We start from the raw sequence: 72,089 nt of genomic DNA, 5'->3' as shown, positions 1-72,089 counted from the left end.
TCTCAGCATCACATCATCCATCCTGTCACATGATAGGGCTTTCTGTAAGAAGGTACATCATCATAACTGTGACAACACACACTTGGGATACTTGACGATTCACACTGTCTTCTGTAATCGGTCTACATTTATCTCAATTAACATTTGTTGGTAGGCAGTGTATGTGTGCTTGGGTCCTGTTGTCATGTGCAAGTCCCTATTTTTGGCAGTAGACACAGAGGGAATGGTAGTTTATACACGTTTTTTATTCTAGATTCTGATTACAGTACAGTCCTTGTAACCATCGAACAGTGGTTCAATGTAGTTCTGCCATGCATGAAAAGGCAAATAGAAAGGTCTACTGAAAATAAAGAGAAACCTAATACATGCAACTTGACTGTAATTCCAAAGGATGATAATAATGAAATCAGCTCAGCACTGAATTAGATACTTCAAATGTCAGGGCACCTGTTCAGTAGTAGTACAATTATCTTAATTTCACATTTACTGTGACATTATTACTGCTGTAAAAAAAAAAACTATTTAATGTTGCTACGCTCCAGTGTAAAAGCCATGAATTACACTGAATACTAACCACAAATCTTAACAGTCTACGTGTCTAGAGCTCCCCCTACAGATAAAGACACATCTGTCTTTTATTCATTGTGACGAATATTGGGATCCAGCCATAGATTGTACTTGAGGTCTCCCTACAGTACAACAGATAAATAGACTCACTAATAGAGCCAACGGTGCTCTGGGGTTTTTGTTCAGCTGTTGAATGGGTCTGTATCACTGTGTTCACTCACAGCACAGAAATACAAGCCTTTATCTTCTGGCTCCAGATTCTTCACTGTGAATGTCCCACTCTGTGTTAGGCTTGGTGGCTGAGAATTTCTCTTTAGTGAAATCTCCAAAATCATGATTGTTGTTGATGGCACCAATTGTTGTGAACACTATTAGTTTCATTGTTTCTCCTGGCAGCTGTCTGTACCAGTACATCTGGTAGTACTGAGCACCCTTGGTGTGGCTGCAGTTCATTGTTGCGTTCTCCCCGTTTTTCCCACAGTATGTCAGTCTGGATGACATCATCACCAGCAATTACACCTGTGTGTGTAAAACACTTTAAGTTACCACAAGTGAACATTTTAACTCTCGTACTGTACACTATTTAAAATACATTTTGAACTTTAGCTTGTTATAATGTATTGATATGATCTTACCTTTTTATGCAGAGAAGGAGTATTAAAAAGCTCAGGAGACCTGGTTTGATCATGTTCTGCAATTCAGTGACTGCAACAGGTCTAATATAACTGTCAGTGTAGTTGGAGATCTATAAAGACTTGCAGGTGGGAGTGTCATATATTGTGTGGCTTCTGATCAAAAGTGTAACGGAGTATTTGTGGTCCTTGAGGTCCCCCTACAGTACAGCAGATAAATAGACTCCCTAATAGAGCCAACGGTGCTCTGGGGTTTTTGTTCAGCTGTTGAATGTGTCTGTATCACTGTGTTGACTCACAGCACAGAAATACAAGCCTTTATCTTCTGGCTCCAGATTCTTCACTGTGAATGTCCCACTTTCAGTGTTATTCTTGGTGGCTGAGAATTTCTCTTTGCTGAAATCTCCAAAATCATGATTTTCGAAGCCTAATCTTGTGAACACGATTAGTTTCATTGTTTCTCCCGGCCGCTGTCTGTACCAGTACATCTGGTTGTAGCCAGCACCCTTGGTGTGGCTGCAGCTTATTGTTGCGCTGTCAGTCGTGTTTTTCCACAGTCTGTCTGGAGTCTGGTTGACATCACTTCCATCAGTTAGACCTGTGTGTTTAACAGTAAAAAGTTACCATAAGTAGACATTTGTTCTCTGAAATAAACTTGCAGATATTAAAGTACTTAACCTTGTATGCAGAGCAGTGATATTAAAAAGCTGAGGCGTCCATGTTTGATAATGTCCATGTTCTAAAACGGAGTGTCATATACTGTACGTCTGCCGGTGTGGTTACAGAGATATGAAGAGCTGCAGGTGGGAGTGTCTCTGCAGAGTGACCTCTGATCCTGTTAGCTGCTGTATAAGAACCTACACAGTCAGTTGAAGTGTAGATGAGTTAGATATTAAGTGGAGGTTCCCCTACATTCAGATCAGTAACCCAACAAGCTGAGGAGGTCAGGTTTGATTACGTGTGATGTTGCTGAACTTAACTCATCTTTCATAGTGATGGAAGATCAGGCTGTACAAAAATGTTTTCTGTTCTCATGTAAAACATGTTGTAAAAAAAAAAATTGTCTTTATTAACATGTGTTGGTCCTTTTGTAAATATAAAACAGAGTGTGCTGCTAGTCCCTGTCTTTGGCATTATACACAGAGTAGATGGTGGTTTAGAGATGTGGATTTATTTTCAATATTCAGACAGTTATACTTGTTGGAGTCTGTCACAGAATACACTACGGCCATTGTAACCACCAAGTAGGGCCCCACACAGTTTTTCAAAGTCTGATAAAGTAGAAAAACACAAGTTGAAACCATAAAAGAATTCAGCATAAAAGACTTTAAAAACAGGGAAAACAAAATTCAAAAGTAGGGAAGCTTGACTGAAATGAATTTAAATATTAAAATAATTTCAGATATAAAAAGGGTAATGCAATTGAAACCTTAAACAAAAAAAACTGCAATTTGATGAAAGTAAAATGGAATAAAATGTCTCTCAGTATGCTGGCATGAGAAATCAAGTTTTTATTTCATTTTTTGCCAGTGTGCCATTATTTCACATCTTTATTTTTTAAAGAACTTTAAAAAAAAGTTACTGCATAACAGTCATACTGCAAGGACAAATGTGAAAATAAATGTTAACCAAAAGGTTGGTTGACAAGTTCAATTTTTTTTCATCTTTTGTCTAAAGAAAGGTGTAACCAATTTGTGTATAGTTCCCTCTACAGTTCATTAAAGACACAGCTCTTTTATTTATTGTGACACCAACAGTTGGGTATTTGTACAGCTGTCTCAGTCACCTGCATCACTGTGTTGACTCACAGCACAAAAATACACTCCACTGTCCTCAGGCAGCAGCTTCTCCACAGTCAAAGATCCAGTCAGAGCATCGCTCTTTTTTGCCGGAAATTTCTCCTCACTGAAGCCGCTTTCGTATTCATGGTTGCTGAATGCAGTTGTAAAAACAATTTGCTTCATTCTCTCCCCTGGTAGCTGTCTGTACCAGTACATCTGTCGATATGTACTGCCCTTAGTGTGGCTGCAGTGTATTGTTGCATTGTCACCCTTTTCCCCCCACAGTGTGTCAGTCTGGATGACATCCCTTCCATCAGTCAGACCTGTGTGTGTATATAACAGTGTTTAACAGTTATGAGTGAACATTCCAACTCTCATACAAAGGACCATTTTAAAAACTATTATTAGTAAGTTTAAATGCACTGCGTGTTCAGTCCTGGGCATAATATTTTCACATGTAGACTTTCAGCAGAATTATATCATGATAGGGCCATACTGTTATCAGTATACAAAATTCCCTTACCTTATAATACCTTATAATAACATGCAATTTGCTATCACAATGTGTTTTTGTATATATGAATCATTTTGCTGATATGTGTAATAGTGGAACATACAGTAGTTCATGGCAATAAAAATCATTTATTTCTTGTGATTTTACATACATTTGCTGTGCTGTGATACAACTTGAATTTGAGTAAGAAAATTTGTATTTCAATCATTTATTTCAACCATATTGTTTACCTTTGTTCCAGAGCAGAAATAGCAACCAGCTGTGGAATCCATATCTGACAGTGTCCATGTTCTAAAGTCTCATATTGTGTAGTGTGCATTGCAGAGATATGAAGAGCTGCAGGTGGGAGTGTCTCTGCCGAGTGTGACCTTGTCTGATGCTGTTAGCAGCTCTATCAAAACCCACGTGGTGAATCAAAGTGTAACTGAGTATTTGTGGTCCTTGAGGTCCCCCTACAGTACAGCAGATAGACTCACTAATAGAGCCAACGGTGCTCTGGGGTTTTTGTTCAGCTGTTGAATGTGTCTGTATCACTGTGTTGACTCACAGCACAGAAATACAAGCCTTTATCTTCTGGCTCCAGATTGTTCACTGTGAATGTTCCACTCTCAGCGTCAGGCTTGGTGGCTGAGAATTTCTCTTTGCTGAAATCTCCAAAATCATGATTGTTGTTGATGGCACCAATTGTTGTGAACACTATTAGTTTCATTGTTTCTCCTGGCAGCTGTCTGTACCAGTACATCTGGTAGTACAGAGCACCCTTGGTGTGGCTACAGTTCATTGTTGCATTGTCCTCCTGTTGTTTCCAAAGTATGGAGGTCTGGGTGACATCACTCCCATCAGTTAGACCTGTGTGTTTAACAATAAAAGGGTCCATAGTGAACTTATGTTGGATTCTACTTCTATTCTCTGACATCACATCTACAGCAAAAACATGAAAATACGTGTATATAAATGTTAGAATTTGATTGTAAGTTACCTGTAGTCCACAGCACAAAGACTGACAATGTGAGCAGGCCTCGTTTAATGATATTATCCATGTTCTGCAGGACAGGAGCTACCAGACTCTCATATGGTTGATACGTAGAGCTGCAGGTGGGAGTGTCACTGTATGTGTCATCCTGTTAGCTGAATACAAGTACAAAGTATAGATGTTGGTATAAGTGATACGGGGATCCCCCTACAGTACGTTACATACTTTCACTTGCATACTGATCAGTATCACTGAGGAGCTGAAGAGTCTAGTTGGATACATTTTATGAAGACAAGACCAACTAGACTTCAGCTGCTCAGTGTTACTGATAACACTAGATTCAAGTTGGACTGACATAACTAAAAAGTGCAGCAAAATTATAAAAAGTCTATCACCTAAATCTAGGGAGTTGGGGACAAATCGATACAGCACAGTATTGCAATATTTTTTTTGTGGCAACACTATCGATACATGGACGCCAAGTATCAATATTTTTATTATATAAATTGGACAGGAGAATTGCCTTTTGCAGCAATAAAATTGAAGTAAGATGAACAGAGAAACGTATCTTATTAGATAATGATGTTAAAGTTTTCCTTTAGGGACATCATTTGTGTTCTTTGACTTTCTTTCAGATCCTAAAACTCCTGAACAATAATACATGTAATATTCAAATGCTTAAACAATCTACAATTTCACACAGTGACACAAAGAATGTGTGTTGTCAGTAGTTTTATCCTCAGTGGGTCACACTTGTGTCTTAACAGTAAATGTAATCTTCAAAGCCGCAGGTGTTCAAGCGTCTGAACAGGTTGTCTCTCTGCAGACAGACTAAGGAGAGTTTTTGTATTGACTTGAGGGGAATCTGCAGCACTGTGCCGACTGGCAGCACAGAAATACACACCGTTGTCATTTAATGACAGATCAGAAACGCTGAGGCTGGAATGTGAACTGCCAACTCCATCAAAGCTGATTTTTCCTTTCACGTCGTCCTCAAGATTTACAAAATTTACATTCAGATATCCCAGAAGCTTTAGAGCTCCTTGATCTTCCTGTTTGTACCACAGAATTTGATCATAATTTGTTATGCTGTGTGAACAGTTGATCTCACTGGCAACAGCTTCATTATTTCTCTTAATGATGAAAGATGGCGTTTGGAAGACACTGTTAATGTGAGAGGAACCTGTAGGGGGGGAAAAAAAAAAACACATTTTAGTTATTAAAGTCATTACATAACATTTTACTTTGTTTGCTGTATTTTCTCTCACCCTTAATCCACGGCAGATAAAAGAAGCAAAACATGAAGAGCATTAACATCATGTTAAAGCCGACGTGACGCTCTGTCACCTTTCTGTTCAGGTCCTGTCAGCTCAGCACCTGCAGAGAAGAGCACGTCACGATTACATTATGATGAACAGGGGAGGTGTCTGTTATCTACATCACAGCTATCTTCATTAGCACTGCGTTGATACCGTCTATCAGAGTGCAAGCTGTTATCCCCGTTTTATTTGTTGAAGTATGTCTCCCCCTGCTGGTGTGGAACAAACTGTTGGTGCGTTCAGTTAGTGAAAGCTTTGTGTAGTTTGACCATAAAACATTTGGTACCACTTTACTTGAAGTTATCTACATAAGAGTGACATGACACTGTCATGACACATTCATGACACTTACTAAAAGAAGCGTTATGTCATAAATGTTTGACTTGTTTAATGTTTATGACACGTTCATGAGTGTCATGTCACTCTTTGTAGATACCTTCAAGTAAAGTTTAACCAAAAGTCTTTCCCTTGAACAGAAATAAAAACAATAGAACATGTACTACGATAGAGAAACTTAAAATGCACACATGATTGGTCTGTTGTGTTAGCTCTTTAATATTTAAAGAAAAAAAACCTCTAATAGACAATTCAATGTCTTAGCCTCTGGAAATGACTGGAGAATATCTTATTTATATTTACAAGTGTATACTCGATATGCAGTTTTAAAGTATGCATTAGTAAGTCCGATCGTGATTCAAAGGCATAGTACTTGAAATCAACTTCCCTGGTTTGGACCCTGATTGTGTTTTATAGCTGTGACTGTCTGCTGTGTTGCAGGTTTATCCAGCAGATGGCACCCAGACAGTCTGCAGACTCTGCTGTCTGTCTGAGCAGAGACAGCTGGAGCTCAGAGTCCAAGGTCAGTGTTTTAGTCTTTACATCAGGCTTGTGCAAAATTCAGAATTGGCCTCCGTTCAATTCATGAATTGGAATTTTAATTGAATTGACTCCGCCCCCAGGAAGTTGAATTTGAACATCAGGAAGTGGAATTAAATTCATGGAAATTCAAAGAAATTCCACACAGTCACACAACAGACGGAATGTGTTGAATCTCACATCCATTCAGTGTTAGGAAGGTTACTTTGGAAATGTAATTGCTTACTGTTATAAGTTACCCATTATAAATGTGGTTTGGATTACTTTATCAATTAAAAGCAATTTCCTTTTGATTTGATTAGTAACTAATTGAATTAAACATTTTACCTCAGTAATACAACTAAATACAATTACATTAATTTTGTAATTTAATAACATTTCATTACACGTAACTAGTCACTCCTCAACCCTGCATACATTTTGTTCCAAAATATAGATAATGATGATGATGAGTAAATCTCATCAGCGTCAGTGAGCCAATAAGCACGTAGTATTCTCATTTTATCTTTTAATTTTTGAATTCTTGAAATTGTTTTTGAAATGTGAAGTAGCCTTGATGGAGCCACAGAGTGGAGCACTGCAGCGCTTGCATATGGCTCTGTGGTTTCCAGGTGTTTTTGTTGGAATTGGTTCTTCAAAATGAACTATTACAGATGACCTTTTAGAAACTATTATTTTCCATGTCACTGTTATTACAGGTGTGAAATCTATAAACGTGTGTAATCTGAAGTTGTAAGGGACTTCTGAAACTTAAAAAGTCCAGTGTTGACCATCAAATTGTGTAGAAAAGAAGCTTTCAAACAAACGTCCACCTCAAATTGTTTGGCAACCATTTAAAATACTTGGTTAAAGTAAAGCATTCTGGGAAATGTTCAAGAGTCATGTTCCATCATGTTCCACAAAATTAAAATTACAATAAATCAAACTTAATTACTTGTTCTGTGACATTTCCTGTTCGAATATCATTCATAGAATATGTATTGCAATCATATCGGATATATACTGTAAAGCTTTATTGTTAAACACATCACTTAAATTATGTATATGAATTTCTTAGAATTTTTATTGAATTGCAATTGTTGATCCTGGTTTTGACATAAATTCAAAAAGTGTGTGTGTGTGTGTGTGTGTGTGTGTGTGTCAACAACATACTAACACTTTTCAGCCAAGTATAAAGACAGTTGAAGTGAAATTTAGATGGATTTAAGGTGTGCAAAGTCCCAGTGAAGAGCTGAGCCTGACCAATAGACTGTATAAAAACTAGGCCCCGCTAGTGTTAACAATGTAGGAAAGTTGTCAAAACTTTCTCCAGTTTTCATCCATTACAAAATTCTGACTTCTGTGTGAGCATTGAAGTAGGCATGGGCTAGTTACCGGTTTCAAGGTAATAAAAAAGTCAGTTTCAAAACCACCACCACAAGTTTTTTGAGTCTTCCAGGACAGAAAGTGCAGTTTATAAATCCCTCTCCCTGCCCTGCAGTGTGTTTCAAAAATAAATACTCCCCCGGCACGGTTATTTTTTGCTATAACCATAACCGCCCAGACTGGGGGGGGGCCTGCATAAATTAGCCAGCAGCTATCGGCTTAACACCACAGTAAATTTCCGCCTGCGTGTACGTTTAAGATGGATGGATGGATGGATGGATGGATAGATCTATTTTTTTTTTTTTTATTCCGAAACTGAAAATCGAATACCTACCCATCGAATGAATGTTCAGATCCAGCCCTACTGATGCTAAAGGGATTTTGGACTAAACTTCTGTTTAATGTGATGAAGCCAATATTAGACATTTTAAAATAAGTGATCACTCACTGAACCTGGCCTACTGAACCTCTTGTGTTTTCTAGATAGTTCTTACTAGGTATGATTTCACATCCAAATCCAGTGAATCTTCACTGGTGACATTACTCCATATCTGCTGTACTGTTTGAACCACTTTTTTATTTTATTTAAATTTTTAATTAATATGTAATTTCTCTGACATGGGGTTGTACTTAATGCAGATTCTGTCACATACAGGGATTTTATCTTTTTTTATTTTGACTATTATTTAGCTTGATATAATTATTTGTAATAAAAAACCTGTGTTGGCTTGAATTATGAATCCTACACATGACAGCACAGGGGTCATTCAACATGACAAAGTTACATTCAGCTGCTTAAAAGTAAATATGTGGTGTTTTCTTTGTATCTAGTTACTGAAAGTTATAACCCATACCACTGAAAAATAGTTAATCTAATCTCCATCTAAAAGCGACAAAAACATCAAAAAGGTGTCAAAGTCGACCAAAACTAACGACCAAAAATAAGTTTGAATTTACAATTTTGAGCCAAAAACTAAACATTGCATGGCCGACGGGAAGACAACCCAAGGGTTAACCACTGCTAATAATGCATACAGCAGGTGTGCCAGACATTCATATGATGTCACATATAGGTCATGTTTTTTCAATGTGATGAAATTATTCTACTATTCAGGTTTTCAGTCTTTTTATTGATATACTATATCATCACATGGTTGCTTGCAAGACCACTCTATCAAAACGCGACACCCTTTACCACTCCACTATCAGGTTTGCAACTCACTGGTTTCACTTTATTTTACAAGACCCTTCTTGGCTGATCACCTGCTTACTTGGGTCAGCTGCTGCAGCCAAAGTCTGTCACGTACAATACCCGGTCCCCACTTGATCTTCAATTAAGCATTCCCCAAACCAACTCTGCCTCTGGTCTCGCATCTTTTCAATCTGCTGCCGTTCGCAACTGGAACGCTCTGCAGAAGATTCTCAAACTGGACAAACTAATTTCCATTTCATCCTTCAGAGCCACCATATCATCCTTGTTCACCGTTTATATGCAGTTGCTTCACTACATAATCATTTTCCCAGCTAAATATTTGTTTCTCCCTCTCCTACTCACCCGTGAACCTGTGCACTTATCTCGTTACAAGTGTTTATTGTTTTCTGTGCAGTACTTCAAATTGTATTTTATGTCATTTCTAAACTGTATGTATTTCTAATGTCTTTATTATCTAGCCCTCCTTCCCTTTCCGTAAGTGGCTATGCCACTTGTCAGGCCACCATTGTAAATAACAACCTGTTCTTAATGTCTATAGATGCACCTTTTTATTTACTTGGTTTAGTATCTATTTCTCAAAATACTTCCTTATGATTTAAAATGTTGCTCTATTTCATACAGGTATCCATTTTAATTTTTTCTTAGTATTGTCTGTAATCATTATTGTGATAACGACATTTATTTATTTATTTTTTATTAAAAGCAGTTGATTAAAACTGAAAACCTGCCTCTTCAGTGTATTTCTATCAACATGATGGCCCAGACTGGATGCTGAGTTTTCATCCTGCAGTCTTCAGCTCAGCTGTTTAAGTCAAATACAGAATCCCATTATGAAAATGTACAAATTTATTAGGGAGCATTTACTGTAGGCCTATATCAGATCACTTTGTTTGCATCTTGAACTATGGTTTATTAAAAGGAGCGTATCATTTTTATAACGCAGACCGAGTGTGAAATTGTATTTTCCGACGAACGGATGGAAAACAAGAATAACTTCTGTAGATCAGGGTTTGCAGGAGGAGATCTAATGATCTAGCTCCCAGATGTCAGATGCAGCGTGGTTCTGTTGCGCTCTCAGACATCGTTTCCTGTTTATGAGGCTTGATTGAGCACAAACATGTTTTTTAAAGGAAACAAATGGAGACAATAGGAAGTGTTGTTCCTCAGTTTTTCTGTCCCACAGGGGTCTTTACTAATAAAAAAACTAATCTAAATTTGGATGGAAACGGTTTAGACAGACACATTTATCAAATGGCCATGCTTCAAATATAATCCTATATTCTTATTGTAGATCTTGATTCACATGCAGATTATTTATAGAGGAGATTACAATTAACGTTTTTATGATTTTATTCATTAATTAATGGTGATAATTGTCCTTAGTCTGTTACTGCAACAACCATGAATATAAAAGACAGTGATTACATATTAAATTTCGGCAAAAAAAAAATATCTGCACTATAAATGCAGTTATGAGATTATATTTGATTAAATGCATTATTTGATCTCTTGGAGCTATAATAATCCAAATTCTACTAAAAATCTTAGTTTAACTTAGAGAAATGCAAGGATTATATAGACAACATGAGCCTCTTTCATCTTAGGTTCCAATTGCAGGAAGTCTCCATCGTAACTCAGGTAAGATGGCCGCCATGAGGTTCCATAGGCCTACTGAATTGGCAAGTCAGAACTACATGTCACATCTATCTATGGCAACAGCATTCATTTTATAGCTCTTATCAACTGCAACATAAAACCATCCAAATGTTTTTCTGCCCCAGATGAGAGTAAACAGCTGTTGCATGAGATATAGGACACATTTGTGTGTTTTTGTAGCTTCAGTTGACCCAGAAATGTAAGTTTAGCCAGCGGTTTGCTCGGAGCCTTGCAGTGCGGGGGGGCGTTGGTGCAGAGCTGCAGCTGCACTCTGCAGCCGGAGGTTGCGGTGAAGAGGAAGGTTGCACCTTCATCGCTTCTCAGCAGCGAGACGGCTCTGCAGGCTGCTCTGTGACCACATCCTCTCCTCTGCTGTCGCTCTCTGCTTGTTTTCAACCCCCCCAACAACAGCTCTGACCTTCTTCTGTACACAGACCAGAACGTCTGCTTCCTGTTGTCATGTGGTCGGCTCACACTCTTCCATTTACTCTCCTACTGACGCCGTTTGAACTAAAGGAAGAACTGCTTTATTCATGTAGAGAATGTAAACAGTCGTAAGAATCTCTCACTCGTTGTAAAGTGAAAAAAAAATAGATATGACTTACAGTATCAGTCAGACCGATACTGTAAATAAACCCAGTTTAACAAGTTCAAATGGTTTCTTACAAAGAATAGAACAGCTAGGTTGATGGAATTGAATCAAATCAAATGTCACTGGAGAAACTTTAGTCACCTTTCAGTTTGCTTAATGGAAAATGTTAAGACCCAAATGAACCTGCTGATGAAGTTTCAACATGATGTAGCTGAGAAATGACTGATTTCTCAGAAAAGATGCAGATAGGCGAGCAGCTAAAAATACCTGAAAGTCTGTGGAAAAAGTGATGTTCAGTGTCAGATGAGATGTGAGAGCAATGTCTAACCTATTTAAATCAACCATGATAATATCAACAATGTCTGCTATGAAGATTGACCCAGATATAGATTTAGATATAAAATGAATGTAGTGCAAGTTTAACTGATGTCACCAGGGGGAAAAAAAACTTTTTATAGAGAAATGAAAGCACAAGACTGAGATTCTCTGAAATGCTTTTATTAAGAGTAAAAAAATGTATCCAATTAGCACAAGCACACAGAATTAAGTATTTCTAAAAATATGATTCCAAAGTATTTGCATGCCAGATATACAGTAGCTTTGAGATTACAACAAGAATGTGCATAGAGCTCTCAATCTAGTTTAGCACAATACAAATGCACATCCACATGCACAAATGTTTTTTTTTTTTTTTTACATTTTTATTTACAGGATTCAACACTGTTCCACATAGATTTCATTTGTTCAGGCCTCAGCTCTCAGTTGCTCCGTTTTCCAGTTGACCGCTGCAACAGACAGGACACGGCATCGTGAGCTCTTTTTATTACTCGTTCATTCCCATATTAATGTCAAGAGAGAAGTCACAGTGTGGGACTAACCTGAAGCTTCCACACCAGAAAGGCCACAAAGGCTCCATAGAGGCTGCTCTTGATGATTAGAAGAGCGTAGGAGAGTTTGGCCGTCTGTGAGATCTTCAGATAATACTCTGCAGAAAGTTCAAACATTTACATACAGTTAAATGACATGAAGAGGAAACAACCGGTGCACTTTGTGGAGATCAAACAAGGAACCAAACACTAAATGGTAGATCTGATGCATTGAGGTGTACAGAATCACAGAATAATGTTTACCTCTTGTCATGCCGCCTTCACCTTTAGCTGATAGACGAATAAGAAATGGATTAGATGAGGACAGATAATAATTTTTCCCAAAATTCAAAGATTCAGATTAGATCATTTCTGAGTTCCAAAAGAACCAAAAAGAACAGACCTTCAACACCCAGAACTGTAGCTTTATGACTGATTGTTTCCTTTCCATTGAAGAATTTGACGATGCAGGTGAAACTTTTGCCGGGTGTGAACCAGTCTTCTACAGAGACACTCAGCCTGCTGGTGATTCTGTAAGACTTGTCTTCTACCTGCAGGGCATCGTTATCAGTCGCCAAACCGTTGGTGACCTTATCCCCGTTGACCTTCCATTCAACAGTAACATGGTCTGGGTAGAATCCACTGGCCACACAAACAAGGGTCTTCTTCCTCGAATCGTCTTTCTGCTTTTGACACTCATTTTCTGAAGGTGGAAGCACTTTCACCGTTGGTTCGGTGATGTTATGGCCTGGTTCTGAAAGAACAAATAACACAAAAAATGTAAAGCTTCCTATAGATCTACAGCAAACCAATGTGGAATATTAACTCATCTTCATGTGACCTCTCAATACCATAATTTAGACATGCACACAGGAGAACCATTAACTCCAAATAAAAGATAATCATTACAGGTTACAGAGCTCACACTGAGAGACCTTAAAATCAAATTCCTTCAGAGAAATTATTGGCTTTATGATGCTGTGATCTTACCAAGAACTGTTAGTTTGGTTCCCTCTCCAAATTCAGCAGGATAAGTGTTGGAGCACACCGCTGACTCACATGTAAAAAACTGACCAAGATCTACAACGGCTGAATTATGTCTAACTTTTTGTTTTTTACGCCATTTGTGATTAGATATAAAATCCAATTACTTTATGGCATGGATCCCACTCATAATCTCATTCATATCATTTGATAGACTTTTTTTGAATTGACTGTTTTATGCAAGACAGGAATTCTACATTCCAGCACCTGAGCAAATATTTGCTATCCAATTTTAAGAGCTTAAAAAGAAAGCATTAAGTCAGGTTTCTAGACCAAATAGCTGTTGTTTGCTATAGAAAAGATTCCTCAATTATTTCTGTTGCAGTTTAGGCACAAAGCAACACAATGCTGCTCCAGCAAAGACACTGAAAGATATTTATTTTTTTTAACTAAAAAGCTAACTTAGTACTTTTCAGATTTAAGTTAAGAGAAGGGCACGAGACAACCATTTCTGCTCATGATTTTAGTCATTTTCTTACCCAACACTGTCAGTCTGGTGCCACTGCCAAAGTAAGCAGGATCGTAGTTGTTCACACTGATACGAGGTTACAGAAAAACTGTTCAACCTCTCACCACTGACAGCTGTACACTGACTTTGGGCTCTTTTTTTCAGAAAACTCAACTATTGTAGAAACAATACATAGTCATACCAAATTGCATTAGTTGCTAAGACCATTAAACTTCTAATTTAGGGTCTATTTAAGATTAGAACATTTGAAAACAACCCTTCGCTCTACTGCTTTGCCATTATATCCTATGGAATATTATGTTATCACACAGCCTTGTTACATTACTTAAGTTTAGTAATTGTCTTACCTAAAACGGTGAGTTTAGTTCCAGCTACAAAGTAAGCCTCTGACTGGAACTCAGTGTCTGACAGCTCTGATAAGAACTGGCTGTGAGAGTAATAATCTGGGCATAGAGCCAAATGTTTTCTAGCTGCAGCACTTTGACTGGAGAACATAGACTAGGATTGTTTTTACTGGCACAAACTGTCTTCTGCATTTAACTTCTTTCACACATTTAAAATGAGCACACTCTCTCTGTTCACTGCCATCAAATAAAATGTCTATTAAATATATTCGTAACATTGCCCATAATCTTAGCGTACAAACAAGCTGAGAATCGTGCCCTGAGCTGTTTAGTTGCAGGTTTTCTTACCTAAAACGGTGAGTTTAGTTCCAGCTCCAAAGAAAGCCTCGTTGTAGGAGCACAGAGACCTTCAGCTGGAACAAAAACTCTTCCTACTGCCTCTCTTCATCTGGGCCACTTTCAAATTACTCCAACTTTCTCTCTCTTTCTCTGACATTTAAAGACTTGAACGTATAGCTTACAAAATAGTCATATCCTAGACTTATTGACCCAATTTAAAAATCTATTCATGCCTTTTGTGGTTATTTTATGATGATTTGTATCTATGATGTATCTAATAATGGGTAAAACATGAGTTGTTTGAGTCTTTAAATTCTTAAAAACCTCTTTACAAAATCAAAACTTAATGTTTTCTTACCTAAAACAGTTAACTTTGTTCCTCCACCAAAGTAAGCCTCTGCAGCCTGGTTCACAGTGCACCTGATCAGTGCTCAAACCAGCCCAACATGCTGCTTTCACGTTTATGTGTTTTATGCCCCCAACGTCTCCTTCAATTAGGACTAGGATTAGGCTAGGGTTAGGGTTAGGTGAAGTCAATGGTCGCAGCGCTGCCTGGAAGGAGACGGGGACTTAAAACACCATTGAGCTACTTTTACTTTGAATCTTTAGTTTCTAGTTCGGTAATGAATTTACTAACTTCCCTATTTTTTTTAATAAGTTACAATACAAACCTCTTAATTAGCAATGTTACCATTTCAATTGATTTTATATCTTACCTAAAACAGTTAACTTTGTTCCTCCACCGAAGTAAGCTTCATTCCCACTAGAGTCACAGTGTACTCCATCAGTGCTCAAACCAGCCCAACATGCTGCTCTTACTTTGACTCTTCAGTTTCTAGTTTTGTAATAAATGTAACTTTCCTTTCCTGCACTATACTCTGCGTTTTTTTGCAATGTAAAACCGTTTCTCTCAGCGACCAACCTTTTATATGTTTTTACTTTGCTTACAGGCTTACATGTGAAGACATTTGTGAGCACTTACTTACCCAGAACAGTCAGTTTAGTTCCCTGGCCGAAGTAGGCTTCATACTGACACAGTGTTTAAACTTAAGGACAAAAAGCTCTGAGCACAGCTTTCAAAAGGTTGGTGCAGTACAGCAGGTTTGTTGAAGAACTATTCCACTCACAATGCTTTTCATATTTGTTCTAATTCTTATCTTACCATAAACTTTAGCCTGTATATGCAGTATATCTTTTCTTACCTAAAACAGTTAACTTTGTTCCTCCACCAAAGTAAGCCTCTGCAGTCTGGGTCACAGTGCACCTGGTCAATGCTCAAACCAGCCCAACATGCTGCTTTTACTTTGGATCTTTAATTTCTAGTTTGGTAATGAATTTACTAACTTCGCTATTTTAATAAGTTACAATACAAACCTCTTAATTAGCAATGTTACCATTTCAATTGATTTGATTTCTTACCTAAAACAGTTAACTTTGTTCCTCCACCGAAGTAAGCTTCATTCCCACCAGAGTCACAGTGTACTCCATCAGTGCTCAAACCAGCCCAACATGCTGCTTTTACTTTGACTCTTTGCTTTTTAGTCTCGTAATAAATGTAACTTTCCTTTTTAAACCAACACCTAAAGCCTGTTTTCAAGTTGTATGCAACACAAACATCTCACTCATCACCCTCTTAGACTTTTATGTTAACTTACCCAGAACAGTCAGTTTAGTTCCCTGGCTGAAATAGGCTTCGTACTGACACAGCGTTGAAACTTAAGAACAAAAAGCTCTGAGCAGAACTAAAACTAGACTTAAATGCTGTACATTCTTTAAAGAAACACTACAATTACAATCTTTTTTTTCCTCATTTGTTTTCTTTTCTTACCTAGAACAGTCAACTTTGTTCCTCCACCAAAGTAAGCTTCATAACCAGAGTCACAGTGTACTCCATCAGTGCTCAAAACAGTCCAACATGCTGCTTTTACTTTGACTCTTTGGTAAACTAGACTTAAATACAGTAAGAAACACTCTAATTCCAGTGCTATTTTGATTTGATTTCTTACCTAAAACAGTTAACTTTGTTCCTCCACCGAAGTAAGCTTCATAAGAACCAGAGTCACAGTGTACTCCATCAGTGCTCAAACCAGCCCAACATGCTGCTTTTACTGAGCTTTTCTTTTCTTTTTTTTTTTTTACATTTAGTTGCTTTTAAGTATTGAATGTATCAAATATCACTTTTTGCAGTACTGCAGTCTGGTTTTTACAAGATTAATGTAACCCAAACATTACCCTCAACAACCAACCTGCTTGTGTATGTTGAACTTCTCCTACAGGAAAATGAATGTGAAGATTTTTGGATGTCTTACTTACCGAGAACAGTCAGTTTGGTTCCCTGACCAAAGTAGGCTTCGTAATTGGCACAGCGCTCCGTCTTAATATCAAAAAGCACTGAGCTCAACTTAGACTATGAAGACCCAAGTACATTATGATTCTTATTGAACCACATACCTTATACAGCCTATGTTCAGGTTTAACCATCCTTGACTTACCCAAAACGGTCAGTTTGGTTCCTTTTCCAAAGTAAGCTTCGTTTAAGTTGTCACAGTGCAAAGAACTGAGCATGAAACTCTCTCCTCTTTCTCTACCAGAATTCTCTTTAGAAAGTTTTTACTGTTTATACTAAGACTCTAAAGCAATGTGACAATTATGAAAACAAAGTAATAAACAGAAATATTACCCAAAACTGTCAGTTTGGTTCCTTTTCCAAAGAAAGCTTCGTTTGCATTGTCACAGTGCAGAATTACTGAGCATGAAACTTTCTCTACCAAAATTATCTTTGGAAGGTTTTTACCAATACTTCTCTCATACCAAAACTCTAAAGCAAGGTGACATTTATAAAAACAAAGAAATAAACTGAAATATTACCTAAAACTGTCAGTTTGGTTCCTTTTCCAAAGAAAGCAGGATTATTGTAGGTCACAGTGTTGGGTCTTCAGCTCAATATTTCAACATTTTCATATTAAGAGTTTCTACCTTCACTTTCATACCAACATGCCTACTATTGTAAGTTTGTTGCAGTGAACTAAAGCCGTGAGAGATGCTACTTACCCAAAACAGTGAGTTTTGTTCCCTTTCCAAAGTAAGCTTCAGATCCAGTGTCACACTGAATATCTCCTCGACCAAAAAGTCTCAAAACGTCCCATAATCAGCATGTTGAGACACAGTGTAATAATCCAGGGGATGAAGAATGTTTAAACATGCAGGATACGCCTCATAATGTCCAATTATGTTCGTTTTTGTCGAGGCGAGTGAAAGAAGCATCCCAATGCTCCACATTTGAATTAAAAGTAATTTAAAAAACTTTTTTTCCAGCAGATTTTCTGCATAAACATGGACTTTTCAATGCCAAAGTGTGCTGCCTTCAGATTATTGATTTTTCTGCTCTCCCAGCTGTCCCAGGTAGCATGTAGCAGTCTAAACAATGGCTGTTAATGGGAGGAGGTTTTTGTACAGCGGCTCTATGGGATTGTATCACCGTGGCCCCCTGTCCCCACGATGAAAAAGCATCATACAAAAACCTGAAGTCTCTTTGGTTGTCTCCCCTCTCCCTCCCCCAGCCTGCGTCTCCATATCTCAGCCTCCATCTCTCTCTGTGTGAGAGCAGCTGTACAGCTCGGGCTGGCTGACTCCAACCTGACTGCTGCTATTTCTGTGACAGCTAAGAAAAGAAGCAGAACAGAGGGAAGGAAAAGGGAAACTGGTCTTTGTTTGTAGCTGTTCAGAGGGAGTGACATCTCAGCTGGTCACACCTCTTTATCCACCCATTTCACTGAGTAGCATTCACTACTTCACACTGTAATCGTGTGTAGCCTAGTCGATATTGACAACGTTTCATTTCCGGGATTGTTCAGATGCCACCGGAAATTCTGCCGGATGTCCCTCATTTTGGCTGGATGTCCATCACCTTTCTCTTTGTGTTGGCGTTCTAAACTCCGGTGGATTTCTGAGGACTATGGTTAACTGCTGCTCAGATCTCTGCAGGGTAAATCCAGACAGCTAGCTACACTATCTGTCCAATCTGAGTTTTCTGTTGGACGACTAAAACAACTCCTGAACGTACACATGTTCCACCAAAACAACTTCCTTCCTGAGGCTATTCTGCAGAGGCACCCTTGCTCTGTCCGGCTCTTAGCTCTGCTCAAGACAATTATGATTAATTAAAAGAAATGCCAATAAAACAGAGCATGTTTTTCTCCCATCCCGGAATCCTGTGTGGACTAGCCAGACCCTCCTCCGCAGCTATGTGGAGGAAGGTCCGCCAAAGCGAGACTATGTAGCCTAATGTATCGCTCATCGTGATGAACGAATAACTATTACCTGACTCTGCGGTGCCCCTCAACTCTACAGTATGACGAATTTTAGTGTTTTTAAACTCAAGTTTTGGTTTTATAGTGCCACTATCAGTATTTTTGTTTCCAGCTGCGGGCAGCTATTTTCAGTAAAAAAAAATCCCTGATTGATCTGGTTGAGTGTGCGCCCCATGTACAACGGCTTAGTCCTCACCGCAGCGGCCGGGGGTTTCAAATCGGACCTGTGGCCTTTTGCTGCATGTCATTCCCTCTCTCTCTCTCTCCTTTCCTGTCTTCAGCTGTCCTGTCAAATAAAGTCCCAAAATGCCCCAAAAAAATTATCTTAAAGCTAAAGTGCGTAGTTTTTCATTTCCATGAGGAATTCTATGGGCCTTTTTCACGGCAGACATGTTGACATGTCATAGTAGGAAAAGCACAGGTATATTCAAACCCAATAATGATGGCTGCATTCCACTTAGGAGAGGCCCTGGTATTGTACATGCTGACACACTGAAACAGCTTACTGGGACACTTGATGGAATTGAGCCATCGTTAAGTTTATCACTTTCAGCTGAGCTTTTCCTACTATGACAAGTCAAAATGTCTGCTGTGAAAAAGGTCCATAGTAATGATAACAAAACTGTCGGCTCGTCCACATGATACAAGCCTTCAGTGACCGCACATTGCTAATGAGAGAAAAAAGCCATAGTAGGTTATTACACTGTTTAACAATATAATCACGCAGCATTAGTTAAAAATGTGTTCCATCCATTATGAAGCGATAACGGCTCATGTAACCTAAGAACTCATTGCATCGCCAGATTGTATTAGTTGTTTTTCTTCCATTTTTGTAAAATTAAATGTAGTTCTATTTAATAGCATTGTCTGTCTGCATGACATCTTCGAACAAAACATCTTCTAACGTGAACCAAAGTTTCATTAAACATTTCAGTATCAGATTCTCATCAGCTTATATCTAGATATGTTTCTTCAAAGTTTACATGAAAAGATTAAAAGTTTGGTTTATTTACTTTGGTTTGTTTAATACCTGATCGAATGACAAGCTTTGCACATTAACATAGAGCTTCAATGCCATCATTGTGGCATTTTGTTTTCTGTGTAATCTTACATAGGCTATCCCTAAATTGTCCCTAAATTAAAAAGAGCTCTTAACAACATTCACTCTGTCCTTTTATTCATTTTGTCTTTAAGCTACTTTAGTTAAAGAGTTTATTTACATCAGGGACTACATGAATAGTTTGTCCCTTTCATTTCCAAATAAAAGTAACCACACTATGATACATTATAAGCATTGCTGAGACCATTATATTATGTCATATTTACTTTTATGTAAACGGCACCACATTCCGACTACTTTATAAATATATAGCTCAGTATGATAACACTTAAAAGTAAGGTCAGTACAGTATGTAAAAGGGATGGCCAGTCAAACTAGCACATCCAAGTGTAATCCCATATGAACCCTGTAGAGGTCAGTGTATGCTAACTTCTTGCTAACTTGATAAACTTGCACGAAGTATGAAGTAAATATAATAGGAAAGTATAGACATGAGCACAGAATGACCCAGATGATTCACTGTACACGCCAGTATATGTTGTATGGGATGTTTAAACCTTCCAATGTTAACACCTGCTCACTTATCTGAACTGATCAGCTTTGTGGTGTTGCAGGATCATCACTGAGCTGTGGAGAGGCACTTCCTGTACCATTCTTTAATGAACTAGTTGAGTTTATCATGCAGATTCTTTTTTATTTGATGTCCCAATTCTTACTTTATTGTCACATTGATGTTAGTCTTGCATTACCAGACCTATCTCCACAGCGCTATAGGTCTGGCTTCACCACACTCTGCAGTTCTTTCAGCTCCTACTTCAGGGCAGGGTCTTTTCCCTTTTCCACATAGGAACCCTTAGTGACCTAGCAACGTCTGAAACACAAACGGTACATATTCACACAACAGGAACATTGCGATTGCTGGTTTGTTGTTGTATGTGACGCTAAAGTCAAGTGACGACGCTATAAAGACCGTTGCGGTGCTTGCGTCGCTCCCTTACCCCTCCTACCAGTTCTATGGCCACTTGGCCAGTGTGAATGCAAATGGGGGAGAGTAGTTAGTAGAACTGTTTCGAAGGGGAACTGTTCCTATAACTACGTTCCTGTAACTACATGGTCGGAACGAGGCTATACATTCTGGAATAGGAGAAAGAGAAAAAAAAAAAACGTTGTGGGTTGTTTGCATTTCTTTAAACCAATCACAATCGTCTTGGGCGAAGCTCTGGACTCAGAGACGGTGGCTCTGCAAAATGGTCTCGGGAAGGAAGTTGTTTTGGTGGAACATTTGCACCCCGCAAAAGAAAACGCTACATACAATATTAAAGTTAACTGTTCACACAACACAGTAATGTCAGTTATTTAAATTAGCTGGACACATAGTTAAACCTCATTTGCTCTTACCAGTGTATCACCGTGTGTACTTTGTCCACAGCAATCCCACCAATCGGTCCCAAAACGTCTGTTAGAGAGGAAACGTAAACATATTCTTTTTAAATTTTTACAGTCATTCCCCGAACGAACCAAGCAGGCCTGACTTGTTGCACAATACAAATTTTCTTCAAAACTTAACATTTTCCGCGTGTATCTTGCCAGCAATCTGACTATTTGTTTCATGTCAAACAGTCAGATTGCTACCAGAAATGGGGAAAAAGCTTCTCAGGTTGGTACATTTTATCAACTAACGAGCTGGAATTTGTTGTGCTCTTATCATTACTGCAACTTTCTGATTTTTTTTTTTTTTTTTTTTTTTTTTTCTTAGGGCTGGGCACATGACTTTAATACTTTTAAGGCACCGAACAAATTGCCTACATGGTATCGAGTATCAAAAAATGCCTTGTCTTTCAATAATACATTTCGATGCCTGAGTCAGTGAGCCAATAAGTATGCAGCATGCTTCTACTACGATCTAATAATGCTGGTGATTGGTAGATTGTATTGTACATTTTATAGAGTCAGGGACTGTGTTGGGAAAGTTCACTTTCTACATGAAGTAGTTCAAAGTTAAGTTAACACATTTTAAAATGAACTAGTTCAGTTCATAGTTCATACTTCAAAATGTTGAACTAAGTTCACAGTTCCAAAAATGAACTAATTCATAGTTCTTTTTTCCATATGTTGGTTCAGTTCAATGTGCTGTTTCAGGTTTGCTGTGGATGTGACTGAAGTGCGGATTTTCTTTTTGAAAGCCGGCGGGCAAAGTTTGCACAGAAATGTACGATTTTTCCCATCCTGACTGACCTTTAACCTTAAAACTCGTTTAAATGATCATACAACGCCTCCTTGCTGCTTCGTCGCCTCCATGCTGCTTTTTGTTTTGATGACGCATGCGGCGGTGCGATACTGGTGGCTGGTGTTGCCAGATTGGGTGTTTTTTCCGCTACAAATTAAGGCCTGTTTACGGTGTGTTTTAGCTGGGTTTTCGCCTGGAAGTATTGTTCAAGAGCCGGTGTCTAAGTCACGTTACCGGTACCAAAAATCTGTGATAGCCAGCCCTACTCTAATTATTATTTAATTTGCCAAACTTGGATGCATAACATATTTGAACTAGCTTTATAGTTTTGCATGAGGAGCTCATGATAAATCATTAGTTATGCATCTTGATTATTCAAGCAGCCAACAGTTAGTACATCCATTATGAATAAATTCATAAAACCCACCTGAGTGTAAAAGAAGCGACAGATAAAGGAGTGTGCTGAACATGTCAGAGGTGAACACGTCTTCCAGCTGAATGAGTCCCACGTCACTCTGTTCAGCACCAATATACCATGAGGTCACATGATAGGGATGTGAGACTGATTGTTCTTCTCAATCACGGATGATATAAGCACAGGGAAGACTATTTCTGTCTTGTATTTAGACTGAGGTTGTCAGTACTTTGTTTTGTCAGGCTGGAGCTGCATCTGAAACATTTACACCAACGTGATTGGTGTGAATTCTACATTCAAACTGAGACTAATTCTTTTTTGGTAATATTTATGGTATAGTGATGCTTCTTTGCTACTCAAGATAAACTAGAATGTATACATGGTTTTCAAATAATACATTTATAACAAGCGGTAGAGCATGAATTGTATAATTTCTTGAAACATAACTGAATAATACACGTATGTTGCTTCATTACAGTGATTCAAAGTAATGTAACATAAAGCATATAAGTGTAGTATGCAACATATATTATTAACTTCCTCTTGTTATACTTTATATTTTTAGCCCATGCAATTATGTCATTAGTTTAAAATATGTGACCGATCTTCAGGTAATGTGTGTATATATATATATATATATATATATATATATATATATATATATATATATATATATATATATATGTATATATATATATATATATATATGTATATATATATATATATATATATATATATATATATATATATGTATATATATATATATATATATATATATGTATATATATATATATATATATATATATATATATATATATATATATATATATATATATATATATATGTACATATAGCTCCAGGAATCTATTTGATATAATTCATTTATGTAATAAAATGTTTTAATCATGATTTTGTTTAGTGCTGAAACCAGAAGTCATGAAGTGTGTTTGTTGATCAACAGAAAATTAATTGACAGCTATTTTGATGATTGATTGATTGATTATTCATTAATTTCAGTACCTGGGGCCTGTTTCACAAAACCAAGATAAGGGATTAAGCCGGGATTTCCTGGTTATCCTTGATGAATTTAGCCTTGACTCGGTTTCACGAAAGCACAGGCACATAAATCACCATGGAGATTTATTCTGTGTAGCTAGCCTGGTCCTGACCAGGCTAACAGCCAGGATTTATTTAATCCTAGAACCTTTTCTGTTCACTCAGCAGTGGTTTTACCCTTTTATTATCAGCCTGGATTAAAATACAACAGGTGCATATTGCTGTTCATTTAAGTACTGTTATTATTTAAAGTTGTGACCATTATTTTTTTTTTATAATTCTAAATTTGTCATTGTTACTGTTATATTGCTGTATGAAGACTGCTGTTCATATTGTTGTAAGAAGTTTGATGAATATATTGTGGCAGTTGTTGAGATAATTAGAAAAGGCTGATAACATTTCAAATGAGTTTTAAATGAAGTCTGTTACTAAGGGCAATACATACAATGCTGTACATTTCTATAGTTCCCCAATGCACCTTAAATTATTTTAGTGTATCATTTCTTTTTGTATTCTTTAACAATAAGGATCATGTTTGTTCTGCTTCCATGTGCATTGTATTTGGCATTCTTAGCACACAATTTGTGTTGTCCAGTAAACTGGGACTATAATTTGGGAGGATTGTACAATTTTAAGAACATTTCCTAACTGTACAATCCTCCCAAATTATAGACTTAGTTCACTGGACCAGTAACTATCTAGTGATGTAGGCTACTGTACATTCATGTAACAACAGGGAGAGGACACCTTAATGGTTTTTGACCTTACATTTTGCCTGGGGGGAAATAACTGATGAATATACTCTGTTCCACTCATGTTTATAGTGTGCATGGAATTTATCACTTTATTATCTTTATAGTTTCTAGATTTTACAGTTCAATTTCTTAAGTGTCTTTATTTTCTATGCCCATATCTACCAGGGAGCAAGGCATATAATATGTAGAGAAGGAAACTCGTCCTCTATAAAAAATAAAAAAACGCGAGAAAAAGCGTGACATAATAGCGGACAGACCAAATGATAGTCTAAAAATATACATTTATGAACTACTGCTCTTAAATGAAACCATTCAATGTGTCACTTGTCATTTGCAAAAACGAAAACTTTGCATTAAAAGCGAGTAGTGGAAGTTAATGACTTAGGAAATTAATATTTTAGCCAGTGAGAGAGAGGGAGGAACAGAGTGAAAGAGATATTTACGCTTCATATTCTAGCGTTATAGAAAATGGATCTTCATGGTAAATTTCCTGAGTAACATTATCTTCTGCTTACTTTTAAGGCAAAGCGTACAATTGTTAATTTGAGCAAATGATTAGTAGCCTAATCATTGAATGGTAGGATTATGACGGTTTCCATTCAGAGCAGTGGTCAGTTAATGTAGATATTTAGGCTGCTTATGCATTCAGTCGGTCCGTGATCGTCTGCTACACTTTCTCTCGCTGTTTCGTTACAGCGGCCGTGTTATTTTCTTTTTATTCAAATAATGTGTTTCACGTCATCATACTTCCACAAGAAGCTGCTACTCACTCTGTATAAAGTATGTACAATGCGTATTCTCCATTTTGGCATCAGTAAATCTGTGCTCGACCTCGCGGTCTTTTGAGGAAATCCGTGGACGCGCATCTATCTGAATTAGTTCAGCCTGGCTCGACCTAGTCGCTCCTCCTCAGCCTGGCTTGGCCTTCGTGAAACGCACCAAGCCAGGATGCACAGATTAGACTAGGTCAAGCCTCGCTTTATCAGTTATCCTGGATTTATATATTCTGCTTTTGTGAAACAGGCCCCTGGTGTTCAACATCTTTGTGTTTTGGATTGTTGGTCAGACAAAACAAGACGTCTGAAGACCACATCTCGGCTCTAAGAAATTGTGGGCATCTTTCAAAATTTTCTAACATTGAATGAAAATAATCAGAATTTTTTTGGGATTTGCACCTTGGGGATATTTCAAGTCATTTTTGATATTTGTACTCTTTCCTACTTTGTACTGCAACTGCTGCATAACAATTTTCGACTTCCTCGAGATAAAGATCTATCTTATTTCATCTTGTTATTTGTAGCTCTATACTTAACTACTTACAGTAAAATGATGTAGCTAAAACAATAAATCAATCCACAAAATAAACAATTTTATGAATGTTATTTATCTAGAAAAAATGCCAATAAAAACTAAACCAGCTTTTCCAACATTAGGATTTACTATGTTATTTCCTTGTCAATTGCATAACAGAACAGTAGATGAAGCGATAATGAAAACAACTATTTACTAACTTCATTATGCACATTTTTGGCTTATGGAATGATTGAGGCTCTCTGTTAATGCCATTGGTTAATACCAGAACCCTTGGTGGAAAGTGATTGGTCACAGCCGATTTTAACACATTGCCCCGCCCACTCAGTTTTCAATTGCTAGCTAAGTGCTGACCGTCCAATTCCTCACCAGGACAAAGAACAAAATATTTTAGTGTGTTAAACCTACAGAAAGATTCCATAAACATTTGTTACAGTTTGTATCTCATAAGCGAGTTTACTTCCAACAGTCGGGTTATGTCGCCTCAGGACGGCTGTAATGACCGTGTTCGCCACTTTTAGCTGCTGTAGCCTAATGCTAGCTGGGACGCCATCAACGGTTCTCCTCTTGAAGTCTGAACTTGACTCTGCTGTTGCCTCTTCTCAAATACATCACTGCGGTCTAAGATGCCGGAAGTTACTGCGTTTACCAAGAAGGTAAGCCTTTGTTTCTTGTATGTCATGAGTTGAAGTTTAGGCTGTGTTTTCTTGGTGTTTGTATGCTTGGCTAAGCTAATGGCTGTGGGGCTGCTTAGCTAACGTTAACCTTTTTGCTCTGCTGCTGTGTTTTGTGGTTGATGGCTGCTGATTCTTTCTTTTGTGAAACAAATCTTGGGGATATTTGATATGTATATATTTTTATAAATATTTGTACTCTATTCTACTTTGAGCTGCAGCTGCAGCATACCAATTTCCCTCGGGATGAATACAGTTTACCTACATTTTTTGCAATGCCTGGACTCTTGCACTGACGTTAATGCACAACAACCCTGTATGTGCAGTAGGCTAACTAACGATCTGACTTGTATAACTCTGCGTTGTTCTTGTCCAGCTCTTCTCTGTAGGCATAGCTACATGTTTCACTATGCTTATATTTATTATTTGTTAGTAGTTATCTTTTACGTCTGTATTGTATCTTTAATGTAAATTTGCTCTTTATGTGCATACTGAGAGCTACAAAGTCAACTTTCAGTCTCAGAATCTTTGAACATGAAAACAGAGAAAAAAGAGAACAGGGTTTTGGTGATGGGGTGTCATTAAACCACATCACTGTGTACCGGCGGCGCAGAAATACACAGCAGAGTCTGCTAGATTGACTCTGGGAATGATCAGAGCTCCTGTTTGGACGCCATCTCGTGTAATGTTAAACCGATCTTTAAACTGCTGCTCATAGTTGGGGTCACCGCCAGTGTAGCTGTATCCACTTAAATGAATCAGACCGCTCTCTGTTTGCTGGTACCAGAGCATTACATGAAGATTATTATCATCGTGACTGCATTTAAAATCCACCCTGGACGTTTCGTTGACTATTCTTGGATGAGACGGCTGAAACGTCACACTCTTAGCTTGGTCTGTGGGGAAAAAACAGATTTAAGAAACTTGGTTGATACAGAATCCTCTGTGAAAAAAATATGAGCTGTATAAAATGACCTACACACAATTAGTTATTTTTGCAGCAAATTTCATTACATGGAAGTAAGATGAGAAGAAATCCGATCACAGTTGGAGACCTCGTTTCTGCTGCAGGAGAAACTTCCTTCACTGAGAGTCTGTTTAAAGAGACTCAGAGCCTCATGTGAGACCATGAGGGTTTTTAGTGAGGGAGTGGCATTAAACCACATCACTGTGTACTGGCAGCGCAGAAATACACAGCAGAGTGTGACAGGGTTGCTTTGCGTATACTCAGAACTCCTTTCAATGAACCGTTTCTTGTCATCTGGAATTGTTCTTCAAACTGACCCTCGTAGGTTGGGGAGCTCTCATATCCATACCCAATGAGGGTCATAGACAGACTGTCCTCTCTTTGCTGATACCAGAGCAACATTAGGAGGGTAGCATCGTCATGGCTGCATTTAATCTGGACCTCAGTGCCCTCATTCACTATCTCGGGATCAGATTGTTGAAATGTGACAGCGCTCGCCTGACCTGTGGAGAAAGCAGATTTAGATGAAGTTGTTATTGACACAAAAGACGAGGGTACAGTGTTCCTAATTTCATAGAACAGGTTTTTTTTTTTTTTTTAGCCTTTTAAACATAGCTAATCAATCATAGTTTCACGTAATTCAGGATGGAATTTGAGATCGTACATGAAAGCCAGATGAAGAGAAAAGCAAATGTGTGCAAAGGTGAAGAAGACATTGTGAGGCACTGATGTGAGGGGAAGAATTGCTGTGAGAAAAACGAGGCTCAGGGTGAGGAGGGAGGGCATTGTGTCATCATCATATTCTCTTGATAACCATTCTCTTCATGCCAGGTGCTGTGCCTCCACCTATTGGTTGAATCTATTCAGGACAGTAATGTGCATGTCTGCAGTTGGTTACTTTACAGGAAAACACAGACATAAGTTATTTTTTTATAACAAATAATCAATAATATATTTTATCTTTTAGAGAGCAGTTTATTCCTGATTGACTTTATTTTTTGCCTTTTGTCCCTTCCATTAATATAAGTGAAACATGTATTAAACGTCACTGATATGATCTCTGCAGCGTGGTTGAGTTCCTTTCCTTATTTGAATTATTATTTTTTATTATTAATGTGAGTCAGGATGCAGAACAATAAATAGAGCTGTAACAATTCCAAATTTTACTGTAGAATTAATTGTCTCAGAAATAATTGGGATTAACAATATAATTGTCTCTTTCAGTCAAATTAATTAATCAAATAAATGAAAGTTCTGAGTGAATCCCAGAATACATCTTTTGGTTATATCACTGTTAAGTGACACAGATAATACCACAAGTACCAGTGAAGTAAACTCTTTATTTTCATATAACATTGAATTTTTTGCTTAAATGAACATGAAACCATCAACAGTCATACCCCTTAGGATCTTAGCTGTTAGCAATTAAGCAATGAGACAATTATGTAAGAACTGTTACAGGCCTAACGATGAACGGCCTCTCCGTCTCCATGTTTATGTCACAGACGTGAGGTCTGTAGACTGGCAGCACACAGATAAACAGCCTCATTCTCCTTCTGAATGCTGTTTTTTTTTATATTTTGGATTTTTTCACCAGACACCACTGCTTCTACTGTGAACTGAAAACCTTCTCCTCTCAGCTCTCCGTAGCAGTACAGGTTAATGTTAGGCCCCACTATTATGTAGTTAGGCCTGAGTGATCAGCAGACAGAGAAACATCTGAAACACAGAAATCAGAAAAGCTGTTGCCAGCATAATAAACAAATACTTTATCTAACTAACTAAATCACTTCTATACAAGTCATGTGTTTACATGCTTTTTTTTATGTGTATATGTATTTTGCTTTGTTAAAACCGTTTAAATCATTTTGCTTCAGATTAGGGCTGCGCAATTAATAGAATTTTAATCGTGATTATGATTTTCGGCTCCCAATGATCACCGAAACGGAATAATTGAAAAACAATTATTTAGCTCATTACGTTTTGCAAGTAAACTCTTATTTTCTCTTGTGTTCTGACTGTAAAAATGAAATAGGAAAAGTATAAATTTGTACTGTTTATTTATTTAACTTATATTTTTTATATATATATATATATATATTTTTTTTTTTAAATAGATATTAACTTTACCTGCATCCTATTTGGATTTAGGAAAATAAAATGACTGAAAATACAATGAGCCAACACTGCGTGTGTGGAGTAAATGACATCAGACTCTCTGCAGTATTAAATAGACCAAAGAGAAGACCTACAGAAGGAAGAAGACTGGAGCGCTTGGGTTTGCGAGGTTTATGTGCACAACAACTAGCATTTTTAGTCCGTCTTTTGTTTGATTCATCGATCAGAATTTGTCTCACGCAAAACAGCAGCAGCCGAAGTATGCTGCTGTCTTTATCGAGCAGTTTAGCTTGTTGATGCAGGTGCATGTGACTGTGGGCCACCAGCTTTTTGTAAAGGAGCCAGAGGAGTTGAAACACTGTGCTTACTCGCTGCACAGAAATACTCTGCACTGTCTGCTGGGATTATGTTGGAGATGACAAGCTGAGCTCGGCCTTTTGAGTGGCCCGTCATCTTGAAACGTGCTTCAAAGTTCTCCTCAACGTTTGGGTTTTCGTAGTGAAGCAGTCCGATCAGCTCCATGCCCCCCGGGCCTCCTGCTGCCGACTTGTGCCGGTACCAGAGCATGTAGGGGTAGTTGTTGTCTCCATGGTAACAGTCAAGACGGGCTTCTGCTTGCTCAGGTTTTATCAGAGGAGGTGATTGTTGGATTGTGTTTACGACATCACAATGTCTAGAGTAGGAAAAATAAAAACTGAGGGTTGACAGACATTTATGGTTTATGTCATAATGAGTAATTACACACATCTTGTGACTCGTGCAGTACCTGTTAGCAAAGACAGAGAAAAAAACAAAATGACAAACATTTTAAAATCCTCATCTAGGCATAATATTCACTGTGGTGGCTCACATCTGAACTGGGACTAATACAGAGATATGCAAAGGCATTAATGAAAATACATTGCTGTGAAATCATCCTTTTATTGCATGTTGGTAATGAGGAAGGAGGAGCTTACTGACTTCATGTCGGTGTGTTTTCACTGCTCTCTGCTGTTCAGTGTTCTGATTCTGACTCATGCAAAGGGGATCTGAGGCCTAGTACACACGGGTATTTTGGAAACAGGGTTTTTCCCTCCTTTAGTTCTAACAAAAAAATCCCGTCCGCACAAGCACGGTTTAAAAAAAGAATCTCAGTCCGAATGACAACCCAAAAACCCAATGGGAGCGCTGTCAGGAGTGTGCCAGAACCAGGGCGGTGATATAGGGCTGGGTAATTCATAACATTTGGATCATAATTTTGATTTTGGCTCCCAGCGATCACCAAAACAAAGTCATGGGGAAAAATGATTATTTTGCACATGACATTATGCAAGTCAACTCTTATTTTGTCTTGTGTTCCGAAGGGGAATTCAAAAAGTTCAAAAGGGAAAAGTATTAAGGCAGATTTTTGTTTAACTGTTTCCAAAAGTCAAAGAGTAATCGTGTCAATATAGTGGAAGTAGGAGTAAATGTACATTTATGTACAAGTCCTGTTTGCAAGGATAGAACTAGCACTATTTTGGCCACGTCCTCCGTTGCATTAAATGTTGCCTCCTTTGGTTATTGTGACTAATATCTGTAGAGTGGAGAGAGCTGAATAGCAAAAGATCTCATTAATCAATGACATAATAAATATCAGTCTCAGTAAAATTCTCTTACTTTTACAACCACTTTTCTCTCAAATGTTCATAGTGTTGTATACTCTCTCCCCCCCCTAAATGTAGCCTACATGCTAAAGGAACCTAACTCATCCTAATCAACCAATACTAATGCTTTTTGGTTCAACGTTTCGATTCTGTGTCACGTGGTTTCAGTGGTTTCCTGTTGGCGTGCTGTTATCCTCTGGATCATTTTTGGAGGTTTTTGTACGAGAGCGTCACTGTCTTTATTACTGTGTATACTCGCTGCTCCAAAATATTCTCCGCTGTCTTCAGGGTGGCTCAGGTTCAGGATGTGAAGATAAGCTGTCTTCTCTCCATCTCCACTCACGCTAAAGTGGCTTTCAAATGCTGGCTCAACCTTAGGAGTTTTATAATAGACGTAGGCAATCAGCTTGAGGGAAGTGTCTCCTGCTGAGCGCTGATACCAGAGGATGGTGTCATAGCTCGGGATTTGATGTGTGAGGCTCAGGTTGGCTTCAACGTTGGGTCTCCAAAACAGCTGAGTCGGAGTCTGAGACACTTGTTTTTCTTTACTGAGGTAAACCCCTGTAGAGAGACCAGGACATTATCAAATGTTTGTGCCTTTGGCATTAACTACACAGTTGCAGTTATTTGAGGGAAAAAACATGAAAGTATATGACAGGTTTTTTGAGAGTTAATTCCAAATTAAATAGAAAAAGTGACGTCGTCATGAGTGCTCAATACCTTCAATCCAGAACACCGTGATGATGGAAATGATCAGACGAGCTGGCATCTTGTTGAATGTGAAAAGCCAACTGGGGTCTCTGCAGAGCTTTGTGGAGCAGTAGGAGGTGGGGGGGGGGGGGGGGCAGGAAGTGACGTAGAGAAGTCAGAGCACTGGTTCACACTGACGAACCTTTCTTTCTTTCAGTCAGTTTGTCTTCTGGGAGAAAAAAATATCTGCCTTTCTTTTTGTTGTTTTCCTCTAACTGAACAATGGGAGGAGGATTTTGCTCATATGACATATTGAGGCTCTTCTCTCGAGGTGGACTACAAAGGTTTGCCTGCTGACTGTAGGATGCTTCAGTTGAAGGGATTCTTGTCAAAGGCAGATGGGTGATATACTGTGGCTTACAAAGTAGAGCTGTAACAATTCCAAATGTTGCTGTACAAATAATTGTCTCAAATAATTGTTTTGAATCAATCCCAGGATACATATTTCGGTTATATAAGTTATGTGACCCAGACAATGTAACAATAATACAGGTACACAGCCTATGAAGTAAACTATGCCTCTTCATTATCATAAAACATTTGTTCTAACTGTATCCCCTCCCTTGTCATTTGTGTTGCTATGATCTTATATTGCTATGAACTCAAATCAATAATTACAATTTAACATATCTTAACAAAATCAACAATTACCAGTCATACGCCTGAAGACCTTGGCTAATGTTAGCAATTAATTGTGGTAAATGTGAATATTTTCTAGTTTCTTCTGTCCTCTGTGACAGGAAACTGAATATCTTGAGTTGTGAACAACAGAAGACATTTCAGGATGTCTTCTTGGGTTTTGGGAAACACTGATCCACATTTTTCACCAGTTTATAGACCGAACAACTAGTTGAATAATCAAGAAAATAATCAACAGATGAATCGACTATGAATATAATAGTTAGTTTCAGCCCTACTTTGTAGTCCCGTTGTCTCCTGGATGCAGAACAGATGTACATCTTCACCAGCCTTTACTGAGAGGGGGAAATACCTGCTGTAAGCGGAGTTGGTTGGTTATTGTGAAGTCGTGGATAAAATGCAGTGTAAAGTTATGACAGCGCCTCTGCTGTTTGGGCTTTCTCACATGAAGAAAGTCACATGAAGTAGGAAGCAAATGTGATGTAGAAAGGAGGTAGGAGTGGCTTCAGTTGCATATCAAGCTGATATCTAGCTATATATGCTCTTCCTTTCACCTGGTTTCCCCCCACACAGATGTTTTGCTTTTGACAGATTTCCTTTTTATATTTTAGAATTGAAATTGTCTGTTTTATTTAGAATAAATAATAGAAACACCGTTGCAGTAGCTGTTGATGATATGATTGCGTCAAAACCAAAGTTCAACCACAAAAGCAGGTGTCTGGGAGCAGTTTATTCCATGTCTTGTTATAAACCACTGATGAGAAAAGATTGAGCAGAGTTTTTGTAAAGTGCAGACAGGATATTTGTCAGCGTGCTTCTCTAGCTGCACAGTAGTAAACAGCACTGTGCTCTTGTTCTACAAGTTTGATTTTAAGGGAGGCGTTCTTTGCTGTATTTCCCCCTAAATCTCCAATGATATTGAAATTCTTTTCATATGCATCTTCCTTTGTGACATCTTTAAAGTTCAAATATCCAATGAGTTTCATAGCCGTGTCTCCAGGCGAGCGCTGGTACCAGAGCATCACCCTGTAGTCAGTTTTATCATGGCTGCAGAATATCTCCACTTTGTCTCCAGGTTTGGTGATGAGATCAGAGGGAGACTGCCGGACATCAAGACCCAGACACACACCTGGATAAAGAAGGAAAATAGAGAAGTCATTTTTCTAAAATGAAAGCTTTTTCACATTCACAGGAGCTAACTGTATTTGAACAAGTTACTACCTGCTAGGCAACAGAGAAAGAGAAAACCGATCATTTTTAATTCCTCAGCATAAAATAGTTTGTTCTCGATGTCACGGTATTAGGGATGTAAACTGTTGAGATCTGGCATCAGATTACTCAGAGTCTCACTATTAGTAATAGAACTATACTGATGGGTTTGCTGAGCTGACTGAGGTCTGGAAAAGAAAGGGAAGTGCTTTAATAACATTTCCTGTACAGTGGCTGGCAAACATAATGGTGTCAACTCAAGAGCAGCTGGCTGGGAGGGGCCTCTTGAGGTTCTAATTTAAGGTCATACGTGTTGATAGAGGTTGGAGTAGTTTTTGTATGAAGGAGAAAGAATGAACAGTCACTGTGCTAAGCTGGCTGCACAGTAATACACTGCACTGTGCTGAAATCCAGATCTGAATATTAGAGAGGCGTTCTTTGCTGTATCTCCACTCAAATCTCCAGACATATTAAAATGTTCTTTATATGGCTCTTCCTTTGTGGCAGCTTTGTAGTTCAAATATCCAATGAGTTTCATAGCCGTGTCTCCAGGTGAGCGCTGGTACCAGAGCATCACCCTGTAGTCAGTTTTATCATGGCTGCAGAATATCTCCACTTTGTCTCCAGATTTGGTGATGAGATCAGAGGGAGACTGCCGGACATCAAGACCCAGACACACACCTAGGCAGAGAAAGATAAACGATATACATTGTGATAGATCAATCAAACATTTCCACAGTCTATGGAATTGATACTTTTTCAAGTCGTTACCTGAGAGGCAGCTGAAAACTAGAAGGCATATCATGTTATCTTCGTCAATATAGAGGATATATTTTTAAGTCTTTAGATGACGTGTACAACTGTGTGCCGGAGTTTTAAGGACGTTGGTTTCTGATCACACTGATTGTCACGGTTTGGGATGAGAATCAACTAATGGCTCTGCTGAGATGACTGAGGTTTAAAGAGGAAGGGGAAGTGATGCAGAAACATGGTCACTGTACACATGTTGGCAAAGATGAAAACTTCAAAGTAAATGCAGCGGGTTGGGAGGAGTAATAAACTTTGGCTGAATATCTGCATCCTTGTGTTTTTTAATGGGGGCCTAACGATGCATCAATCTAGATCAATATATGGATTCAATCCTCAACGATCCAATATTATCGATACAAAGTGAAAATATCGATACATATCGTCATCTTTAAGATGCACCTTTATTTTGACTTTTTTGATTTCACTTTATATTTCTTCTTTTTTTTTTTTTTTTTTTTTTTTAAGAGAAGTTTGTCTTTAATTAAAATTTCTGGAAGAGGTTAGTAATGAAATAGTCAAATCATACTTTAGTTGCTTTTTGTAAATATACCTATATAAATGTAAACGATTGTGTTAAATGGGCTTATGGTCTCGTATCGGTTGCAGGCCCCTGAATTAAATCAAATCATATCGTGGCAGACTTTGTGATCAATATAATTTCTGTGAGAAAACGTGTGATTTATACCCCTAGTGTTTAACAGATCATGGTTATTTAGAAAGCCCAGCCCCTATAGGATTATTAAATACAGTATTTATGCCTGCTTGCACCTTGAAGTATTTTTTTTATTTTATTGGTATCCAGAGCATTACAGAAAAACATTAACCATTAAAGACACCTTGCATCCTTCCCAGCACCCCTACCCTCTCAAATGCAAGGCAAGAAAAAAAACCGTCAGGGATGTAGTCACAAAGACACACAGAGACAAGCAATAGAAGCCACATCAGTACGATCAAAAAACATCTGGCCACCTTCCAGGTTATTACCAGTCACATTTCTCATGGATTTCACATACAAAAAAGAAAACAAACAAACAAAACACTTGACTGTCTTTTGATAACTTGTGTATAATCTTCAATTATACACAAGTTAAGTTTGGTACCACAAACATTAAATGCATATAGTATGCATTATATAGTCTACTCCTCTGGGAGCAATATATATACGGTCCACTTAAACCATATGCTGGCAAAATCTTCTTACCGAAGTTTGAGATAATGTCAATCTCTCCATTTTGTATATGTCATAAACTGTCTATCCAGTCATCGATCAAAGGAGCCTGTTGCTTCAGCCACGTTGATGCATTTTCATATAAATAAAGTAGTGATGAGAAAGTGTTTGTGTTCTACTGGTGGAATATATAAATTGTGCTTAAATAACGTGCCTTGTTGAATTAGACTGAAGCGATGAGATATAAACAGTCACATTAGTTAATGTCTGTATGATTGCATCAAACCAAAATACAACCACAGTAGCAGGTGTCTGGGAGCTTGTCTTATTCAAAACCACTGATGATAAAGAACTGTGTGGAGTTTTTGTTAGGTTCAGAGGGGATATTTGTCAGCGTGCTTTGCTAGCTGAACAGTAGTACACTGCATCCTGCTCAGGACCAACCACTTGGATGATTAGAGAGGTGTTTTTTACTGTATTAACCCCCAAATCTCCAGACAAATTAAAATGTTCTTTATATTGCTCTTCCTTTTTTATAGATTTAAAGTTCAAATATCCAATGAGTTTCCTAGAGTTTTCCAGGTGGTGGTACCAGAGCATCACCCTGTAGTCAGTTTTATCATGGCTGGGTCCTCCACTTTGTCTCCAGATTTGGAGATGAGATCAGAGGCCTCTGGACATCAAGACCCGTTAAACCTAAGGCAGAGAAAGAAATAACGTATTTACTGTATAATTATACATTTCAGGTTCATACAGTAGGATCTAATTGTATTTAAGTCATTATCTGCTGGCAACAGAAAAAAAGAAAACTTCATTTTGATTCAAAACCAATACGTTACTCATTTTATAGATTAAAGTTGGTTGTATCCTAGAGTTTTTTTGTCTAAGAGAGGGATGTTCAACCAGGGTCCCCTGCTGGAGCTGCAACAGTAGTCCACTACTGAAACGCTAAAGGGTGAAGATGAAGGTTGTATAATATCCAGATGGCAGCTGTTCAAGAGCAGCTGGCTGGGAGGGGTTCTTATTCAAAACCATCCATGATGTTAAAATTGGTTGAGAGTTTTTGTCTAAGAGAGGGGATGTTCTATGTTGCTGTAATACACATGTCCAATGCGTTTCAGAGGCCTTCAGGTTTATATAACCAGAGCTGTTTTCTGGTACCACTCCAGTGATGTTAAAATGCTCTTTGAAAGACTTCTTTCTATGGCTGCAGACCATGTCCAATGCGTTTCAGAGCTGGTTTCCAGGCATGACTGAAGTCTTTTCTGGCTGCAGACCAGCTCGACTTTGTCTCCAGGTCTTCTGAGAAGTTCTGGAGGAGTTTGGTAGACTTCATCACCCAGACAAACCCCTAGAAAAGAAAACCGACAGAGGGAAAGAAAATGGATGAACCACATACAAACTTTAGATCAGGTGGTATTCCTGAGTCATAAAAATGATTACCAATGAGCCAAGAGAAGAGGAATAATGTTGGCATGTTGCCCTCCTGTCTGTCTGAATGAACACAGAACACTGAGTGGCTCCAAGCGCTCGACTCCAACAACGGTTCACTAGACTCTTTTATTAATGCCCTCCTCTGTAACCTGCTACATCATATTTCCTAGAGCTTCATGTGTTGAACTGAAGAGTATTTCTGGAACTCCAGCGCCGCCTGCTGGAACGATATCAAAGCAAACATTTGGTTCCTAATCCGCTCACCAAATGTGTTGGCAACCAGTTATTGTTCAGCTGCTCATACTTGTCACATCACTGTGTTTACTGACGGCACAGAAGTACACAGCGCTGTCCTCAAGCTGCAAGTCTTTCACAGTAAGAGCCCCGCTCTCAGTGATTTCTTTGATGGCTGAATATTTGGTTTGAGGAGCCCCCCCGTAGTCTGGCTGTCCACCAACAGCTGTGTAGACAACGAGGGTCATGGTCTCCCCTGGACGCTGTCTGTACCAGTACATCTGGTTATGAGAAATATCTTTGTTGTGGCTGCAGTTCATCTCTGCAGATTGGGAAACATAACTCCAACTGATTTCAGGGTGTTGGCTCACATCCTGGCACTGACCTGTGTGGAGAAAATACAACATTAAATACAAGTGGTTTTCCTTTTAGTTAATTTCGAAAAGTTATTATTAATGTACAGGGTGTAAAATCCTAATATTTTAACTATCAGGTCAATATTTTCCTATGCTGGATTCTCTTTAATGCTAATGGTGATTTATCTTTATGCATAAAAATAATCAAATCATTTCTCTTAAGTCTACTATTACTGAATCTTTGTTAGCCCTGATTTATAGTCAGAATTTGAGACTTCATTTATAGGTCTTCATCAGCCTGTTTTCATGTTATTAAATACACTGGATAACAATAAATCTATCTCTTTCACTTTACAAAAATATTAATGTTTAGCCTTGTACCTTGAAGCCACAGAGACGAGACTACAAATGTAATGAGAACTTGAGTCATAATAGTGATCCTGTTAACATGAGACGCCGCCACAGCAGACCTGATGAATGTCTGAGGCTGCTTTTTATAATGGGAGGTGGGAGGTTAAAGGCATCGCTCTACAGAAAGGACCTCCCATTCTAATTTTGGATCTTAATCAGAAGAGAGACCGACATTGGTTAGACAGGCTTATTCCAGGTGCACGGAGGCACTGTGAGCTTTAATACAGAGATACAAAATTAGTGAGATAAAGAGGTTTTTGTACTGAGGAGCAGTGATATGTAGCACTGTGTAACCAAGCGGCACAGAAGTACACTGCACTGCTGTTCAGGCTGAGTTTTTCAATTGTTAATGTGCAGGTCTGGTCTTTAGCTGCACTCCCTTCTATCTTCACACCCAGACCAGCCTCTGGGTTTCCACTGGTTGCTAACATGTATCCCAGGAGCTGCAGTTGTCCGTCCGATTGCTTGTACCAGAGGATTTGGTTGTAGTTCTGAATACTGTGTCTACAGTTGATTTCTAACGTTTCATCAGGTTTGTTGAAGACATCAGCTGGAGTCTGGTGGACGTTGTCACTGAGAGAGGAACCTGTGGAAAAAGCATAAACAAAGCATCAGACTAAATACAACAGTAGCATAAACCCTGGTGAATTGAATGAATTGACTAACGTAAGACATTTAAAAAATCCACTAAGACAGCTGACATTGCAGTAGTGTCGGAGTTGTGTAAACAGATTTTGTTAAACTTGAAATGATTTTGATGTTACCTGAAACCAGAATTGTGTTCAAAGTAATGCTGAGGAATAAGATGATCATTTTGTTTTCCAAGTGTTTGGTTATATTGAACAATACACACGATCAAAATCTTGTTGCTGTGAATCATTGTCTTTCCAACCTCCTGTTTGAGTAAACCCTCCTGTCAGCAGATCCTCATGAAGTCATTAGGTGGGTGGTGTCATAGTGGATCCTCCTCTTCTTTACATTCTTAAATAAATGAATAAATGACTGACTGACGATGCGATGTACATTCTTCTTAGGAAACAACTTATTTTTGGAAATGTCTCCGCAGTGTTTCCTTTAGGATTTTTTTTAGCAGTGAGGGCAGGTTCGCAGGTGAAGAATATAAACAACAAAAATCACCAGTTAACTTAATTTAAATTTACAAGACCAGGCTTAAATTAACTGACAACATAAGTTATACGACTTACAGTTCTCAAGGACGTACACACACAATCTCAACTGGCTAGTTATCCTTGCGTGTCCGCGCTGTTCTCCGACATGCACTCTAACAATGTAGCTAGGGCTGAAACGATTCCTCGAATAACTCGAATAATTCGATTACAAAAAATCCTCGATGCGAAATGACCTGCCTCGAAGCTTCGTTAAATCAATGTTACCAACGTTGTATCACTGATGGACTGTGTTTCCGCACGGATCATTATTACTGTTGCACACCAGACGCTGCTCAATCTGCTGCTGACGACACATGCTAGAGCAGGGATCTTCAACAGGGGTCCGGGACCCCTAGGGGGTCCTCAGAGTCACTGCAGGGGGGCCTCCAAATTATTGTAAATTTTTGAAAGGTTTTTCGAAATATTACAACTTCAAAATATACAACTAAACATGATTCCAACATATTATTAGCACATATAAATCCCCACTGATGATAGGCTTACTGGCCAATAATGTAGTCCCTAATTAAAACATGATTTATAAAATCATGCCAACAATTTTAAGGCTATTTGAATAGCTTAGTATTCTATGCAAAAAAAGGTATCTATAAATGCTTTAGGCTGCCCTAAAAGTTATTGTAGGACCAGATTAATATGCAGCTTCATTTTATACAATATATGTAGTAGGGGGTCCCTGATCCGTCTCTATTTCAGTTAAGGGGTCTTTTCACTTATTACAAAATGCTGATACGCTGGGATACATCTTGCTTACTTTTACTTTTGAGTAATGCAACCTGTGTATTACTTTAAATTGTATTAGATTATGTCTCGCATTCACTGAGCTCCTATGAATGTTCATAAGACATGAATCCCAAAATTTCTCAGTGAGGGGAATCCTCAGTTCTTAACCTATCTGTGCTGGGTGGTGCATGGTTGATCAATGACTGGTATAATATTGCCACTGCTCCTTTTCTGCCTGGCTGAACATTAGTTATGTTTTCGAGTGTGTGATGCCTTGGTATGTCTGCAAGTGTAGACAAGCAAGACTTTATAAAATGCCTGACTTGTAGATATCGGAAAAGATGAGAGGCTGGGAGACTATATTTGTTCATTAATTGCTCAAAGGACATGAAGTGCCCATGCTGATACAAATCCCTCCAACATTCCACTCCTTTTTCCTTCCATAGAGCAAACGCAGGATCCGTCCCCAAAGGTTTAAAGGCATAGTTGTCGCAGATAGGGCTGTCTATGAACATGTCTGGGGCTTTCAAGTACAATTTAATCTGCTTCCAGACTTTCAAACAGTTGTGTACTAGAAAGTTCCCTCCGTATAAAGATTTGTTTACCTTAACAGGGCTGTTCAATCGGGCCGGGAGAGAGGTCCCGCAGCAGGCTGATTGTTCTATAAAAAGCCAGGCTGGGGGATCTCCAACCATGCTCTCAATGGATATACCACTCCTCCAGAAAGCCAGCGTAAATGTGCAACCCAGTAGTAGCATCTGAAATCTGGGAGACCAAAGCCCCCCTCTTTTTTTGTTTTACATAGATGTTTCTTGTTTATACGCACCGCTTTGTACTGCCAGACAAAGGGAATTATAATAGTCTAATTTCTTAAAGAAGCTTTGTGGAATGCATGATGGGATCGACTGAAACAGATGTAAGAATCGTGGGAGAACCACCATCTTAATGGCGTTTACTCTCCCGACTAGTGACAGTGGGAGAGTCTTCCAGAAATCTATGTTCTGCTTCAATTGTGTTATTTTCAGATTCCAATTCTCATCAAGAAGCCAGTCCCCCCCCCAAATACGTGAGCCTGTCCTTAGTAACTTTAAAGTAGAGGTAGACCGATTAATCGGTTTTGCCTACCCATAGAAAGTAGGTGCTACCGACAAGGGAATCTCCCATGAAGCCTTTGTTTTCAACCAATGGGAAGGTATATAAGGAGTATATAGTGGGAAAGATGGATCCCTCCAGGTCAGAGATCGTCTGTTACTGTTCTAAACCGATAGTTTAAGTGTTTTTATTTATTTATTACTTCTTGTTTCAGTTTGAATGAATATCTTTTATTGACTTCAATATTTATATTTATTTCATTTAGCATGTTTTCATGGTTAAATACAGTTTTTTTTATTTTTATAATAAGGTTCAGCACTGTTTTACTTGGAGTGTCATGTTTGTTTTTATCCAGTATGAATTCTATCGGTCAATTAATCTGTTATCGGCAAATACGGCCCAACCTAGCTATTGGTAAAATCCACTATCGGTCGACCTCTACTTTAAAGGGTACCGAGTTCAGAGCAGCGCTATCTTGGTGTAAATATATAGGCATTAATTCACTTTTATCCCAATTAATTTGAAACCCTGAGAAAGACCCAAAGTGGGTAAACAGCTCCATAATTGCAGGTAATGATTCACATGGGTTAGCTACTTATAGCAAAACGTCATCCGCATACATCGACAGATGGTGTTTCTGCCAGTTAATGGAGACAGGTGATATTCTGGGGTGCTTACGTATGCCTGTCGCTAATTGTTCTATGGCTAAAGCAAACAAGAAAGGGGAGAGAGGATCCCCTTGTCTGGTGCCTCGGTATAATGGGAACTGAGGAGCGATATCCTGGTTTGTGATTACACTAGCTGTGGGGTGAGCATATAAAATCTGTATCCAATTAATGAACCCCCTCCCAAAGCCAAAAGCATCCATGGCTTCATACATATATGGCCACTCGACCTGATCAAATATATTATATAATAATATAGTATATTGAATAGGCGTCGTAAGTTGGCGTGAATGTGTCTGATGGGAATAAAACCTGTTTGATCAGGGTGCACAATTGTGTGGATATGACTTTTCAAACGATTGGCCAAAATTTTGCTTATCAGCTTTGTTTCGTTAGGGATCAATGACCCAGGTCTATAAGAGGAGGCATCTAGCTCATTGCGTTCCTTTTTTAAAATGAAAGATATGTTTGCCTTCTAGAGCGTTTGAGGTAGTTGACCAATAGTTGCTGCATGTTTAAACAACCGCAAAAGCAGTGGAGATAGCTCCTTAGAGAAGCATTTATAGAACTCCATAGTGTATCCGTCTGGTCCAGATGCTTTATTTGGGAATTCCGCAATTGCTTCTATCTCCGCAATAGACATGTCCTTGTCTAACTCCGCCAATGCTCCATCGCTAAGTTGTGGGAGGTTCAGCTCCGAGAGAAATTATCTAATTACTCCTGTGTCATGATTACCATTTGACTTGTACAGTTCTGAATAGAACTCCATAAAACGTGTGTTTTATCAGTAAGAACAGTCCCAGTGTCTGAATTTATTCTCAGTATGACACGAGAGGCTTGGGCCTTTCTCAACTGCCGTGCCAACAGTTTCTGAGGTTTATCTCCTATTTCAAATTGCATCAGTTATAATTTTGCTCATCTGTTTGCGAACCTGAGCAGTTAAAATTGTATTGTACTCATCTCTATAGGAGACAATGGTTTTCAGCGTATCTGGATCTGCCGAGGCTTTGTAAGAATGCACTAATTGAGACATAGATTCAGTTAACTCAATTAACCTCTTTTCTGCTTGTTTCCTCCTACATGCTACATAGGATATAATGCTCCCTCTTAGCACTGCTTTGATTCCCACAGTATTGAATCATCCACATCTCCAGTGTCATTGGTGGCAATTATGTCTGGCAGCCTAGCTGACATATAATCCAGAAAACTTTTCTCTTTCAAAATTGTGTTATCAAATTTCCAAGTGCGTTCCCCTCTATGAATATTAAATCTAATGTCCAGTGACACAGGAGCATGAGCACTCAAGATATTGTGGTATTGTGTAGTCACAACACTGGAGATTAGTTTAGAGTCCAGCAGTATGAAATCAATCCTAGAATAGGATTTAAGAACGGGAGAAAAAAAGGAGTAATCTCTGGTATTTGGGTTAAGGAGCCTCCAGGTGTCAACTAAATTTAGATTGTGCATAGCATTTTTTATTTGATCTCTAGATTTGCTATTTGGAGTAGGCCTTGATGATTGTTTATCCAATAAAGTGTCTAGAATGCAGTTAAAATCCCCTCCCCAAATAATGTTTGTCTCACTGACCTCTGGAATTCTACGTAAAACCTTTTGGAAGAATGCGGGGTTGTCAAAATTTGGACCATATATGTTCATCAGTGTGACAGGAACACAGTTGATTGTCCCTGATACCATTGGAAACCTACCTTCCGGATCCCCGACTGTACACCCATGATCAAACACATTCTTTTTCTTATTCTTCTTAATAATTATGGCTACACCTCGGGCTCTGGCGCCAAAGTTTGATTGATATATTAGTGATCCCCATCCCATGCTTAGCTTGTTTTTAGCTGTATTGCTGATGTGTGTCTCCTGGAGAAATATAACATCAGCTTTCAAGCTTTTTAAATGTGCCAAAATGTTTCCTCTTTTAACTGGGTGATTTAATCCTCGCACATTCCAGCTCAATATCCTTGTGATATCCCCCATACTCAATGTAATGATATATCCACGTGCTTATGCAACAGCTTGAAGTTGTCCAAAGATGTGTGTAAACAGTCCACCATAATGTTGAATTGTAAAAATATGTAAACAGCTGCATTTGAACAAAACATTGAAAAAAACACCCTGCGTTGTCCTCCGGGGCCCTCTCCCTCCCTTCGCCCTTTCCCCTCTGAGAACCAACTTCCCATAAGTCCAAACCTTCCGAGCACGTAACATACCGTCTAGTCCGCTTCCTCCTGTCCTGTAGAACGCGAGAAGCGAGAAAAAACTGTGCAGGTTGGAACGTTGCAAGTGAGTCAGTCCGTATTATCCTGGCTTGAAAGTTGTCTTCTTTTTTCCCCTTTTCTTTTTTTTTCTTCCAACCCTGGACCGCTGGTCTACATTTTTGTCGTCCAGGAACTTCTCAGTGTCCTTAGGGTTGTTAAATGTGCGTTTGTCCGCTCCAACCGAGACAACAAATGTCGCAGGATGCCGGAACCCGCATCTCACCTCCGCCGCTCTGCATCTGGTCCTGATGTTGTCAAATCGCTGTCGCTGTTTCATTACGGTGGGGCCCAGGTCAGGGAAAATAAAGATGCGTGATCCCTCATAATGTAAAGGGAATTTCTGTGAAGCGAGCCTCAGTATTTGTTCCTTTACTGAGTCGTGATGAATCCTTGCGATAAGTTGACGAGGGGGGCCGACAGTCGCGGCTCTCACTCGGACCCTGTGGGCCCGATCCACTTTGACAGGCTTATTGCCGAAGTTTCCTTCTCCCAGGAGTGATGGAATAAACTTCGAAACGAAATCTGATGGGTTGCCTTTTTCCATACCTTCTTTAACCCCTATAATCCGAACGTTTTGCCGTCTAGATCTGGACACCAGGTGGTCCACTTGCTCCCTGAGCGAACTAGCCTCCTACCCATTTTGAACACTGGTCCAGCTTTTTAATTCGGGCCTCATGTTCATTCAGCCCTCCTTCATTTGAGATAACTCTTTGCTCCACGGTGTCCAGTGACTGTTTCAGACCAGCGATAGATGCGTTGAGCAGCTCAAACTTAAAGTCAACATTCTGATTCAGCCTATTGATGGCAGTCATGACGTCCGTCATTGTCGGCGTTTCGTCCGTCGCGGCATACTGAATGCTACTAGCTGGTTAGCATTCATCTCATCGCTCGTTTCTTCGGTTGTAGTTTGTTTCTCGGTGTTTCTAGCTTTATTCGGCTTCACCATGGCCCCACCGTACGTTAACAGCAACCACCGTCGAGATTCACAACTACCCACGAGAAAATATATAGTCTTAAATTGCTTTAATTGGAGGAGGAAGTGGAGCCTCTCAAAACGTGACTATTCCATCACTAGATTAACCGGAAGTCCAGCAACTTAATGTAATGTTTATGTATGCCTTAGTTTGAGGTTGATATCATTTGGGGAAAAAAAAAAAATCTTTAAAAAACAATATAATAATAATATGACAATTAAATGCACTTAATATGTTTAGTTTTTTAAAATATGATATTGGAAGCAATGTAGGCAATAAAAATGTAGCTTTTTCCGAATATTTAACCAAACTATTGTTTATTATTGCTCTTCAATAAAACAAAAGTATTTCTTATCCGATTACTTGATTAATCAATGGAATAATCGGTAGAATACTCGATTACTAAAATAATCGATAGCTGAAACCCTAAATGCAGCCCTATTTCTGATACCGTGGGGGGCAGAAATGTTGCTGTGGGGGGCCGCCACGGTCAAATCAACCTAGAGGAAACACTGGTCTCCGAATATATTGTCTCTAGAAGTGTATTATTAAACTTTTGTTAAAGAAGGAAAAGAAAACCGCAACACTCCATACTATCGAACCACAGTACTTCTACAATCGCAATAAATGATATTCGCAATACAAATCGAATCGGCACTTGTATATCGTGAAAGAATCGAGTCGGGACAAAGGCATATCATCCCAGCCCTATCGACTACCCCTACACCCAGATATACTGCCACCTAATAAGAGGGAGAGAGACAGGTGTGAGGAGCTGTAATACAGAGATAAGAGAATGTGTGATAAGGAGGTTTTTGTACTGAGGAGCAGTGATATGTAGCACTGTGTAAACTAGCAGCACAGAAGTACACTGCACTGCTGTTCAGGCTGAGTTCTTCTATTGTTAATGTGCTTGTCTGGTCTTTATCTGCACTCCCATCCATTTTTATACCCAATCCAGCCTCTGGGTTCCCATTATTTTTATACATGTATCCCAGGAACTGCAGTTTTTTATTCTTTGACTGCTTGTACCAGAGGACTCGATCATAGTTCGGAATACTGTGTGAACAGCTAATTGTTGCAGGTTCATTTGGTTTCTTGAACGTGTCAGCTGGAGTCTGGTGGACGTTGTCACTGAGAGAGGAACCTGTGGAAAAAGGATGAAGAAAGCATCCGACCAAATACATGAGCATGAGCATTAACACTTGTAAATTGACAAACGGAATATTTTTAAAAGTATAAACACGTCTGAAGCAGCAGTATACGAGACTGGCTGTACACAAGCAAATCTTTACAAATTGAGAACTTGAATGAAAATGTCTTTTAAACAATCGTGAGTACGTTACCTGAAACCAGAATAGATCTAAAAGTAATACAAAGGAATATGATGATCATTTTGATTATCGTGTTTTTCTAAATGTTTGGTGATATTGAATACAAATTTCAAAATAGGAACATCAATTTGGTGTCACAATGAATGAAGCAGTTGTACTAACTGAGTATTTCCAGCCTCCTCTTTGAGTAAACCCTCCCAGGTCTTTAGGTGGGTGGTGTCATTGTGCATATAACTCATGGTAACTAGCTTTTACACACCACTGGCTCAGCATACAGATCTGAGTAATGATATACTGAGGAAGGAACACAGCTGTGAGGAGGTTTTTGTACTGAGGAGCAGTGATATGTAGCACTGTGTAACCTAGCAGCACAGAAGTACACTGCACTGCTGTTCAGGCTGAGTTCTTCTATTGTTAATGTGCAGTTTTGGTCTTTATTTGCATTCCCTTCTATCTTCACACCCAGACCAGCCTCTGGGTTTCCACTGGTTGTATACATGTATCCCAGGAACTGCAGTTGTCCGTTTGATTGCTTGTACCAGAGGATTTGGTCGTAGCTGTTAATACTGTGTGAACAGTGGATTTTGGCTGTTTTTCCTTGTTCGTTGTACATTACATTAGCTGGAGTCTGGTAGACTTTGTCACTGAGAGAGGAACCTGTGGAAAAAGCACCAACAGAACAGACACATTAGTATGAGTGTGAGTCCTCATACAAGTAAAAGAACAAGAGTTTTAGATAATGTTTTGAAAACGTACATTACCTGAAACCAGTATGACATTGAGGGCTATGCAGAAGACTACGATCATCTTGTTGTGTTTTAAAGACTGAATTTTAGAACCTTGTTATCTCTACTGTGTTTTCATCATTGCAGTTCTACTGAATATTGCTGGGTAAACCCTCCCATCAGGAAATCCAACTTTTTTTAGTCTGGGTGGTGTGATAATGCATTGTCCTCCTCCTGAACTGACAGTACACATTGGCATACTGTACTGCCACCTTATGACAGGAAACAATATGACAGACCTGAAATGAACCCTGACACCCAGGCGTTAACGGTACATTTGAGTTTGTCTGTTAGTTAGAAGTAGAGCAGAAGTTTGGCTTTAATGGAGGAAGCAGTGCACTTTAATTTCTTTTTTATTTTGTGAGAATGTTAAGTTTGCCCCGACTAGAGCTGCACAATATGAGGAAAATATCTAATTGCGATTATTTTGACTGATATTGCGATTGCAATATGATTAACGATATTAAAGGGAGCGATAATGTTTGTATCATTATTCTAATTTTTATTGACTAATATTAAATCTTAAATTAAAATTATTATGGTGTGATTTTTTTTTTTTTTTTTTTTTTTGATTTTTGCTTGGATCTGTACCAAACAAATGTTTTCTGTAGGATAGGATTTGTAGGCCGGGACTTCTCTGCAGCACCACAATACTTCATTTAGAATGGTTTGACACACATTTTGCCTTTAACAAATATCGCGCCCCTCTGTGATTTGGATATTGCACTAGTCCATATTGCAATTTGGATAAAATTGCAATTAGTTGTGCAGCCCTAGCCCTGACAATGCATTAACTTTACATTAAGTGAATGAAAATCGTTATTTACAATCATTTATGACAGCTCCAGTCAGTCATTTGTGACCATACTGTTTAAACCAAACATGTATGTCTGTATGTCCTGACCGCTCCCAACATGTCAGAGTCCAGTCATTTAAATCAGCGGCACTCAGTCTGTCCACCGGTCTTCCTCAAGGATCAATTTTAGGACCTTGTTGTTCTCACATTAAATAACACGTTCTGATGTTTCTGTGCAGATATATGCCGAGGACACCGTAGTCTATGTTCATGATAGTGATAGCTCTCAGGTGGCTGAGAAGCTCACTAACTACATGGTTAATATTACAGCTTGCTTGAAACAATCCTGCCTGCAGTTGAACACATCAAAAACGGTAGCAATATTCTTAGCCAAGTCCCACAGAAACGGCAGTGTTGAGCCAGACGTTTTAGTTTTAGGGGAAAGGCTGCAGATCGTGTCAGAATACAAATATCTGGGGGTTTTAATTGATTCAAAGTTTTCATTTGCATCACATGTAAAAAGGGACTGTAATCGAATCAAATTCACCTCACTAACTTTAGATACATTTGCCATCAAATGTCCATACAGGCAGCAAAAATGTACATGCACTCTAGAATCTTCTCACATATCACTTTTTCACACCCATTTGGTCACAACCTAATGTTACATCTCTGAAACCTCTTCAATCACTTCAAAAACAAACTGTTAAAATCCTGGACATCAAACCAAGCATTTTTCATCATTGTCCAATATTACAAAAACACAGATTACTTAACTGAAAAAACATGGTAAAATATTCAAATCTATGTCTTCTCTATAAATTATTTACGGTTTATCATCCCCTCCTCTCCACCGGTTTGTCAACATCAGAACAGCAGAACCAGCGGTACAGCGAGAGAGGGGTGGGTGATATGGACAAAAAAATCTGAATATTTTTGGGGATATTGACGATAACGATAATTAGACGATATCATTTAAAAATGTGTTTTTTAAAGTCAGTTACTTAATCACTGATGATAGTAATGGGCATAGTAATGAAAAGTTATTTTATTTAAAATTAAGTATTCAAGTAAAAACAATTCAAAGACATATAAAATAATAATTGAACTACTGTATGAACATTGAACTCTGAGTCAACCTCTGCTGTAATGTAAATTATGCAGCATACAAGCAAGATGAAATAATAATAAACAAAGGGCTCTGTTGTGTAACATATTGCACACAACCATGTCCTTATTGGAAGCAGTCCTGGAGCTGGGACAGGGCAGCGTCAGGTCAGGTTTTGATAGTCCTTCTAGTTGACTGTATAGTCCTTCTGACCGGGATGTATGCTGGGATCAGGAGTAGTTGGATGTGATCTGACTGGCCCAGGTGAGGGAGAGGTGCAGTTGTGTATGCTTTCTAGGGGTACTTTGGAGTACTGCAGGGGGGTACATGATTTAGTTTTTTTTTTTTGCAAAAAATGCTAATTTAAAAATATGTCATGCATAATTCCTAAAATAATACTACAATAATGAATTAAGTGATTGATACTTAACATTTGAAATGTAGCATTTAAATCTTTTTGTTTTAAAAAAGGTTGTTTAGTGAATATATCACTCCCGACACTGTATTGTACCTCCTTTATAGAGACTTTTTTTTTTTTTTTTTTTTTTTTCTTTCTACCAAAAATGTTTTGCGCTGGTCAGGGGGTACTTGGCTTAAAAAAGCAATTCAAAGGGGGTACAATATTGAAAAAAATTTGAGAAACACTGGTCTCGCACAATCTTCATGCTGGAAAAAGCTGGAGAGTACAGACGTTAAGGACGCCTTGTTAAAGTCCCCTGCTAAAATATGTATGATCACGCTGCAGTTTGTTCACTATGGTTAGCAGGTGAGCCAAACTTGTGCTAACGTTAGCATTAGGGGCTATGTAGACGGCAGTGTGCGGTTTTCGTGGTAAATAAAATGGCCTGTATATTGCCGACAGGGCTTCCAGGTCTGGTGAGCAGTGCTGGGCAACGATCCTGCTGTTGGTACTTCAATCATTATGCAGAAAAATGCACAGTCCTCCTCCTCTGGTCTTGCCGGAGATCTTGTTTTGATCCTGCCCCAAGCTAGCTCGGCCTGCTAGCTGCCAACAACAATCCACGGATCGCCCGGTCTGGCTATGTCCTCCGGGATGTTATGAGCTGTCTGGAAGGCTCTCCTTACGGCTGTGTTGTATCGTAGTCCTATATTGATTAGTTCAGTGGGCTGTACTTGTATAAATATACACCGACAGGAGAGGTTGTAGCCCAAGCCCCCAGGAGGAGCGCTAAGTCTATATGCCAACATGGGCTTAGCGGATAACTGTGGTACTGCACCCCATGGCCCAGAAAGACTTTTCACATAGACATTATGGCGAAAGAAACGTCTATATTTCAGCAGATAATTTGTTTCGGGGTATATCAACCTACCAGCCCGAACAATGAAAGGGTCCTTGTTTAAAACGTTACTTTTTTAACATTCACTAGAAGCGAATCCAGAATTATTACATTTGAAATGAACGCGCATAATGGACGCGAGCAGACCCACGTGACTGTGCACGCCCGCTCACAGGACTGTTCTCCCGAGCTCACGTAGCTAGCTGTAATAATGGATATAGCTAGCTAATGGTTGTAATTCACCATGTGTTCTATTAATACGTCCGTGGTATTATCTTATGAAGTTACGATACATCCGAGGGATGTATGTTTTTTTATTTTTTTTTATTTTTTTTAACAATCTTTATTAAATCTTCATCCATCCATCTTCGTCCGCTTATCCGGTATCGGGTTGCGGGGGGAGCAGCTCCAGCAGGGGACCCCAAACTTCGAGGCTTTCCCAGGCCAGGTTGGAGATATAATCCCTCCACCTAGTCCTCGGTCTTCCCCGAGGCCTCCTCCCAGCTGAACGTGCCTGAAACGCCTCCCTAGGGAGGCGCCCAGGGGGCATCCTTACCAGATGCCCGAACCACCTCAACTGGCTCCTTTCGACGCGAAGGAGCAGCGGCTCTACTCTGAGCTCCTCACGGATGACTGAGCTTCTCACCCTATCTCTAAAGGAGACACCAGCCACCCTCCTGAGGAAACCCATTTTGGCCGCTTGTATCCTGGATCTCGTTCTTTCGGTCATGACCCAGCCTTCATGACCATAGGTGAGGGTAGGAACGAAAAATGACCGGTAGATTGAGAGCTTTGCCTTCTGGCTCAGCTCTCTTTTAAATCAACGGTGCGATAAATTGAATGTAATACCGCACCCGCTGCGCCGATTCTCCGACCAATCTCCCGCTCCATTGTCCCCTCACTCGCGAACAAAACCCCAAGGTACTTGAACTCCTTCACTTTGGGTAAGGACTCATTCCCTACCTGGAGTAGGCATTCCATCGGTTTCCTGCTGAGAACCATCGCCTCAGATTTAGAGGTGCTGATCCTCATCCCAACTGCTTCACACTCTGCTGCAAACCGATCTAGTGAGTGCTGAAGGTCGCAGGCCGATGATGCCATCATGACCACATCATCTGCAAAGAGCAGCGATGAGATCCCCAGCCCACCGAACTGCAACCCCTCTCCACCCCGACTACGCCTTGATATCCTGTCCATAAATGTTACAAACAGGATTGGTGACAAAGTGCAGCCCTGGCGGAGGCCGACTTACTGCCGAGAACCCCGACCCAGCTCTCGCTTTGGTTGTACAGAGATTGGATGGCCCTGAGAAGAGACCCCCTCACCCCATACTCCCGCAGCACCTCCCACAGTATCTCCCGGGGGACCCGGTCATACGCCTTTTCCAGATCCACAAAACACATGTAGACCGGTTGGGCATACTCCCAGGCTCCCTCCAGGATCCTTGCGAGAGTGAAGATCTGGTCTATTGTTCCACGACCAGGACGGAATCTGCATTGTTCCTCCTCAACCCCAGGTTCGACTATCGGCCGAACCCTCCTTTCCAGCACCTTGGAGTAGACTTTACCAGGGAGGCTGAGAAGTGTGATACACCTGTAATTGGCACACACCCTCTGGTCCCCCTTTTTAAAAAGGGGAACCACCACCCCGGTCTGCCACTCCTTTGGCACCGTCCCAGACTTCCACGCAATGTTGAAGAGGCGTGTCAACCAGGAGCCTTGAGCATTTCTGGACGGATCTCATCAATCCCTGGAGCTTTGCCACTGTGGAGTTGTTTGACTACATCAATGACCTCCGCCTGGGAAATTGACAATGATCCCCCATCATCCTCCAGCTCTGCCTCGAACATAGAGGGCGTATTAGTCGGATTCAGGAGTTCCTCAAAGTGCTCCTTCCACCGCCCTATTACCTCCTCAGTTGAGGTCAACAGTGTCCCATCCTTACTGTACACAGCTTGGATGGTTCCCCGCCTCCTGAGGTGGCGAACAGTTTTCCAGAAGCACCTTGGTGCCGACCGAAAGTCCTTCTCCATGTCTTCTCCAAACTTCTCCCACACCCGCTGCTTTGCCTCTTTCACGGCAGAGGCTGCAGCCCTTCGGGCCCTTCGGTACCCTGCAACCGCCTCCGGAGTCCTCTGGGATAACATATCCCGGAAAGACTCCTTCTTCAGTCGGACGGCTTCCCTGACCACCGTTGTCCACCACGGTGTTCGTGGGTTACCGCCCCTTGAGGCACCTAAGACCCTAAGACCACAGCTCCTAGCTGCAGCTTCAGCAAGGGAAACTTTGAACATTGTCCACTCGGGTTCAATGCCCCCAGCCTCCACAGGGATGCACGAAAAGCTCCGACGGAGGTGTGAGTTGAAAGTCTGTCGGACAGGGGCCTCCTCCAGACGTTCCCAATTTACCCGCACTACCCATTTGGGCTTACCAGGTCTGTCCAGAGTCTTCCCCCACCCCCTTATTAAATCTTATACGATACAAACAGTACAGTACAGCATAAACAATCAGTCATTAATACAGAAAAAAACACATTATTGAAGAGAGCCAGGGGGAGATTCAAATAAAAACATTAAAAATAGAGCATAACTGAATGGTTTTAGCAGCTTTCTTATTATTTGAGTCATGGATGGTTTTGATGTACTGCTCCGTTTCCTTACCAAAAGCAATAAAAGAAGATTTAGAGTTACTAAATTTGGCTTTGTGAATATATTTCCCTAAGATGATCAATAAGTTAACTAGATGTATTTCTTTCTGTTTTTTACTTTTGTTGTCATGGAAACCAAACCGTACATCTTTCCACAACAAAGAAAAATCAGCGATAAGTTTACAAGTAATGTATCGAGATAAATCCTTCCAGAAAATGATGGTATAGGGACTTTTTTTTTTTTTTTTATTGCCAAAACAGGTGCACCAATGTTTCTGGACATATTCCACATAGAGAACAGTTAACACATATGTCAAGCTTAAACCTAAGGAGATATTGCTTAGCAGGATAATACCTGTGTATGATTTTGAAAGAGACTTCTCTTACTTTATTCGTAAGGAGGTACTTGTAAGGAAGATTCCAAATATTCTTCCAATTCAGGTTGTCAACAAAGTTAGACCAATAGGGAACAACATTAGGGGTGCTGGTGACCTCTCTCTGGAATAAAGAACGAATGTTACGATTATTATTTCTAGTTGTGAAAGCGAAACACATATTACCAATTGAGGTCAACTTAGGGTCCAAAGCTGGTAAGCAAACTGGTTTTCCAGTCCCTTTTAAGAGTTAAAATACCAGATGGGATGGCATCCATAACAACTGCAAACTCTCTTTGGGTGATTGGAATGCCAAAAGTATGAAGGAATTCAGAATAATTCAGCAATGATCCATTATCATTTAGTAGTTGGGACACTAGAATAATGTTATCAAACCAAGTTTTATAGAATAAAATTTATTCTAGAATTAATAAGCCGATTATTCCAGATGAAGCACCCATGTGGGGAGAAATTGTTTGTAGATTAATGGCCATGCTAAGAGCATTTGTTTGTGGAATTTAGATAAGATTAAGGGAATTTTTTCTATTTTATAATCGCACAAAAGTAAATATTCAAGACCACCAACTTTAGAGAAAATATAGTTAGGTATAAAATTCCATGTAGATGCGGGATTCATTAGAAACTGCTTTATCCAATTTATTTTAAAAGTATTAAGGGTTGTAAAATCAAGAAAGTTAAGACCACCACGTTCAAAGGTGTTTATAATAACAGATTTTTTCACATAATGCGTCTTGTTTTTCCAAATAAAATTGAAAAGTAATTTATCAATAGAATTACAGAGCTTTTTGTTGACAAACCAGTGGATAGCTGCATAGATAAGATGGGATAAACCTTCTGCTTTAGTCAACAATACTCGTCCTTTCAAGGATAAGTCTCTCTGCAGCCATTGATTAAGCTTTTTCTTTGTCTTATCACTAATCAAATTAAAGTTTTCAGAGCATCTCTCCTCCTCATTTTTCATTATAGTAATCCCTAGATAAGTAATCTTATCCTTGATTGGTATGTTACAGATCTGGGAGGTGTCGCTTTCTTTAAGGGAAGAAAGTTCACATTTCTTCAGATTTAAGCAGAGTCCAGAAGCTGCGGAAAATGATTCTATTGTTTTGATAGCGATTGGCACTTGGCTGGCATTTTTTTAAAATAAAGTAGTATCATCTGCTAGTTGGGTGAGGAGAACTTCTCTTTCTGCAAATGAAATTCCTTTTAAGGCACTATTTTTAATACGGGTGGAAAGAAGTTGTGTACATAAAATGAACAGGTAAGGGGAGGCAGGACAGCCCTGCCGGATGCCTCTTTGCAACTCAAATCTCGCGATGTCCCATTTTTTACTCTGATAGAGCTATTGCCTTTGCAGTACATTGTTCTAACAGCTTTACAGAAAAATTCACCAAAACCAAATTTCTCAATAGTTTGAAATATAAAGTTATGTTCTACTGTGTCAAAGGCTTTATAGAAGTCCAAGAAAAAGATAAAACTATCGTCAGGACATAAATATGAATAATCAATTATATCTAAGACAAGCCGAATATTGTTAGAGATATGTCTTTTTCTCATGAATCCTGATTGGACTTCATCAATAATAGGGTCTAAAACATTTTTTAATCGTTTTGCGATGATTGAGGCAAACATTTTGTAGTCAGTGTTGAGTAATGAAATAGGTCGCCAACGATCAGTACCAAGGAAAATTTTGTTTTTCCTAATCAGATTTTTTTGTGATTCCATACCTGTTTAAGGTTAAAAAAAACATCTTACAATTTACGTTTTTTCATTTATTTAAAGAATGTCCACTGTAGTGGACAACAGGATCATTTGAGTACGAAAAAAGACAAATTTGGTAGATGTGGAGTCATTATTTACATGAAGATAGTCCTGGTGTCCACTATAATTGACATTCATAAAATGGCAAATTTTTCAAAAGATACAAAATGTAGTTTCTATCAGAACTCAATATATGATTCCTAACACCTTAATGAAAAAGAAAATATATGATTATCATAGTAACAAAACCATAGACAAATAATATTTGACTCATCTCTTATCTTTCCATAAAATGTGCTTGTTCCTATGCTGTCCATTTTGGATTGAAAGATAGAGGCGGTTCCCGGCCTCCCAGCTAGGGCTGGGCGATATGGTTGAAAACTGTATCACGATATAAGTTTTTCATATCGGTCGATATCGATAATTATTGATATTTTTTATGACTTATTTAAAATAAGGACCAGGAGAAAAATATATTAAATTTAAACATTTTTATTTAAAACTTAACCCTGCTCTGATTATAATCCCCTCAATTATAAAAGCAGAAATGTCAACACAACCATGGAAAACATAATTAAAATGTAAACAGGTCTAAAATCACAATGAACACTTAACAATTATCTCTTAACATTAAGGTGCAAAATTAACGAATAAGTAAGAAATGCTTAATAAAGTGTCATAAAATAGTGCAAAGTGTTAGCTAAATATAAGAAACCTGAGAAGGAACTATTTTCTGCAGGTTTAGTGCTAGGTTGGTAACCTGGTTTCTGGACAGTGCTCAGCATGTCTGCCTTCGCTATTTCTTTGTAGCGTTTAGTAAGGTGCTGATGCAGAGTACTTCTCCATGGTGGTCTGCTGCTTGTGCCGTGTTGCAGCTGCAGATGTTGTTGGACGTTGATGGCGGATACGGCTGTGCTCGAAAGTGTGAGCGCGGCTAAAGTGGTAAAACAAGTTTATGGTATTACCAGTGTTGGTGGGGACGACGGTCTGACGACATTGGTCTGACTACGGTCAGACTTATAAAATCCCCAAAACTGCCATACTGACTTTTCCTGTTTTATCAACAATTTCCTCGCTCGCTCCGGCACTCACTTTCCACTCCACGCCGGTTCTGTTATTGAAGAACACAAGACAGCGATGTGGCGCAACCAAACTTGATACTGTTACATGATTGGCTGTTAGAGTGTCACTCCCCACGTTGCTAGGTTGCCAGAGAGTGAGGGCCTTTGTTCATGCAACCAAACTTGATTCACAACCTCTGGTTTCTTCTGATGAAGAAAAACAAGTTATCGAACGTTTTATCGACCGCATTTTCTATTGATATTGATTATGTGTCTATCGCGATACATATCGTTATCGTTTTATCGCCCAGCCCTACTCCCAGCCAATCAAATAACACATCACTGAAAAGCCCAGGATGTCCTCTGTACAGTACAGCAGGAATTAAGAGACTTGCCCAAAAGATTCCAAGGAGAGGAATGAAACTCAAATGTCCACTACAGTGGACATAAGTCAATGGGCTGGGTCTCAGGAGAATAAACAGTGGATCCTTTTTGGGTTTAGGGATTAATGTAATTAAGCCTTGGGTCAGTGAAGGAGGTAGAGAACCTTTTTCAACACTTTCTAATATCACTTCAAGTAGAAAGGGAGCTAAATCTTGTGTAAAAGCCTGATAAAACTCTGCAGAGAGGCCATCAACTCCAGGAGATTTGTTAGTTTTACAATGTTCAATTGCAAATGTGATTTCCTGCAAGGTTATAGTCATCGCAGAGTTTCCTATTATCTTGAGAGTAAGAGTGTTCAAGAATGTAGTGGTTGAACGATGGCAGTAATTCGATTTGTATAAATTTCCGAACAGAAATCAGCTATGGTCTTCGGATTATCAGTTACAGTATCGTTAATATTAAGTTGCTGGATTAAATTGAATTTCCCATGATATCTTTCTAAACCAAAAAAATAAGCAGAGTTCTGTTCCCCTTCTTCAATCCACCTTGTTCTTGACCTTATAAAGGCACCTTTTGCTTTGTTGGAGTAAATCTCATTTAGTTTAAGTTGTTCCGAAAATAAGGTCAGTCGTTCCTCTTCTGAAATATCTGCAGGGTCCTTCTGGTACAAAGAAATTATTTTAGAGACCACTCTTTCTTCCTTCAATCTACAATTTTTGGATAGGATACTACTATAGTTCCTCAAATATTGGGCAGTTTTAAATTTGAGAAGTTGCTACCAAAAGTATCCTCGGACTTTGCTTTATTCCAAAATTTCAAAATCATTTTTTTTTGTCTGATTTTACCACATCATGTTGTAAAAGCGAACTGTTCCAGTTAGCATTTCTACATCTTGTAGAGGGGGCAGAGTATAAGGGGATAAATATGGAGACTGCATTATGATCTGTTAATGGCGTTGTGATGATATTAACTGATATTTTATCAATATTCAAATGATCAGAAACTAATTGGACTAACCAATAGTCCAATCGTGAACGTCTGGTGGCACTCCTATTACTACAAGTAAAAGCATTTATGTTAGGATTGTTAAACCTCCAAACATCAATCAAGTTAAATTTTCGCATAAATAATTTTAAGTTTTCATTAACTGCTGTGGGAACACGTGGAGGCCAACAGTCAATTTTGTGATCTAATATGTTGAAACCCCCCCCCTATTACTATACCTGAATTTGGAAAGTTATTAAGGGTATTTTGTATATGTTTCTCTAAAGTTTCAAGCATTGTCGTTATCATGGTTAGAGTTATAGCCATATAGGTTAATAATTATCAAAGTAAAGTTTTCAATGGTTAACACTTGAAAAATAAAATGACCTGATATATCACTGACAGATAATAGAATAGTCACCACCAGCAGAATATTCAGACCCATGAGCCTGCCACAGATCATTTCCCCATTGGGATCTCCATAATCTTACATCATCCGGAACTGAGTGTGACTCTTGAATGAAACAGAAATCCGATTTTTGCTGCTTGAGAAACAATAACGCCTTGCGCTTAACAATATTCCTTATCCCCCTGGCATTGAGAGTAATGATAGCTAAAGACGTATTAACAACAACAGCTAGAACATTATAAGAAGTAAAGTTTGGATAAAACTAGACTTTAACCTTACTGCAAGGAGCTGCACCATTTAACTTAAAAAAAAAAAACGTGCATAGAGGAACTTAGTAAAGCAATGAAAACTAAGGAGGTACCTAGGTTCTCAGTCGACGAAGTAACACATACCAGTTATTAGCAATTAATAGACACAAAATGTTAGCCTCTAGAACATTGCAAAAAAAAAATAGATGTTTTGTAAACAAACAGTTGAGTGTCATTAAAGTGCTCAACAGCCCTTGGAAAAATATTTAAACAATAAAGTGATTCTCAAAACAGAGAGAAACATACACACAGTGAATGAAAAGCATTTTGATTGTTATAACTTAACTCGGCTCAAGGCACATGTAGACAGGTGTGGCGTCTACCACTTTCAGGTATCTGGAAACAGTTCAACTCCATTGGAAAAGGCTCGACCTCCCACGAAGTAAGCAGCTTTCCCTTGTTCTCGCGCTTTAGCCACCAGTGGCCACAGCTGCGACCTTCGCTCTCTGACTGCTGGGGACAGGTCTTCGGCAAAACGTAGCTTGTTGTTTTGAAGGAAGGTGGAATTCTTTGCAGCTTTCCAGACAGCGTTGCGGTACAGTGGGGGAAATAAGTATTTGACCCCTTGCTGATTTTGCAGGTTTGCCCACTTACAAAGAATGCAAAAATCTACAATTGTAATCATATGTACATTCTAACAGTGAAAGACAGAATCCCAAAGAAAATTCCAGAAAATCACATCATATGAATTTATTAAAATTGATAACCATCTGATGAGGAAAAACAAGTATTTGACCCCCTGGACAAACAGCATGTTAATATTTTGTAGAAAAGCCATTATTGGCCAGCACAGATGTCAAACGGTTTTTATAGTTGGTGACAAGGTTTGTGCACATTTCGGCAGGGATGTTGGCCCACTCCTCCCTGCAGACAGCCTCCAAATCATTCAGGTTCCGAGGTTGTCGCCTGGCAACTCAATTTTAAAGCTCCCCCTCCAAAGATTTTCAATCGGATTCAGGTCTGGAGACTGGCTAGGCCACTCCAGAACCTTGATGTGCTTCTTCTTCAGCCACTCTTTTGTTGCTTTGGCCGTGTGCTTAGGGTCGTTGTCGTGCTGAAACACCCATCCTCGACCCATCTTCAGCTCTCTCACTGAGGGAAGGAGATGTCGGTCCAGAATTCCACGATACATGGCCCCGTCCATCCTCCCCTCAATACGATGGAGTTGTCCCGTCCCCTTGGCTGAAAAGCACCCCCAAAGCATGATGTTGCCACCACCATGCTTGACGGTGGGGATGGTGTTCTTTGGGTTGTACTCTGTGTTCTTTGCCCTCCAAACACAACGAGTTGAGTTGAGGCCAAAAAGTTCTATTTTGGTCTCATCTGACCACATCACCTTCTTCCAGGCCTCTTCTGAGTCGTCCAGGTGGTGAATGGCGAACTTCATGCGGGCCTGTACAGGTTTCTTCTTGAGCAGGGGGACCTTGCGTGCGCTGCAGGATTTCAATCCATGACGGCGTAGTGTGTTACCAACCGTTTCTTTTGTAACTGTGGTCCCAGCTGCCTTCAGTTGATTCATCAGTTCCCCCCTTGTGGTTTTGGGATGATTCCTCACCGTTCGCATGATCAGGGACACCCCACGAGGCAAGATCTTGTGTGGAGGCTCAGACCGAGGGAGATGGCGGTGGTGTGGTGCTTCTTCCATTTCCTGATAACTGCACCGACAGTTGATCTTTTCTCTCCAAGTTGCTTTCCGATTCTCTTGTAGCACATCCCAGCCTTGTGCAGATCAACAATCTTGTCCCTGATGTCCGTAGAAAGCTCTTTGGTCTTGCCCATGGTGGTGATGTTGGATGCTGGTTGTTTGGGTGTTGACAGGTGTCTTTTATACAGGTAACGAGGTGAGGCAGGTGTATTTGATGTAGATAATTGGTTCGGATTGGGGCTGTGTCTTAAAGAAAGACTAACTGGCTTGTAGGAGCCAGAATACTTGCTGTTTGTCCAGGGGGTCAAATACTTGTTTTTCCTCATCAGATGGTTATCAATTTTAATAAATTCATATGATGTGATTTTCTGGAATTTTCTTTGGGATTCTGTCTTTCCCTGTTAGAATGTAACAGGGAAATTTGTAATGTAAAATGAGCAAGGGGTCAAATACTTATTTCCCCCATTGTATATATGGGCACCAAATTGTAGAATTATCCCTCGAGGCTTGGTGGCATCTTTCTTTGGTTGGCCAAGACGGTGCACTGAGTCAATGACATCGGGGAGTTTGGTCTTGTGCTCCGGCAGGATGGACTGACAGATGTGTATAACCTCTTGGCGGACGTTCTAGTCTTTGTTTTCAGCCATACCGTAGAGATGCAGGTTCCACCGTCGCGAGTAGTTTTCCAGCTCAGTTATTCGTTGTTCCAGTAAGCTTGCCTTTTTCTCCGCTACATTGACTCGGCCATCAATGTGTGTCACTTTACCTTTCACTTCACGGATCTCAGCGCAGGCAAAATCAACAGTCTTCTTTAACCCCTCAATCTTCAGTGTATTGTTGGAAATCATTCTCTCCACACTCTTTTCCAGAGAGTCAATCCTTGTGTTGAACATGGCAGATATTTTCTGTACAATACATTCACTGTCTAGATCCAAGGAGCGCTGCGACTTCATTTTCTTTGGAGCAGGAGGTTTTGAGGGAGTTGTGTTAGGCGATATGGGGAGAGGGGGGAGATCTGGTTCCCTGAGGGAGATCACAGGTGCATTTCCCATGCAGTAATCATGTAGGTTGTTCATAAGCGGATTCTCCATCGGTACCTGCATGCTACAGTAGTTGTGGTAAGCTAGCTAGCGATGCTGTTAGCCGACGTTTTTCCCCACATGTGTAGTTAAGAGGCGAGAATTCTATATGTTGTAAAGCCTGTTATTTGGAAGTAACGTCATTAGCGTTTCCCAAACTGGCGGGGCTATCGGCTAGCTAGCTAGTTGCTAACATCAGGGTTAGCTAGCATGGCTGTATTAAGATCATGCCTACATAACGTTACTACAGACATAGTGATTACATTGCCTTGGTTCTCTCCTATGATACAGCCGAGGGCTGTATGCTGTAAAGCTTGTAACATGGATGAGAGATGAAGCCATGGATGAGCTTTGTTCACCAAACTGCAGGCTAACTGCTAGCACTAGCTAGTAGCTAGCTAGTAGCACGACATAATGATTAAATCTCCTTGGTTGTCTAGCTAGCTAAATACATCTATCGTTTATTTAGCTAAGCATGTAAACGTTCGGGAACAACGAAAACACAATGTTTAACGTTAGTGAATATTTTAGACAATGAAAACGGCGAGTTCATGAGTTCGCCACTTGTAAGAGACACAGGAGATAAGCTCATGAACGAACATGTTGCTACTGGTTGCTACGACAACACAAACAAATTGTTGCTAGTGCGCGTGTCCACCGTGACGTCATGGGCCAAGAATACGGAAAAGCCGAGCTCCATGTTGTCTTAATGCGCTTTTGAGCACTCTCATTGGAACGTATTGGGCTTCCCGCCGAACACTGTATCCAGTTCTCTTAATACATCCATGTTGTAGCTGCAGCACAATCGCGCGCCGCCATCTTTGTTGACATTAATGTAGCGTTCCAATGACCTTGACGTGCTCTCGCTGCCCCCTGCTGGCTTCTTTTGCCTTGTGTGTGTGGAGGTGTTCATGTCTTTGTCTGATTGTTGGTCTGCTATGTTTTTATTGTACATTTTAGCTTAATAGTACTTTTTACTAAATGTATTTGAATTGTAATATTAAGTAAATATGTAATTTTACTTTCTTTTAGGGTGACTTTTACCATCTGTCTAGGGACTGCAGATGAAAAATAGCCTTCTGGCTAACTCTGGCATATTGACAGAAATGTTTATTAATATGCACTGTCCCTGTAATAAATAAAATAAACAAATAAATGTACTAGGGCTTGGCGATATGGAGAAAATCTAATTCTAAATCGTATTTTTGACCAAATACCTCTATCGATACCGCAACGATATTGTAGTGTTGACTATCGGTGCTTTCACAAAATATTTACACAATGAGATTTTAGATAAATAATCATTAGTAATGTGGATATAATGTTTAAGTGGGTAAAGGCAAATAATAGAACAGTTAGAACAGTTTGGTAAGTTCAGGAAATGACATCACTTTACTGTAATACAGCCTTTTAAAACCAGGAAAAGACGACAACTATACCATATTACGATATTACAAAATCTAAGAAGATAATCTCATCTAATCTCATGTCAAGATATTGATATATCGATATATTACCCAGCTCTACTTCAAAGTAAATGCAGCTGGCTGGGAGGAGTTTCTCTTTAAATGGGCTTATGGTCTCGTATCGGTCGCAGGCCCCTGTATTAAATCAAATCATATCGTGGCAGACTTTGTGATATCAATAAATGTCTTTGAAGAAAAATAAATATCATTTCTGTGAGAAAACTAGTGATTTACACCCCTAGTGTTTAACACAGTATGGTTATTTAGAAAGCACAGCCCCTATAGGATTATGAAATACAGTATTTATGCCTGCATGCACCTTGATGTATTTTCATATAAATAAAGTAGTGTGTTTGTGTTCTACTGGTGGCATATATAAATTGTGCTTAAATAAGGTGCCTTGTTGAATTAGACTGAAGTAGGGCTGCAACAACGACTCGATAAAATTTGATTATTAAAGTTGCCAACGAATTTCATTATCGATTCGTTGTGTCGTGCAACTATTACACCACTCAGTCGTGGAGATAAAAAAAAAATGGATTTGAGCGCAGAGAAGAGCAGCACGGAGCGAAAGAAATGAAAAAAAAAAAGCAGAGCAGGGGTAGAGGAAATACGGAGAGAGACCGGAGAGACCCGTAACGTTGTTCTGAAACACACGGCGGAGGCAGAGAAATCAGTACGACCCAAGTCATCCAAGGTGTGGGAGCATTTCACGCTAAATAAATCAAAAACGTGTTAATTGCAAGATAAGCAAAAGCGACACGGCATGGCACGGGCGCACCACGGTGATTATTCAGTACCTAACACGTAAACATGTTTGAGTCCTTGATGAGGAGGAAGGGAGTTCAACAGCAGGGTAAAGTCACTACACTATCCTACTTCTGTTCCGTTCTGAAGCGAGGAACATACCGTCCCTCCAGTAGCTCTTCTGGTGCTGGTGTGGGATTTACTCGTTATCCAACTTCACAAGCATGACAAGCTAGCGTTAGCTCGTTAATAACCGTAGTAAACCAGGGGTGGTATAGTTTGCAAGAATAAGGACACGTTTTTATTCACTTGCCTTTTAATTTTTCAATCTGTTGTCCTGTATATATTCTGTGCTTTGTCCCATATCAGTTGTTGACAAATATATTTGTGTGTGTTGTATATATGAACTTAACTTGCACTTAGTACAATGATGGTAATAATTGAATGAATAAGCTTCAAGTCTGTCTGTCTGTGTGTCTTGTCTGTATCTGCTCTTTGAGTTACTTACCTTTACACAACTATTAACTAAAACAACAAGTATGTATTTAAGTATGCATTGAGTTTACGTAAATGAATGCTTTTTTTTTTTTAATCCGATTCATCGATTAATCGCAAAAATAATCAACAGATTAATCGATTATTAAAATGATTGTTAGTTGTAGCCCTAGACTGAAGCGATAAGATATAAAAAGTGTCACGTTAGTTAATGTCGGTCTGATTGCATCAAACCAAAATACAACCACAGTAGCAGGTGTCTCGGAGCTTGTCTTATTCAAAACCACTGATGATAAAGAACTGTGTGGAGTTTTTGTTAGGTTCAGAGGGGATATTTGTCAGCGTGCTTTGCTAGCTGAACAGTAGTACACTGCATCCTGCTCAGGACCAACCACTTGGATGATTAGAGAGGTGTTTTTTACTGTATTAACCCCCAAATCTCCAGACATATTAAAATGTTCTTTATATGGCTCTTCCTTTGTGGCAGCTTTATAGTTCAAATATCCAATGAGTTTCATAGCCGTGTCTCCAGGTGAGCGCTGGTACCAGAGCATCACCCTGTAGTCAGTTTTATCATGGCTGCAGAATATCTCCACTTTGTCTCCAGATTTGGTGATGAGATCAGAGGGAGACTGCTGGACATCAAGACCCAGACACACACCTAGGCAGAGAAAATCAAGAACGTATTCATTGTGATAGATTATACATTTAAAATGAAGCCATTTCCACTTTCATACAGTAGGATCTAATTGTATTTAAGTCATTACCTGCTAGGCAACAGAAAAAAAGAAAAGTGATCATTTTGACTTGCTAAAAATGAATACGTTACTCAAACGCCTTTTATAGATTACTTTTGCGAAGTATGTATCCTAGAGTTTGAGGTGTAAGTCGCTGAGAGTAATATCAACCTGGGTCCTGTGAGCGATGGAGATCCAACTGAGGCCTCTACTGAAACGTTAAAGGAAGTGAAGATGAAACGGCATCACTGTATAATGTCTGACAGACGATGGCAGCGAATCAAGAGCAGCTGGCTGGGAGGGGTTCTTATTCAAAACCATACATGTTGATCAAAGTTGGTTGAGAGTTTTTGTCTAACGGAGAGGGGATGTTCAGTCAGTGTGCCCTGCTAGCTGCACAGTAGTCCACCGCACTGTGCTCAGGGGCCTTCAGGTTGTATATAACCAGAGAGCTGTTCTTTGCTCCGTCTCCACTCATATCTCCAGTGATGTTAAAATGCTCTTTGAAAGACTTCTCCTGCTCTATGTTGCTGTAATACACATGTCCAATGCGTTTCAGAGCTCATCTCCAGCTGATTTCTGGTACCACTGCATGACTGAAGTAGCTCCTTTCATGGCTGCAGACCAGCTCGACTTTGTCTCCAGGTCTTCTGAGAAGTTCTGGAGGAGTTTGGTAGACTTCATCACCCAGACAAACCCCTAGAAAGGAAGACAGACAGAGGGAAAGAAAATGAATGAACCACATAGAAACTTTAGATCAGGTGGTATTCCTGAGTTATAAAAATGATTACCAATGAGCCAAGAGAAGAGGAATAATGTTGGCATGTTGCCCTCCTGTCTGTCTGAATGAACACAGAACACTGAGTGGCTCCAAGCGCTTGACTCCAACAACAGTTCACTAGACTCTTTTATTAATGCCCTCCTCTGTAACCTGCTACATCATATTTCCTAGTGCTTCATGTGTTGAACTGAAGAGTATTTCTGGAACTCCAGCGCCGCCTGCTGGAACGATATCAAAGCAAACATTTGGTTCCTAATCCGCTCACCAAATGTGTTGGCAACCAGTTATTGTTCAGCTGCTCATACTTGTCACATCACTGTGTTTACTGACGGCACAGAAGTACACAGCGCTGTCCTCAAGCTGCAAGTCTTTCACAGTAAGAGCCCCGCTCTCAGTGATTTCTTTGATGGCTGAATATTTGGTTTGAGGAGCCCCCCCGTAGTCTGGCTGTCCACCAACAGCTGTGTAGACAACGAGGGTCATGGTCTCCCCTGGACGCTGTCTGTACCAGTACATCTGGTTATGAGAAATATCTTTGTTGTGGCTGCAGTTCATCTCTGCAGATTGGGAAACATAACTCCAACTGATTTCAGGGTGTTGGCTCACATCTTGGCACTGACTTGTGTGGAGAAAATACAACATTAAATATAAATAGTTTTGCTTTTAGTTCGAAAACGTTATTAACGTAATATTTTAACTATTAGGTCAACATTTTCCCATGCTGGATTCTCTTTAATTTTAATGGTGATTTATCTTTATGCATGTAGACAAAAATAATCAAATAATTTCTCTTAAGTCTACTATTACTGAATCTTTGTTAGCCCTGATTTATAGTCAGAATTTGAGACTGCATGTATAGGTCTTCATCAGCCTGTTTTCATTTTAGTAAATAAACTAGATAACAATAAATCTATCTCTTTCACTTTACAAAAATATCAATGTTTAGCCTTGTACCTTGAAGCCACAGAGACAAGACTACAAATGTAATGAGAACTTGAGTCATAATAGTGATCCTGTTAACATGAGACTCCGCCACAGCAGACCTGATGAATGTCTGAGGCTGCTTTTTATAATGGGAGGTGGGAGGTTAAAGGCATCGCTCTACAGAAAGGACCTCCCATTCTAATTTTGGATCTTAATCAGAAGAGAGACCGACATTGGTTAGACAGGCTTATTCCAGGTGCACGGAGGCACTGTGAGCTTTAATACAGAGATAAAGAATGAGTGTGATGAGGTTTTTGTACAGAGGAGCAGTAATATTTAGCACTGTGTAAACTAGCAGCACAGAAGTACACTGCACTGCTGTTCAGGCTGAGTTTTTCAATTGTTAATGTGCAGGTCTGGTCTTTATCTGCACTCCCTTCTATCTTCACACCCAGACCAGCCTCTGGGTTTCCACTGGTTGCTAACATGTATCCCAGGAGCTGCAGTTGTCTGTTTGATTGCTTGTACCAGAGGATTCGGTTGTAGCTGTCAATACTGTGTGAACAGTGGATTTTGGCTGTTTTTCCTTGTTCGTTGTACATTACATTAGCTGGAGTCTGGTAGACTTTGTCACTGAGAGAGGAACCTGTGGAAAAAGCACCAACAGAACAGACACATTAGTATGAGTGTGAGTCCTCATACAAGTAAAAGAACAAGAGTTTTAGATAATGTTTTGAAAACGTACATTACCTGAAACCAGTATGACATTGAGGGCTATGCAGAAGACTACGATCATCTTGTTGTGTTTAAAGACTGAATTTTAGAACCTTGTTATCTCTACTGTGTTTTCATCACTGCAGTTCTACTGAATATTGCTGGGTAAACCCTCCCATCAGGAAATCTAACTTTTTTTTAGTGTGGGTGGTGTGATAATTCATTGTCCTCCTGAACTGACACTAAACACCACATCACACACTGACATACTGTACTGCCACCTTATGACAGGAAACAATATGACAGAGACCTGAAATGAATGAAACCCAGGTGTTAACGGTAAATTTGAGTATGTCTGTTAGTTATAAGTAGAGCAGAAGTCTTTTTTATATTGTGAGAATGTTAAGTTTCCCTTGACAATGCGTTAACTTTACATTAAGTGAATGAAAATTGTTTTTTACAATCATTTATGACGGCTCCAGTCAGTCATTAGTGTTTTCTTATAGTTTCAACTTTCTGTTATGGTGTGGAGTGGAGGGGGCAAAGAGAGCGTGGTTTACAAAACCGTAAACGTCAGTCTTCTGGACCCCACAGCCCGTTGCTTTGAAGCCTGGCGTCACCACACAGCCAGCGTACGGTACCGTCTTTGATGAGTTCACCCGGAACTCCCAGACAGCAAGCATGTTTAGTTACGTCTGTTTCTCTCTGCCGTTGTTGTTTTTCACAAAGAACCGGTCTGGTTAAAGTTAACTGATGTTATAGAGGTCCGTTAAAACAAGCGCTATCAGAGCACACGTTAGGTTGTGATAGACAACGGCAGAGAGAAATGGACTCACTTGCGGCTTGGGAGTTCCAGGTGAAGTCATGAAAGCCGCCGCCGTAGATGTACGTTAAAGCCAGAGGCTGTACAGGGACATGAGGTGGTTTTATTTCGGTTAGCCTAATAGCTGGTTTGATTTGCATTGAGAGATGATTTTATGGAAAGTACCCCATGCCAATCTCTAGGTATGGTCAAGGGTATGTGATGATGTGGGGCTATTTTAATTCAAAGGCCAAGTGAACTTTATCAGGATGCATAGTATCCTGGATCCATGAAATAACTGGCCTTTTAAAATAAAAATCTGCCTGCCTCTATGGGAATTTAACATAGTGGTGTACTCACTTTTGTTGCCAGTGGTTTAGACATTAATGGCTGTGTGTTGAGTTATTTTGAGGGGACAGCACATTTACATACAAGCTGTACACTTAATACTTTACATTGTAGCAAAGTGTAATTTCTTCAGCGTTGTCCCATTAAAAGATATAATGAAATATTTACTAAAATGTGAGGGGTGCACTCACTTTTGTGAGATACTGCATAATGTATATACTGACTTCCTGACATGAGCTACCTCTTATTGGCCTGTTTTACCCCTCTATTTAAAAACATCGCTGACATTAAAAGACCTTTAACCGCATGAGAAACATTTGTAAGTTGGACTATGTTCTGCCCAGTGTTTGTCTATTAAATGACCTCAATAAGCATGCAAAAAGCATTCGTTATACGTTTACATGCTTAATGAAACTACATGATGATTACAATCTTTGAAATGTGATAGTTGTGGTGTTCTGCTGTATGTTTGCCTGTAACAAATGCATTCTCAAACAATTGTGTATGTTAATAGATGTTTGGTAATATACAGACATTCATTGAGTGATAAGAAATTATAACATAAAGTGAACTCAAAGCTATCTTATGGTCATTGGTAAAAGGGTCCAGTAAGTGGACCTTGAGTTAAAATGATTTTGTCAAGGTACATTACTGTTTCTATGAACTTTCATGCTTAAACAACATTGAGCTCTTCCACCACTCTCCCTTTCCTGAATAGGTTTGAAAGTTTAGAACACAACGCAATCCAAATAGGGACTGTACAAATACCTGGAAACATGTCCAGTTAGAGTACAGAGTACATGTGGAGTTACATTCATTGTGACATTATTGATCCTGCAAAGAACATTTCTTTTTCCACATGTTGAAATTATCTTTTGCACAGCCACTATTACTACAAATAATACTGAATGTAGAACTGAAAAGATAACTGATTAGTTGCCAACTATTAAATTAATCACCAACTATTTTGATAATCCGTTTGATTCATTTTTTTATTAAAAAAAGTAAAACATTATGTTTCACTGACATACTGTACTGTCACCTTGTGACAGGTAACTATATAACAAAGACTTAGTGTGAATATGTTCTAGGTTCTTCTCTCCTCTGTGACAGTAAACGTAATATCTTGTGGACAAAACAAGACCTTTTGAGGTCGTCCTCTTGGGCTTTTGGGAAACGCATAATTTCTAGACCAAACAACAATCAATTAATCTAGAGAACATTCGACCGATGAATCGACAATGAAAATAGTCGCAGCCCTACCTGAATGCTAACAGGAATCTACATGTGCAGTTGGTAACAGATATCAGTATCAGTGTTAGTTTAGAGCTCCCTCTGTAGTCCATCAAAGAGACTGTTATCTTCTATTCACATGAGTATTTGTACAGCTGTCTCAGTCACCTGCATCACTGTGTTGACTCACAGCACAAAAATACACTCCTCTGTCCTCAGGCAGCAGCTTCTCCACCGTCAAAGATCCAGTCAGAGCATCGCTCTTTGTTGCTGGAAATTTCTCCTCACTGAAGCCACTTTCATATTTATGTGGGGGAGATGGAGTTGTGAAAACGATTTGCTTAATTCCCTCCCCTGGCAGCTGTCTGTACCAGTACATCTGGAAAAAAGTAGCATCCTTAGTGTGACTGCAGTTGATTGTGGCCGACTGACCCTCGGGCCTCCACAGCAGAGGCTGCTGGGTGACATCACTCCCATCAATTAGACCTGTGAGGGTAAGAAATAAAAAATAAAACCGTGACCTCATGTTCCAGGACCACCAACAATCAATATGGTCAGCATCAACTCATTAGCAGCATGTAAAGCTAAAGCAGCAGCTCCTCCTCTAATGTACAGTACCTACAATCCAGAGCAGAGCTGCAGAGGCTCTGATCAGACCTGCTGTCACCATTACTGTGTTGTGAGCTAAATGAACTCCGAGACCAGAGTCCCTGTCAGTCTGTGTGATGGGAGGGGTTACAGCAGAGTAGGGGTGTAAATCACAATAGTTTTATCACAACACGATATTATAGCGATTCTTTGGACAACCATATGATATTTGCTGGTATCTTACTGTAAAGTGTGTCACGATACACATTCAGTGCAGGGGCGTGTGATCAATATAAGACAATATCATAACCCTATTTAACACAGTTACATTTATAGCAACTCAAAAAGGCAACTTAAATATAATTAGTCCATTTTAAAACTGAGCTCTTCTAGGCTTTTAAATTAATAAACTTTTTTTATTTTTTAAGTTGTTTTTTGGGGCATTTTAGGCCATTATTTGACAGGACAGCTGAAGACATGAAAGGGGAGAGAGAGGGAGAATGACATACAGCAAAGGGCCACAGGTCGGAGTCGAACCTGCCCCCGCTGCTTTGAGGAGTAAACTTCTATATATGGACTAGCACTCTACCAGGTGAGCTACCCAGGCGCCCAATAACAAACTATTCTTGGAGAATCTAAAATAAAGTGGCTTTTTACACGTGATATGTATCAATATTTCACTTTGCATTGATAATATTGGATCGTTGATCATTGAATTGATATTTTAATCTTGATAGATATATCTTTACACCCCTACAGCACAGATATGAAGAGTTATAGGTGGAGGTGACTGTATGATGCAATGTTCTGTGATTGTACTTGAGGTCCCCCTACTGTACAGCAGATAAACTGACTCACTAATAGAGCCAACGGTGCTCTGGGGTTTTTGTTCAGCTGTTGAATGTGTCTGTATCACTGTGTTGACTCACAGCACAGAAATACAAGCCTTTATCTTCTGGCTTCAGATTCTTCACTGTGAATGTCCCACTCTCAGCGTCAGGCTTGGTGGCTGAGAATTTCTCTTTGCTGAACTCTCCAAAATCATGATCGTCGATGCCGAATCTTGTGAACACGATTAGTTTCATTGTTTCTCCTGGCAGCTGTCTGTACCAGTACATCTGGCTGTAGCCAGCACCCTTGGTGTGGTTGCAGTTCATTGTTGCATCTTCACCCTTACTTTGACACAGTATGTCAGTCTGGGTGACATCACTCCCACTAATGGGACCTGTGTGTAGAATAGAAAGTTATCAACTCATAAACTTTTACTCAGCATTCCTTTATCGGAGATCAGTTTCAACTTAACGGCAATCAATTAAAATTAGAGCAAAAACATGAAAAAGTAATTAAATGTAAAGTTGTACGTAGGTGATTTTATTGTGAATTACCTGTAGTCCACAGCAAAAAGACTGACAAAGTAAGGAGGTATTGGTTGGTTATGATGATACTCATGTTCTGTTAGACAAACTACCAGTCTCAAGTAGTGACAGAGACATGAAGAGTCGAAGGTGGGAGTGTCATTGCATTAAAGTGTAGATAGGTGGGTGTCTAAGTGGTACAGTAGGTCCCCCTACCGTTAATCACTGCCATGACATGCTACCTGTAATTAAGTTCAGTAACATCGATAAGGCTGAGGAAGACAAATATTATGTGATGTATTTTGTGATGATCCTGGAACAGAATATGGATGATATTTCTGTACTAAAGAATGTCATGAGAGATGAAGACTTATTACAAAATGTGGGGATATGTGTTTTGTTTTTGTTTTTTTTAATGAACCAAAAGATAAACCTGAACAGACTGAAGGAATCAGAACAGTTTGAATGTTTTTTTTTTTTATTAGCTCTCTCTGTAGTTCCAGGTCCAGGAGACACTATCTCAAAACTGATGTTCTGCACATCCAAGGTTGATGACGAATGTGAAATTTTGGGCCTATAACATGACCTCCGATGGGCTCAAAATTGTGTTTGAAAAAAAATAAATAAAAAGGTGATAAAATCTTCAAAGGCTCTGTTTAGATGGAGGCTGGCTGCAGGTGTTCAAGAGACTCAACATGTTGTCTGTCTGCAGACTAAGGAGAGTTTTTGTATTGACTTGAGGGGAATCTGCAGCACTGTGCTGACTGGCAGCGCAGAAATACACACCGTTGTCATTTAATGACAGATCAGAAACGCTGAGGCTGGAATCTTTACGGCCATCTCCGTCGAAGCTGATTTTTCCTTTCACGTCGTCCTCGGGGTATTGGCTGTCCAGATTGAGATATCCCAGGAGCTTTAG

The 72,089-nt window shown here is 39.4% G+C and overlaps 1 protein-coding gene and 10 gene segments (V, D, J or C); all 11 read right to left on the bottom strand.

The window, feature by feature from the left end:
• Positions 1-1,396: 1,396 nt before the first annotated feature.
• On the bottom strand, positions 1,397-1,988 carry LOC114547189 (T cell receptor beta variable 29-1-like). The segment is given in 2 exon segments: positions 1,397-1,797; positions 1,878-1,988. Coding segments are annotated over 2 exon segments (396 nt in total).
• Positions 1,989-2,950: 962 nt separating this feature from the next.
• Positions 2,951-4,028, bottom strand: LOC114547190 (T cell receptor beta variable 29-1-like). The segment is given in 2 exon segments: positions 2,951-3,303; positions 3,725-4,028. Coding segments are annotated over 2 exon segments (384 nt in total).
• LOC114546415 (T cell receptor beta variable 2-like) lies at positions 4,003-4,606 on the bottom strand. The segment is given in 2 exon segments: positions 4,003-4,343; positions 4,474-4,606. Coding segments are annotated over 2 exon segments (402 nt in total).
• Positions 4,607-11,970: 7,364 nt separating this feature from the next.
• On the bottom strand, positions 11,971-46,385 carry LOC114547186 (immunoglobulin lambda-1 light chain). Its single transcript, XM_028566424.1, has 8 exons — positions 46,337-46,385; positions 45,844-46,137; positions 23,718-23,735; positions 17,419-17,463; positions 12,758-13,108; positions 12,619-12,645; positions 12,367-12,473; positions 11,971-12,273 (listed from the first exon to the last, which is right to left on the bottom strand). Exons 1-8 carry the CDS (start codon positions 46,383-46,385, stop codon positions 12,247-12,249), a joined length of 918 nt encoding a protein of 305 aa, XP_028422225.1. The 3' UTR covers positions 11,971-12,246.
• On the bottom strand, positions 33,241-33,765 carry LOC114547193 (immunoglobulin kappa variable 1-16-like). The segment is given in 2 exon segments: positions 33,241-33,586; positions 33,679-33,765. Coding segments are annotated over 2 exon segments (357 nt in total).
• Positions 34,025-34,571, bottom strand: LOC114547195 (immunoglobulin kappa variable 1-5-like). The segment is given in 2 exon segments: positions 34,025-34,347; positions 34,438-34,571. Coding segments are annotated over 2 exon segments (354 nt in total).
• A 183-nt stretch (positions 46,386-46,568) lies between the features above and the next one.
• On the bottom strand, positions 46,569-47,164 carry LOC114546414 (T cell receptor beta variable 16-like). The segment is given in 2 exon segments: positions 46,569-46,981; positions 47,086-47,164. Coding segments are annotated over 2 exon segments (459 nt in total).
• Positions 47,165-65,497: 18,333 nt separating this feature from the next.
• LOC114546413 (T cell receptor beta variable 7-2-like) lies at positions 65,498-66,968 on the bottom strand. The segment is given in 3 exon segments: positions 65,498-65,763; positions 66,474-66,776; positions 66,881-66,968. Coding segments are annotated over 3 exon segments (615 nt in total).
• Positions 66,969-69,387: 2,419 nt separating this feature from the next.
• Positions 69,388-69,901, bottom strand: LOC114546412 (T cell receptor beta variable 29-1-like). The segment is given in 2 exon segments: positions 69,388-69,713; positions 69,846-69,901. Coding segments are annotated over 2 exon segments (378 nt in total).
• Positions 69,902-70,705: 804 nt separating this feature from the next.
• On the bottom strand, positions 70,706-71,294 carry LOC114546411 (T cell receptor beta variable 29-1-like). The segment is given in 2 exon segments: positions 70,706-71,040; positions 71,201-71,294. Coding segments are annotated over 2 exon segments (399 nt in total).
• Positions 71,295-71,813: 519 nt separating this feature from the next.
• The window catches only part of LOC114546410 (Ig kappa chain V region BS-5-like), a 621-nt gene continuing 345 nt past the window's right edge, over positions 71,814-72,089 (bottom strand). The window contains 1 exon segment of the V gene segment in view: positions 71,814-72,089. This exon segment is cut by the window's right edge and continues 146 nt beyond it. Coding sequence covers positions 71,814-72,089 — 276 coding nt within the window.

The sequence above is a fragment of the Perca flavescens genome, chromosome 20 (genome assembly GCF_004354835.1).
Source record: "Perca flavescens isolate YP-PL-M2 chromosome 20, PFLA_1.0, whole genome shotgun sequence".
Lineage (NCBI taxonomy): Eukaryota > Metazoa > Chordata > Actinopteri > Perciformes > Percidae > Perca > Perca flavescens.
Note: the sequence above shows the minus strand (reverse complement) of the source record. Positions and strands in the feature narration are given on the sequence as shown.

Coding starts and splice junctions, on each gene's coding strand:
- LOC114547186 (XM_028566424.1), bottom strand. CDS start 46,385: ATGATCATCATATTCCTTTGTATTACTTTTAGATCTATTCTGGTTTCA. Junction 12,474..12,618: donor TGAAGGCGGCATGACAAGAG/GTAAACATTATT, acceptor AACTTTCTGCAG/AGTATTATCTGAAGATCTCA. Junction 12,274..12,366: donor TTCTGGTGTGGAAGCTTCAG/GTTAGTCCCACA, acceptor TGTCTGTTGCAG/CGGTCAACTGGAAAACGGAG.